This window comes from Neomonachus schauinslandi, chromosome 7, assembly GCF_002201575.2.
Source record: "Neomonachus schauinslandi chromosome 7, ASM220157v2, whole genome shotgun sequence".
In the NCBI taxonomy this organism is placed as follows: domain Eukaryota; kingdom Metazoa; phylum Chordata; class Mammalia; order Carnivora; family Phocidae; genus Neomonachus; species Neomonachus schauinslandi.
The window spans coordinates 47,483,578-47,555,666 of record NC_058409.1 but is presented as its reverse complement, the minus strand read 5'-3'; the positions used below and the strand labels follow the sequence as shown (position 1 = coordinate 47,555,666).

General features: G+C 38.5%; 1 protein-coding gene across 4 annotated transcripts; it reads right to left on the bottom strand.

Moving 5' to 3' along the window:
- Window positions 1-17,823: 17,823 nt before the first annotated feature.
- On the bottom strand, window positions 17,824-59,549 carry SREK1 (splicing regulatory glutamic acid and lysine rich protein 1). Of its 4 annotated transcripts, none has more exons than XM_021702196.2 (12): window positions 59,281-59,549; window positions 50,182-50,315; window positions 44,417-44,532; window positions 38,433-38,597; window positions 38,113-38,291; window positions 36,781-36,911; window positions 35,786-35,900; window positions 30,295-30,414; window positions 29,542-29,916; window positions 25,654-25,749; window positions 21,584-21,728; window positions 17,824-20,011 (listed from the first exon to the last, which is right to left on the bottom strand). In XM_021702196.2, exons 1-12 carry the CDS (start codon window positions 59,439-59,441, stop codon window positions 19,862-19,864), a joined length of 1,887 nt encoding a protein of 628 aa, XP_021557871.1. In that variant the 5' UTR covers window positions 59,442-59,549; the 3' UTR covers window positions 17,824-19,861. The 4 variants fall into 4 exon arrangements, with proteins under 4 accessions (XP_021557871.1, XP_021557872.1, XP_021557875.1 ...); XM_021702197.2 differs by having other exon boundaries at window positions 21,584-21,725; XM_021702200.2 differs by lacking the exons at window positions 50,182-50,315; window positions 59,281-59,549 and adding an exon at window positions 44,819-44,841.
- Between the last annotated feature and the right edge of the window lie 12,540 nt (window positions 59,550-72,089).

The following is a 72,089-nucleotide window of genomic DNA, read 5'->3' as shown; positions in this document are numbered from 1 at the left end:
AGCACGGGGGCCCTGCTAAAAAGACCAGGGTTCCCTGTTTTCTCTGCAAGCCCGTGACCCCATCAGACTCACAAAGCTTGTCTCCGACTGCACGTCGGAGGAGAGGTGGGGTGCAGAATGAACTTGCCCCAGGCCCTCAGGTAGGGGCTCGGGATGATAAATACATGAATTCTGTATGTGCATGGAGTAAGATCCAGAAGGCTGCACACAAACTGTCAACACTGATTTGCAGTGAAGGGAGAGCGCCTTCACTTTATAACAGCAACATGTTGATGTATAAAATAAGCAGGTTTCCATTTGTAATAATAGTATCCATGGGCATTGTGTCAATGCTGCCTATACAGTATACATCGTAAGGGAATTGGGATTTTTTGTACTTTGAGCTGGTGCCTTGGGACAAAACAGGTTCGCTCTGAGAGGGAGACGAAGGGGGTACGGTGGGGGCACGTGATGGACGTGCTTAGTTCTCTCTGGGGCCTCAGGAAGTTCCCACTGAGAAGCTGCTCGTGCCTAGACTTGAAAGGGGACCGAGCATTGACCAGACCAACGAGAACACGAGGAACAGACATTGGAGCCTGAGGGAACGAGGCAGAGGAGTGGGGCCAGAGCAGCCTGGAGGGTCTCCAGAGGGAACTCGGAGTGGCGGGCAGGGGCCAGCTCAGTCACCCCACCACCAACTCCCCACCCCCAGCATGGGGCTTTGCTCTGAGGACAAGAGAGAGCCACTGATACATTCCATGCAATGGAGAGGCATGAGCAGCTTTGAGTGTGGCAAGACCACTGCATGCAAAGGTCAGAGGGAGGGGGGAGGTGGGAGGCTCCTGGGAGAGTGTGTTGAGGGCCTGAAACCAAGGCGGCAGCCACTAGGATGGAAATTTCTCACATCTGCGAGCAAGGTTCACACACTGGGCAGGACATGGGGGATGTAGGCGTAGGAGGTAGGGCTACTGGTTACCATTTTCTGGCCTGAGCTGCTGCTGGATGATGGTCCATGGAAAGAGGAGAGCTTTCTTAAGGTCAAGTCCAATGTTCTACAACTTTTATCATTATTCACCAGGGTTCACTTTTTTCCCTGCCTTTTAGGTTAGTTTTATCCACTTTGCATCTGCCATTTGATGATTCTATCATCCCCATTGATACTGGAGTGGCCATTCGGTGGCAGCACGTCACCCTGTCATCTGCAGCCTTCCCTGAGCTTCTCGAGAATGCCCAAAAGGAAAACTCCTTTATCAGCTTGGTGAAGGGAGTGTGCTCTAGTTCTCTCGAGGAGCACAGTTAGGGGTACATTCTCTGGCCTCACCAAGTAAATCCCTTCTAACACTCCTGGCCCTCTGCGCTCCGGAGCCCTTCCTCAGCACTCCGCTCAGGCAGCTCTGCTTTGCACCTTGTTAACTGTAGGCCACCACTCTGTCCCTGTCTCCGGGACGAAGCTAGCCGCCTGTCGGGACGGGCCCAGATGTCTTTACCAGGAGGGGTTCCCCTCTCAGTAATTCCCCTTCCTATCCTCTATTCTCCACAGCCCCAGGTCAGCCCTCCGTGCTCCATCCACACACAGCCCCCAGGTCCAGCAGACACTTCAGGACTCAGGTCCTGCAGTTCTTTCAGCGAGTACAGAATTTCCTCTGCGCCCTGGGTTGTGCCGCACTCTGACTCTGCTTCTGGTTACAGCGAATCTCGGTGGGCCAGATCTTACCTTGTGAGGCCAGGCCTGCCTAAGTGCCCGGCCGTTTGCCACAGGTGCCTATGTGGCCCAAGAGAGCATGAACCAGAGCATATGTCCCTTTACCAAAAGGCATGTGTTCAGCGAATTCAAATGTAGGTACCATCTGAAGATTGCGGGAGAATGCTTGAGAATTTAGCCATTCCTTATGAGCGTTCCCCCACGCCTCTGACCCTCGCCTTTCCTGCCCTCCGGACCTTCTCCCCCGCCCCGCTGAGAGCGTTAACCGACATGCCTCCCTTACCACAGTTCTAGCGGACTTGTCTGGAAAGTGAGGACCCAGCATCCTGCTTAGAACACGAAGCAGGGGGTGTTGGGCTCCATGGAGCCTGAGAGCATACTCAGTCATTTTAAAGGCTTGTTATTTTTTTTTTTTTTTTTTTTTTTAGATTTTGTCTATTTGACACAGAGGGAGAGATAGCACAAGCAGGGGGAGCAGCAGGCAGAGGGAGAGGGAGAAGCAGGCTCTCCACTGAGCAAGGAGCCCAACATGGGGCTCGATCCCAGGACCCTGGGATCATGACCTGAGCCGAAGGCAGCCGCTTAACCGACTGAGCCACCCAGGCGCCCCAAAGGCTTGTTATTTTTGAGGCCCCAAGCTCAAGAAATGAATTCAGAAAGAAAATGAAAAAAATAACAAGACCGATAGCAGGAGTGCGGCCTCCACCAACAAAGGCCCTCAGCTGAAACCAATTTGGACAGCTCAGCTCCGTCTCAGCTCATGAACTCCGCTTTACCTCAGAGAAGCCCTTCAGCACGCGCACACACACGCACACGCACACACACACGCGCACACGTGCAGGAGGCAGACTGGACTGAGAGCTATTCGGCCTAAAAGAAGCAAAGGAAACTTGCTCCTTTCATTTAAGTGACATTCTCTGTGGTTTTGATTTCAGTAGCTTAACATCTTCGGAAGATGTCTTAGGTCATCCTGGGTCTCCAAGATGGGTTTTTAGGAGACACTTTGGGTTACTGAACCTCCGGAGAAAATAGGAAAATTCCAGAACCAGCTCCTGGTGCCTTTGTTTACACTAGCCACTTACTCCTTGAAACACGTCATCTCACAAACAGTCTCCATTTTTTCAAATCCAGGAATGAAGAATTTGAAGTCCTGAAATATTTGAAGTGCCCCAACCCAGAGCTCATCACCAGAGGGTGCCTGAATCTGAATCTCCTGAGAAGAAAATGGCTTGCCGGGTCCTGGGGAAGATTCAGGATCTTACATTCCAGCTGACCTCTATCACCTGAGGAAGGGAAGAAGATAATGAAAACATGCTCTCTCCCCCGTTGCCTTAAGACCCCAGCCAGGGTCCACCTTCTCCTTGCGACTTTCTGAAAAACCAACCCAGTCCCCTAGGATTTCAGAATCCCTGCACACATTAGCTCCCTGTCCTGACCTGGGGCACAGGCTTGGTCACTCAGTGCTGCCTGGTGTCCACCCAAGCAGCTTTGATGCTTTCTGTAGACAAGGAACACTCCTTCACCTTCAGGCCATGATAGAATGAAGTAGAGAAAAATTTCATTCTAATGTTAAGTGAGAAAAGTCAAAGTCCAGAGCTGTGTGTACGATAAGCTACTAATTGTATAAAAATGGAAAAAAAATAAACTCATTTGCTTGCATAGAAATAAAATATCCTGGGGGTGCCAGGTGGCAAAGTCAGTTGGGCATCTGACTCTCGGTTTCAGCTCGGGTCTGATCTCGGGGGTGTGAGACCAAGCCCCACATCAGGCTCTGTGCTCAGCTCGGAGTCGGCTTAAGATTCTCTCCCCCACTGCCCTTCTGTACCTCCTCTCTCTCTCTCTCAAATAAATAAATCTTTTAAAAAAGTCTCTGGAAAGACACACAAGAAACAAATTATACAATCTCTGAGGAAGGAAAATGTATTTTTGTGGTCTTTGAATTTTGAAACATAAGACTGTTATTTCCTGTCCAAAATGAAGTAATTAAAACACAATTTAAAATACACATATTTGGAGCGCCTGGGGGGCTCAGTCGGTGAAGCATCTGCCTTTTGGCTCAGGTCATGATCCCAGGGTCCTGGGATCGAGCCCCGCATCGGGCTCCCTGCCCAGCGGGAAGCCTGCTTCTCCCTCTCCCACTCCGCCTGCTTGTGTTCCTGCTCTCGCTGTCTCCCTCTCTGTCAAATAAATAAAATCTTAAAAAAAAAATTTTTAATACCCATATTTATTTTTAAAACATTTCTTTTCCCCAGAATTTCAAGGTAGACTAGACAAGGTTGGCCCAATAATAGTGTACTTCTGGGTAGAGTATACTTCCACAGACTGCAACACAGGAAAGGTTAAATATCAGTATCATGGTTCTTTGGGAGACAGGTGGAACCAGAGGTGGAAAAACAGTGTTGTGCTAAAAGGTTACAGTGCCAGTATGGAATTGAAACTCCTTAGACCTCCAGGAGCATTCCTGAATTCACAAAATCACAGGAGTGTCACTGGACTTTCCTATACAAAATGGGGACAAGGACAAGGCTCATGAAGGGACTAGTATGGGGTCAAACTGAGGCAGCACACTTGGATGGAGAAGCCAGTTAGGAAGAAGTTCAGAAATTCACAGAAGTCACAAAGAAGGTATAGGGTACACACAGAACAGAGATTTGATCCAAGTCCACCTCCCAAGAGCATGCCAAACCCCAATTCAGAAGTTTATACTTACACTGAAACTGAGGTTATCCTGGAAGGAAACTTGCTTCTGAGACCCATGGGGCAGCACCCGTGCCTGCTCAGACAGAACCTCAGTGTCATCAAGGAAATGGTACTCCTTCCTTAAGACACCTTCTTTGTATCTGCCAGAAAACTGTCAAATCTATGATGACTGCTCTTTGAAGGGTACCACCTCATGCTGTGTAATCCACAACATGTTAAACCACCATGGCTGCAGAGGACAACTCTGAGTAGCGGGCAGGGGGTCTGCAGGAACATGTTTGTGGATCTCAAATGGAGGCAGGATTGCCTATATTCTATAAAACCTTAGTGAAATACACACACACACACACTCACCTCTTCTGCCTTTACAGAACAAAAACCTTAATGAGTAATTCACATTTCAAAAAACTAGTTTGTGAAAAAACTTCCCTCAAATAATAGGTTTCGTTTTTTAGGTTGAAAATGTGAATTGTTATTACTGTATTTTATTTCTATATTTTACTGCGCCCTGAGATTTCATTTGTGCCCAATTTGTCATGGTTCAAGAAATGTTAGGAATTCATGGTTGAAAGACTCCTGGAGCTGCAAGAGCAGAGGCCATCCACTTCCAAAGTAAGATGTGCTTCATGTAGCATGCACTCTGCACGTCAGCTTCACTTAGTGATAATAGGTGATGGAATAAATTATTGTTTTAGGGATCTACTACGGATAACAACTTTCTCCTCAGCACACAGAAATGGTTCTCAAATTCTAATCTGCATAAGAATAACCAGAGAAGGGGCGCCTGGGTGGCTCAGTCGTTAAGCGTCTGCCTTCGGCTCAGGTCAGGATCCCAGGGTCCTGGGATCGAGCCCCGCATCGGGCTCCCTGCTCAGCGGGAAGCCTGCTTCTCTCTCTCCCACTCCCCCTGCTTGTGTTCCCTCTCTCGCTGTGTCTCTCTCTGTCAAATAAATAAATAAAATCTTTAAAAAAAAAAAAGAATAACCAGAGAAATACGTTAAAATTATATTCTCACCTCTTTCCATCCCAACTACAGCCACCATCCTGACTCAGTGGGTTCAGAGTTTTGTTAAATACCTGAGCAAGGACTCGGTTACGGTACAAACTTCACTGTCTTGTGTGAACTCAGAGGAGACCTGCCAAACAGGAACAATAACTGTGATCTATTTTGTTACCAGTGGCTTTTAAATAAATAAGAAATAATCACGGCTCCCTTAGGTACTTGAAGCAAATAAAGTGAAAATCCAGGGTAATCAAAATTGCCTTTGATGTCTTCCTTCCACTGGGTCCCAGATGAAGAAATTGACTTGCATTCAGGAACTCTCGTAAATGAGAAATAAATATCACTAAAGAGAATCCCAGCAAGCATGCAGCACACAGAGAATGAGACCGACCCAGGAGACAACAGATCAGAGTCTCCCAATTTACACCAACAGAGGAGTAAGGAACACACAATTCCACAACAGAGGAGGAAGCTCTCATGCTATTAAATTCAATGCCTATATAATGTGATATTGTTTGCATGGCATTAAGCAAAGCACTAAGTATGTTCAAGTTGCTCTAAAGCATCTTTTTTCTTTTGCCCTCTCTCCTCCCCACTGTCCCAGCCCTGAGACACATGCCCATGAGGAAAGGGACAGGAAATCAACATGTATGGAGTCAAGTGTACCTATCCACCTGTGAAATAGGTAGTCCCCTTACCACTTTGCAAATATGGAAACAGAAGCACAGAGATTAAACAACTTGCTACAGTCACTCAGGCAGGACAAATCGGGGCTAGGATTCACATGCTGTTCTGCTGGCATTCCAAGTCTTGGCTCACCACACCCTGGAGCATCGTGCTATGCACTATGCCAGGCACAAAATAATGGTAACTAACACACGTAGTGACTACATGGTTTGTTCTCAGTTTCTTAAGGCTTGCTCCCACCCTCTTCCTCTACTCCCTTTCCTCAAATCTCATCTATTTCTCATGGCTTTGAATTCTATCTATATATAGTCATCAACTTTCAAATATATATTGTCAGCCCAGATCTCGTCTCTGAGCTTCAGAGACGTATCCACTAGGCAACATATCTGTGACTTACTGTTGTCTGAAATGGAATATGTCAAACACTGAACTGTTTATTTACAGTCCCTCCTTCTCCAGCAAAATCCTTTCCCTTCCCCGTTCTTCACCATTTCACTTACTGGCACTGCCTTCCACGCGATTGCTCAAGCCAAAACAATGAGCAGCACCCTGAATTCCATCACCCTCCCACACAAGGTACATTAGCATCCTGAGAAGCCACCTCCAAAATGTAACTAAAAATCTAACTACTACCTACTGTCCTCTCTTTTACCATCCAGTTTTTTATTTATATATGCATCTGTGTACTCACATTTCTTAGCTGCAGTGTCAGCGTCAGAAACTTTGGGAGCCACTCATTGCCCGTCAGGTTAAGGCGCCTGCCTACGTCTTTGATCTCATCTTCCCTCATCTCCCCCTCCTGGTTCCTTCAGTACCTGGAGTTCCGAGCTCTTTCCCACCTTGGAGCGTGAGTATTTGCTGTTACCTCCGCCTGGACCGTTTTTCTCCATACCTTTCCCATAGCTCTCTCAGTTTAAATGTAGATCCTCAGAGAGGCCTCCCCTGACCACACTATGTAGACTGTGTCCTATACTTACTTATTTTTCTCTAATGAATACCTATCCGTTGACTTATCATCAGTTTTTCCAGGAGACTAAAAGCTTTGCGAGGACAGGAATGATTGACATAAATGGTGATGCCCTGCACCCCACTTTCACCTAACTCAAAGATCCCCACAGGAAGGGAAAGTAACTAAGGACTACCTGTACTGTCTCTGTGGTTTCATAGAAGTAGTCAGGTTGCATGCTGTTGTAGGTAGAATTGCGTCCCCTGAAAAGATATGTTCATTTCCTAACCCCTGGCACCTGTGGGTGTGACCTTAGTCATAAATAGAGTGGTTGCAGATATACTTAGTTAAGATGAGGTCATACTGGACTAATAATGACCCTTAATCCAATATGACTAGTGTCCTCAAAAGAGGAGACTCGGGACACATAGACGGAGAACGCCAGGACAACAGGACAGCGACTGGAGCGGTGCACCTATCAGCCAAGGGAGCCAAGGATTACCAGCCGCTCCAGAAGCTAAAAGAAAGGCACGGAACAGATTCTCCCCTGAAGCCTGCACACACAGCATGGTGCTTCGACACCTTGACCTCAGACTTTCAGCCTCTGAACTACAACTCTCAGAGGATGAATTTCTGTTGCTTTGAGCCATCCGGGTTTGTGGTGGTTGTCTCTCGCTTGAGGAAAGTGAGGAGAGGATAGTAATTTCTAAAATAAAATGTAGCTCGTTTTGTGGATTTTAAGAAGAGTAATTAGTCAGAAGTGAAGCTAGGCCCAATACAGGATTTGGAGAACCTGGAGATGATTTCTAACGCGGGTTTTCTTCCCCGAAGGTAAAAACTCTCACCCAAACTCTACTATCTCATGTTACCCCAACCCCTGAAGCAAAAAATAAGACATTTAATTCTTTAAGCAATTAAATTCCTCATTAAACTTTTGCCACCTGACCTGAAAGAACAGAAAATCCTATTAACAGTGATGCTAGATGTTCTCATTGTTTAATAGCTGTAGTACTTTTAAAAGTCAGGTACTGATAATGAAGTTACATCAGCCTTTTAGGACATCTCTGAACACAAATTGCATTAACTCGGAAGTCTCAGTTGGTTCATCAAGAGTAATGGAATTATTACTGCCAGAAGCCACGATTCCACGGAAATGAAAATTGTATCTTTCCAAATACTATAAATGATGATGCTTGGCAGTCTTGTACTCATTGAATCAGAAAACTTATCTTTTTATCTGCATTTTTGAGATGGGTTTTAATGTAAGCAGCATTTTCGAGGGGAAAAAAAACTAACCAAAATTTAATTTAAAATAGTAGTTAAATATCGGCTAGGAAATCACTGATGGTCAAGTATTGGGTCATTCAGGCCCTTGGTCCAGTCTTGCTGCTTACCCCTGGTGAATGTGGGGCTACTCACTTCCTCTGAGCTTTGGGATCCTCATCCATTGAAGAGCAAGAAGGGAAGAACTCGATCATTTCCCAAATCCTTTCAAGCTCTAAAATAATGTTGTATGTGGACATTTCCTTATTCCTTTGCAGCTCAGGATTTCATAGTTAGGCTTTCTGACTCTTTTGAGCCAACAAAAGTTTCACTGATCTCAGTGCCCGTACCTGCTGAACAAGCCAGTGAGATGTTGTGGCTGGAAGGAGACTTGTTGAAGCTGCCTCCCATCACTGGGACCCCACAGACAAGTGTGCAGTCTGTTCATGGCACAAGAATGCCCAGTCTGGGAGACAAGGGAGACTGAACTCGTCCGAGCTCCATTTGCCAAGCCAAGCGCCTGTGAGTTTGCATCCCTCAGGGGTGGCACCTCTTCCTGATCTACAGAAAGGCACCAGAGACTCATAGCAGCCCTGCGTCACCTCCCTGGATTTCATAGTTTCTATGGAGAAGCTGCCAGATTTTCTTGTTTCAGAGAAAGCAGTTACAGAATATAATTACTATTGCTATTAATGTATGACTGTTTATTATCACTTATTCTTATGAACTGATAAAGAGCCTATATGCACATTAAACTAGAGAACTCTGAAACCAAACAGACTGGCTATAGAATTTCAAAATTCCAGTCCTCCTTTTATCACTATACTCTGTACATGACAACAATAGAAGTTGCCAGTTGTAACTCAGTCAGTTTCATGATTTGTTTTACAATCACATGATCCTGACTAGGGTGTGTATCACTTTAACCCCTATCCAAGTTTCTGATATTAGCTTGCTCTCACACCATGCAATTAGTAGGAGTTTAAAGTTGGGACAACAAAGATAAAAGCATGCACCACAGATTCAGCTCTGTGTGAGTGAGACCTCTCCCAGGCCCCCCACGCCACCCCATCTGTTCCTGGGCCAAGTGGGACTCCAGGCTGCCTGACCCTGGAGGCACAGGAGATCCACTGGGTCCAAGCTCCTGGCTGAGTGGCTTCATGGAATCTTCAAGCAAATGAGCTTTTATGGTCCATCAAGAAATCAGTCTTTGCAAATACTACCTCTTTCATTGGTTGTCACTGGCCACACTGCACTTGGCAACAGTCTAATGAGCCTGGAATGAAGCCTCCATCCTTCCAGATCTTGTCCTTCTTCTCTTAAAGAGGCCCTAAGATGGATTTACTGTAAAGTTTAAGCCTCAAGACTCACTGCTTGCATGGATCTTTTCCAAGACTTTTAATCAATTTTTTTTGTAGAGAATACACAGAATCAGCAAAAAGTATGCAGCCAAGTAAGTCGGTTAGAAAGGCTAACAGCAGACTTCCCACTTTTATATGCTTAAATTACCTTCATATTTTAACATGTAAAATAGACATGGAAGATATAAAAAATTATAAACTGAACTTCTAGAGCTATAAAATACAGTATTGAGATTATTTTTATTATTTTTAAAAAATATTTTATTTATTTGAGAGAGAGAGAGAGCAAGCGCACACACAAGCAGGGGGAGCGGCAGGCAGAGGGAGAGGGAGAAGCAGGCTCCCCGCTGAGCAGGGAGCCCGATGCTGGGCTCGATCCCAGGACCCTGGGATCATGACCTGAGCCGAAGGCAGACGCTTAACCAACTGAGCCACCAGGCACCCTTGAGATTATTTTTTAAAAGATATACTTAGGGGCACCTGGGTGGCACAGTTGATTAAACATCCAACTCCTGCTTTCAACTCAGTCCGTGATCTCAGGGTTGTGGGATCAAGCCCCATGTCAGGCCCCACGATCAGCACAGTCTGCTTGAGTTTCTGTCTCCCCCTGCCCCACCCCGCTCTCTATCTCAAATAAATAAAAAATATAGACAAAATCAACAGATTAGATTCTACAGAAGAAAATATTAATCTCAGAGATAGAGCAAGAGAACTTTCCAAAGTGAGACACATACACACACACAAAGCTGAAAAAAAGAGATTGAGTAAGCTGTGGGACAACTTCACGTGACAATATGCATTAAGAGGAGACTACAAAGTGGGGAGGAGAAAGAAAACACTGAAGAAATAATAATTGGAACTTTTCAAAATTTAACAAAAACTCAAAACATACAGACCCAAAAAGCTCAAGGAACCACAAACACTGAAACATAAATAAAACAATACCAAGACCTATCAAATTAATTAAAACCAATGAAGGGAGTTAATCTTAAAAGTGGTCACAAGAAGGTGTGACTGGCTGGCTCAGTCAGAAGAGCATGTGACTTTTTTTTTCCTTTTTTTTAATTTAGGAAGGTAATGAGGGGGAGGATGGACAGAGGGAGAGGGAGAAACAGAGAATCTTTTTTTTTTTTAAGATTTTATTTATTTGACAGAGAGACACAGCGAAAGAGGGAACACAAGCAGGGGGAGTTGGAGAGCCACCCAGGCACCCAGAAACAGAGAATCTTAAGCAGGCTCCATACCCAGCACAGAGCCTGATACAGGGCTCAATCTCACAACCCTGAGATCATGACCTGAGCCAAAGTCAACAGTCAGACACCTAACCAACTGAGCCACCCAGGTGCCCCTAGAGCATGTGACTCTTGATCTTGGGGTCAAGAGTTTGAGTCCTACATTGGGTAGAGAGATTACTTAAAAATAAATAAACTTAGGGGTGCTTGGGTGGCTCAGTTGGTTAATCATTTGCCTTCGGCTCTGGTCATGATCCCAGGGTCCTGGCACCAAGTCCCTCATCAGGCTTCCTGCTCAGCAGGGAGTCTGCTTCTCCCTCTCCCTCTCCCTCTGCCATGCCCCCTGCTTGTGTTCTCTGTCAAATGAATAAATATTTTAAAAATAAACAAACTTAGGGGAAAAAAGTCATCACAAGAAAAAGACCACACACCGTGTAGAGGAACAATAATAAAAATCATAGCAGATCCATTTGCAACGACAAGGATGGAGTTAAATAGGCTAAGAAAAATAAGTCAAAGACAAATATCGGGTGCCTGGGTGGCTCAGTCGTTAAGCGTCTGCCTTTGGCTCAGGTCATGATCCCAGGGTCCTGGGATCGAGCCCCCAGTCGGGCTCCCTGCTCCGCGGGAAGCCTGCTTCTCCCTCTCCCACCCCCCACGCTTGTGTTCCTGCTCTCGCTCTCTGTCAAATAAACAAATAAAATCTTAAAAAAAAAAATCAAAAAATAAAAGTACTGAAAGGGAAAAAATGTCAATGTAGAAGTCTATACGCAGCAAAATATCTTTAAAATACTAAGTTGAAATAAATATTTCAGCCTGGAAAAAGTGAAAGAATCTATTACCAACAGACCTGAACTGTAAGAAACGTTAAAGGATGTCTTTAGGCAGAAGGAAAATAGAACCAAGGAGAAATCTGGATCTACACAAAGAAATGAAGAACACCTTAAATTGTAAATATATGGGTAAATATATGAGACTTTTTCCTTCTTCTTCAAAATCTCTTTAAAGCCATTTAAGCAAAAATAGTGTACTGTGGGGACTTTTAACAAATATAAGTAAAATGTATGACAAAAATAGCACAGTCTGGGACGCCTGGGTGGCTCAGTCGGTTAAGCGTCTGCCTTCGGCTCATGGCATGACCCCAGGGTCCTGGTATTGCGTCCCACATCGGGCTCTTGCTTGGTGGGAACCTGCCTCTCCCTCTGCCTACTCTGCCTGCCGCTTCCTCTGCTTGTGCTCGCTCTGACAAATAAAATCTTTTTTAAAAAAATAGCACAAACTGAGAGTAGGAAAAATATTATTACTGTAAAGTTCTTACACTATAAATGAAGTGGTATATTACTTAAGACTAGAATGTGATGAAAATTCATACACAATAGGGGATGCCTGGGTGGCTTAGTCGGTTAAGCATCTGCCTTTGGCTCAGGTCATCGTCTCCAGGTCCTGGGATTGAGTTCCCAAGTCAGTCTCCCTGCTCAGTGGGGAGTCTGCATCTGCCTCTCCCTCTGCCACTCCCCGCCCCCCCAAACTCATGCTCGCTCTTGCTCACTCTCTCAAAAAAATAAAAAAAATTTAAAAATTTACATACAATAAACCCTAAAAACACTTAAAATTTAAAACAAAGTATTATAGCCAAGAAGCCAACAAAGAGGAGGAAATGGAATAATAAACAAGTATTCAAAAGAAGGCAGATAAAAAGGGAGACAAAACTCAAGATGGTAGATTTAAACACAATGACATCAATATTCACATTCAATGCAATGGTCTTAACACTCCCAACTAAGGCATAGGTTGGCAGACTGGATTAAAAAAAGGCAAAACCAAACTGTATGCTACCCACAAGATGGACACTTTAAATATGAAAAATACAAAAAAGTCTCAAGTAAAAGGAGAAGATAATACTATGTTAATATCTGGGGGTTTTTAAGTTTTTAAGTGGACTGCTGGTATTAACATAAGCTTTTAAAGCAAAAAATATTGGGCGCCTGGGTGGCTCAGTTGGTTAAGCGACTGCCTTCGGCTCAGGTCGTGATCCTGGAGTCCCGGGATCGAGTCCCGCATCGGGCTCCCTGCTCGGCAGGGAGTCTGCTTCTCCCTCTGACCCTCCCCCCTCTCATGTGCTTGCTCTCTCTCATTCTCTCTCTCTCAAATAAATAAAACCTTTAAAAATAATAATAATAAAATAAAATAAATAAATAAAGCAAAAAATATTATCAGGAATTAAAAGGGTAATTAAATAATGATATGAATGAATGTCAATTCAACATGAGGACATAACAATCCTAAACATTAATGAACTATTAACAGAGTTTCAAAATACATAAAGCAAAACCAGTCAGAACTAAAATGAAAAATAGACAAAATCCACAATCTACCTGGGGATTTCAAGACCCCAATATTAAATGATAGCAATGACAGCCAGAAAATCAGTAAGGATATAGAACTTGAACACCACCATCAGCCAACATGACCTAATTGGCATTACAGATTATTTCACTCAACAGAGCCAGAAGATACATTCTTTTCAGGTGAATATGGAACACTTATGAAGATGTATCATGAACCATAAAGCAACTCTTAGAATTTTAAAAGGAATCAAATCATACAAACTATTTACTAACCAAAATGGAATTAGAAGTCAGCAACAAAGATCTTTGGACACTAAATATTTGCCCAAATATTTGGACTCTAAATAACACACACTGAAAATAACCCATGGATCAAATACAATGCCAAATGGAGAATTTGAAGTTTTGAACTGAATGAAAACAAAGATACATTATCAAAATTTGTTGGAATGAAGCTAAAGCAGTGCTTAGAAGGAAATTCATAGCATTAAAATACCAGTATCAGAAAAGAATTGCCTCAAATCAGTGACTCCAGCTCACACTTTAAACTAGAAAAAGAGCAAACTACACCTGAAATAAGCAGAATAAAAAAGAGCAGAAACTGGTGAAATAAAAAGCAGAAAAACAACAGAGGAAATGATGATGGAAACAAAATCTGATTTGATTCCTTTTAAATCAATAAAATTGATTTTAAAAAAGACATGTTAGGGAGCCTGGGTGGCTCAGTCAGTTAAGCGTCTGCCTTCGGCTCAGCTCATGGTCCCAGGGTCCTGGGATCGAGCCCTGCATCAGGCTCCCTGCTCAGTGGGGAGCCCGCTTCTCTTTCTCCCCTCTGCTCATGCTCTCTCTTTTGCTCGCTCTCTCTCAAATAAATGGATAAAATATTGAAAAAAAAAAAAAGGGCGCCTGGGTCGCTCAGTTGGTTAAGCAAACTGCCCTCGGCTCAGGTCATGATCCTGGAGTCCCAGGATCGAGTCCCACATTGGGCTCCCTGTTCAGCAGGGAGTCTGCTTCTCCCTCTGACCCTCCTCCCCTCATGCTCTCTCTCATTCTCTCTCAAATAAATAAAATCTTAAAAATAAAATAAAATAAAATAAAAAAAAGACGGGGCGCCTGGGTGGCTCAGTCAGTTAAGCATCTGCCTTCGGCTCAGGTCATGATCCTGGAGTCCCAGGATCGAGTCCCACATCGGGCTCCCTGTTCAGCAGGGAGTCTGCTTCTCCCTCTGACCCTCCTCCCCTCATGCTCTCTCTCTCATTCTCTCTCAAATAAATAAAATCTTAAAAATAAAATAAAATAAAATTAAAAAAAGACGGGGCACCTGGGTGGCTCAGTCAGTTAAGCATCTGCCTTCTGCTCAGGTCATGATCCCAGGGTCCTGGGATCAAGCCCCACATCGGGTTCCCTGCTCGGCGGGGAGTCTGCTTCTCCCTTTCACTCTCCCTCTGTGCTCTCATGCTCTCTAATAAAATCTTTAAAAAAAATAAAATATAAAAAATTTTAAAAAACATGTTAACATTAGGATTGAGAGAGAATATCACTACGTATCTTACTTTATTAAAATACAAGGGGAAAAAAAATACAAGGGAATTTCCAACTTACGCCAACAGATTTGACAACAAATTCCTTTGAAGATGCACAACCCCAAAGCTTACTCAAGAATAAATAACATGAATAACCCTTATCTATTTTTAATATTGATTTGTAATGTAAGAAGGAAATTCCAGACTCAGGTTGGCTTTGTTATGAAATTCTACCTAACACTAATGGAAGAAGTAATGACAATATGATACCCAGTCCTTCGGAAAACTGAGGAGGAGGGAGTTAACATTTACCCTTAGGCCAGCATGACCTTTATAAACTCAAAACCAGAAAGACATGACAAAACCCTGGAAGAGCTTATCACCACCTTTCAGTTATCTTATTTTATTTTTTTTTTTAAAGATTTTATTTATTTATTTGACAGAGAGAGGCACAGCGAGAGAGGGAACACAAGCAGGGAGAGTGGGAGAGGGAGAAGCAGGCTTCCCGCGGAGCAGGGAGCCTGATGCGGGGCTCGATCCCAGGACCCTGGGATCATGACCTGAGCCGAAGGCAGACGCTTAACAACTGAGCCACCCAGGCGCCCCACCTTTCAGTTATTTTAAAAAAGCCATAAATATGTCAATGTCTCAGAAATAGGTGAAATTACTACTCAACAGTGGCAAGATTTGAAGATTTTCATTTTATTAAAAATATAGCAACACAATAGCAGCATCATTTGATAAATCTTTACTAGTACCACTTAGAAGTAGTCCTACTCACATAAATATACACCACCTAATGCAGCATCTTTATGTTTACATTTTAAACTCTTCCCTTAATAATCATAGCATTATGTAAAGAACACTATTGTTAAGATTCAGAAGAGTAGTATTTAACTGTTAAACGAACTACCTACACAACTACACAATACACCCAAATGTCATCTTCTGTGGAAATCGGGGAGTTCTGTAGATTGTTCCCCAAGTCTGCTGCCTGCCACGCAACCTCAGGTTGGTAGAACTCCATACCCTCAACTCTTAATTCCTTCAGTATGATTTTCATAAATTTCAACTTGTACATATAGTCAAGAAACTATCTAGCAAATAAAAGTTAATCAGGAGTGGAGAAAACTGTATTATTCCATTCCAATCCCAGGAAAATAAATCTTAGCAGTAAAATACGTGAAGTATCCCAAAAGTTGGCAACTTTCGAAATTAAAATGTTAGCCAGATACAAAGTAAATTTAAAAATCAGGCAATAAACTAAACCCGTTTTTAAAAACAATATATTAAGTATTATATTAAATATAAAGTAAGTTTTAATAAATTAGTTGCTAGAACTATAAAAATACCTTAAAATAGAATGGAAAGAAATCTAGTTATTACTTACTACCAACCTCAATAGGGACCAAAAATCATTAATAGCTCCAGCTTTCATTTTTAAAATAATGTATCAATCTTCAGGCAGAATCACCAATAGAACATTTAAGAAAAACAAATTCATCCACAAACCCAAAATTAAGTAGGGAAGTCAATTTGATTTTAAAAGACTTTATATTACATTATAGTGGACTACCGCTTCCAGAAATGTAAATTAGCCCTTTTAAGAGCACTAACTTTTGAAATTTGAAAATAAACAATTTTAAATGAATATTACACTAGTTAAATAAATGTAAGAATACTAAGTATGTCTGAAAATAAAAAAATATCTAAACACATAAAGAACATATTTTGTGGAAATGGCTCTACTTCATAACCCGCCCAGTTAAAATCAGATACTATCTTTTAGTGAAAATATGACTCACTGAAATGTTAAGTTATTCAATGCATCCCTCCAAAAGGACTCATTTTAATAGCTAATTCAACTACTAAAAAAAGACATTTAAATCAAATCATATTATTTCTAATAGATTTTTTAAATGTTTAAAAGCCTGTTACTACATATTATAATTCTTAAAATTAATAATCTTCAGAGCTGACTTGGATTAAGGGTTTAAGTTTTAAGATAAAGACAGCAACATATATATAGGAATGAATGAGGTACTGGAAATAATATCACAAACGAAGTTATTTTCTTCACAAAAAAGGATTCTAAATATGAGTTCTTATTTTTGAGCATTTCAAAATTTAAGTCTCTGACATTTCTGAAGATCAACATAGCATATATAACCTCCTGAATATAAGAAATCTGAACAAAATTACAAGCTGATTAGTGTTTGCAATTATAAATTAATTAGATTAGATGGAGAATAATGAGACAATTGCAGAAGTTAAGGATTTATACTTGTTTTCACATATGAAACTAGCCTGCTTATTATGAAGGCCCATCTTAATATAAATAATTCATTATGCATTGCTGAAAAGAACAAGAGGATCAACAGAATTTGTCTAAAATGATGAATAGCAACACAATTAAGGAACAGAATGTACTCTCTGTATAATCAAGCTAAAAAAAATAATTATAAAGGGATCACATATAAAATGGCTATCTTCTTTGCCTTACCTCAAGTTTTCCTGACAACATCTACCTGGGTTGAAAAAGAATAGCCTTAAAGAAAAAAACAAAATGCCTTAAAAGAAAATAACAAATAAATGGAAACCTACCAGGCTCCTATAAGTGAACAAAGAAAAAATATGTCTTTCTCTCTCAATCTCTCTCTCTCTCTCTCTCACACACACACACACACACACACACACACACATACTCACACTCACTCCACTACCTCCAGGCCCTAAAAAGCTTTGCTTCCATAAGCCCATTTAAGAACATTTTTTCACTTCATCTGGATCTCTTGTATTCCTATCCAGGTCCAACTTTCATGTATCAGTCTTTCAAAAGAAGTATCATTATTTTAAAGCTGAATATCACCAACAGGAAAAATAATTAGCAGCAAGAACCAAATTAAGTGTGTTAACTGCCAACACAGAAAACATTAAGAGTCCAGAGTACAAGAAATAACTCAAACTTTAAATGATTGTTTTATAGACACCACACATTCATTCTCCGTGTCAAAACAATCTCTATGCCAACTAAAACATGATAAACTAAGATGCTGTTTTGAAATGCATAAACAAATACTTTCCTCTAAAATACTTAGCTTTATTAGAGAAATGGTACTAAAAATAACAAAGATTCAAACATTTGCTCTATTCTACTTACATATTATAAATAAGACAATTGTTGATGCAAGACACACACTCCTTCACAATCTTTCCATATGCACCCAAGCATTCTTGTATCAGAATAAGCTGTTTACCAGCCAACCTTATGTGGTTGAATGATTAAAATGACCATCTATACTTTACATAGTAAAGCATTTTCAAAAATTTTAATGTACACAGTGACAAAAAGGAAAAAAAAAAAACACAGTAATTCTGAACACATGAAAGAGTAATTAAGCAGCTTCATAATCAAACCAGGCTTCATTGCAATAAGGGCAATTCTTTCCATTCTCTACCAAATACTTAAGTTTCAATAGTATTAACATTAAAAGAAAACTCAAGTTGAAACCAAGTAACTGATGAGCTACTCAGCTTTTTAAATCTGTAAGTAATTCTTCCCATGAGGTAAGGCAATGGAGTAATCTGATTGTATTAGACTGCATTAAAATAATTATACTTGATTTTTTTAATAACATGCTAATTAAAAGGTGTAACTTTGGGGAAACAAAACAATAATGAAAAGATTTCTGAAACTATGAGTTATGCTTTGGGGGAAAATATTAGCAATGTTGTCATTTTACTACTTGTTACTTCCTGCAGAAAGTGAGCCTAAGAGTAACGGATGACCTATATTTTAAACTCAAGTAAACATATCCTTAAAACAAATAACCTCATGTGTTCTCCTTTACATAGAATTTCTGCACATCATTTATGAGAAGATAATTAAGAGGTAATAATTAAGGCCATCCAATGGAGACAACGAAAGTGTCTGCTTTGATTTAAGTCAAGTAAGAACATGCTTCATTTTCAATTATCACAGTATAAAACTGATGGTCCCAAAACTGCATGGTTGTTTTAAGCTCTAAAGTCATTCTTGAAAACAGGACTTCCCTCATGTTAGGTGAACTATGTAAGAAGCTCTTCTGACATACCACTTGCACACTTCTCTCTGGGAGTGAATGGAATATCCATCTACATTCCCTATGAACTGAGAATGACTAGCACATATAAAATTCTAGAAAACAGCATACCACATTGTAGAAGGCACTAAAGCTTCAGCTTGTGCTCCCATAGCCCATTTTGAAAACCCAGTTTTCTTTTCATAATGGCACCTTTGCCACCCACAGCGGACAACACACACTGCAATGTTATTCCTAATAAGCTTGGAAATGTCAACAAAGTTCAAAAAGAAATGCTTACTTTGTGGGGAGACCCAATGACTCTAAACACCGAATACTAATACATTATTATTAGTATTCGACATGGGTGCTCTTCCTTTTGAAAGAGAACAGGAGCATGCATTGTCAGTTGTTTGTTAAACCACTTAGTTAAGCAATTTTAGTCTGTAAAACTATTTTAACAAAAACAAAAACTGTTGTCCTAAACAGTGAGCAAAAGAAAACACAATAGTGAGAATTTAACACAATCACCGTAAATCCTGTGAAATGTTTAAAACTTCTTACATACTCTGCACTTACAAGGGTGTGTATATATTTGCACCGATTTCAAGCACATCATCAAATCTGTATATACTGAAATTTAAAAAGAAAAAAAAAGTAAAACAATACAAAATTCAGCAACTACCATTTTTTAAAAGAGCCTCCAATGCTTATCTCCAGTCTTTACGGATAGTACAAATTTGGATTTTTGATGTCCCATTTATTTGTAATAGTTCTTGGCAAACACTAACAAACCACATGACAAGTGTGTCAGCCACCATGGAAATGCACAGATTCTAGAAGATGAGTTTGGGTAACACATGTTATTTTCACGATGTCCATGCTTTATTTTCTTACTCCGTAACAAGATGGCCACAAAGTCACCTAACAACTAGAAAAGCTGTTAGTCTGTATCTTTATGCTCAACTGGATTTCTTCACTGTTTAACATCTTGTCGAGAGAATCAAAAGCTTTGGATTTTATTCCAGCATGTGTTCAGAGGTGCATTTGTCAGTCCTATACTGCTTCTGTTTTGGTAGAGAGGTTTTCTTCATTTGGCTGACAATTCCCATTTTGCTGTACTTTGTTTTCCTCAGTCCTTGGTGCATCCTTGTCATCTACTTCTTTGCCCACGCTTGAATCTGGTTCTTTATTGTGTTCCTTCTCCTACAATGAATATTAAGCCACACATTTAATATTTTTCTCAAGAATTGCATACTATTACATCTGGTATGGCTAAAATACATACTCTGTCAACTTAGTACAAGTAGGTATTTTCTCTCATTACCTTATTATATAAATAAGATATGCAAACATGTATCAGTATGTCCTCTGAACTTCTCATAAAAGACGGAAATTGTAAATTAAATTAGAATAAAACAGTCAAAAAGAAAGTCTAAGAAGTGTTTAATAAATGTTACTGAACTGAAAAAGTGGGACAATCTGCTGAAAGAGTTGAATTGCTCCCAAAGATGCCAGGATACATTTGTAATCTGGATACCAAAGAAGCAGAATTCAGAGGATGTAGAAAAAGGAATCACTACTCGTCCTAGCAAAGACTGCTCAAGAAGAGTCCAATTCTGCCCTCAGCTTAAAGGAGAATTAAATGAGAACATATGGAAAAATGCCAGACACACAGTAATGCTCAAGAGACATTATCAATGTTACTGACGATGACGATAAACCCCTACCAATATGAGAGTAAATAAAATTATAAGATGAAAGCTCCAGAACTCATAATTGATTTCCAAATACAAATACACTTACTGGAATAACAAAGCAATTAATGTAATTTATAAGTAGTTAAATATTTATCTCAAAAAACACCCTTACTTGGCGGAATTTGGTTTTCCATTAATTATTCTAATTCAACAAACCTACTAATCTCAGTATATGTTACAAGACCAATGATGAAAAAAAGGGGGGGGGGGGCGCCTGGGTGGCTCAGTCGTTAAGCGTCTGCCTTCGGCTCAGGTCATGATCCCAGGGTCCTGGGATCGAGCCCCGCCATCGGGCTCCCTGCTCCGTGGGAAGCCTGCTGCTCCCTCTCCCACTCCCCCCACTTGTGTTCCCTCTCTCGCTGTCTCTCTGTCAAATAAATAAATAAAAATCTTAAAAAACAAAAACAAAAACAACCAATGACGACAGAACTTTTGACAAATTTGCTGAAACAAATCTATTTCAGGAATATATATATACATACATACATATATATATATATATATATATGAAAATACCCTCAACCAGAAATCTTCGTATAAAATCAAATACATGTTATGTGTAAACAGTCTTATTGTATGCCATCCTTGGACTCCCTAAAGTAAGGAATGCATTTGTCTGAGTTTCAGTTAGCTCTTACCCCATCCCTTCAAAAATCCAGTTTAAAAAAGTTACCAGTTGAACAAATATTAAAGGACACCAAAAACATACAAGATACCACAGCCCTCAAAAAGGTTTTGCTCTAAATCTAGTTCTATGTAGGGGCGCCTGGGTGGCTCAGTTGTTAAGCGTCTGCCTTCGGCTCAGGTCATGATCCCAGGGTCCTGGGATCGAGCCCTACATGGGGCTCCCTGCTCAGTGGGGAGCCTGCCTCTCCCTCTCCCACTCCCCCTGCTTGTGTTCCCTCTCTCGCCGTGTCTCGCTGTGTCAAATAAACAAAATCTTTAAAAAAAATAAAAATTAAAAAAAAAAATCTATATTAATTTTTTAAAGCCTAAACAATGAATGACTGCTACTTACTTTAAGTGCAGTATTGTTCTTCTCCAACTTTTCCTTTCCATCTCGGTCATTAGAACTCTTTCTTGTAGAGCTTGAACGTTCTCTCTCTCTTCTTTCACTAATGTGGTCCCTTTCTTTTTCTCTCTTTTTATCCTTCTTATTTCTGCTATAAGAACAGTGATAATACGCCAGGTAACTTCTAAGAAATTAAAGACCTACTATGTTGTTGACAAAACAGTCTTATCTAACACTAAAGCAAATGTAATCTGGTTTGACCAAGTAACATAAACAGTCCTAGAGCCCCACCTGCTCCACCCCATACCCCAATTAGTTTTTTAAAGATGCCCAAGTCTTTTTTTGCAGAGGCCACCATGCGTTCACAAAAAACACAATTTGGTATTTTCAATTTATTTGTTCAAGATTTATTTATCAGTCTCAACTGTAATGAGATTAAAATAAAACCAAATATATGGGTTTTTTACCCACCTTTTCAAAGCAAAAAATGAATAAGCAGAAAGAAATGAAAAGGATAAAGAATTAGAGGTGGTTCCCAGGGAGGACTGAATGACTGAGTACCAGCAAAACTTGAATTTCAAATAACCAGTGCTACTGCCCTTGTCATTCACCATTACAAACAAGTCACACCAATTCAAGATCAAAAGTTAAGAGAAGACTACATGAACAAGTTCCACTGATAAAAACAATGTACCTTTAGAATTAGAGGGAAAAAACAATGCATTTCCAATCAGAAGCATAAGCTGCCTTTCTACTTTAAAAAGTTAGCCTTAACGTGGAATTCTAAGCTTTTTTCTCTTAATAATGAATAATTCAAAAATAAAGACAAAGACCAAGAAAACAAAGAAACTGAGCAAAAAGACCTAAGAACATATGAAAATTTAGTATAACAAAGGTGGCATCTCAAATCATTGAGGAAAAGATGACCTTTTATAAATAAAAGTTATGGAGACAACTGGATTATTATTTGGTAAGTGATAAAACTTGATCAATATCTCATATCTCATTCCACAATATATAAATAAGTCCAAATGGATGAGAGACCTAAATTCTTAAAATAAAATACAAGTGCTAAAAGAAAACATGGGTAAATTTCTTTACTATCTGGGTTTTGAAAAGAAAGATTTTTTAACCTAACTAAAAATCAGGTACAATAAAAGACTGATAAATCTGCCTACATAAACCTTGCAAGGAAAAAAAAAAGACATTACCATATTCAAAAGAGAAATGACATATTTGCAACATATGTGTGCATCTTTCTACATAATTTTTAAATGTCAAGGGAACAATCACATCAAACTGAGTAAAATTCTTAGGAATAAATTTAACCAAGGAGGCAAAAAATTTGCTGAAAAAGATGAAGAAAAATAAATAGAAAGACATCCAGGCTTATGGACTGGAAGACTTAAATATTGTTAAAATGGCAATACTATCCAAAGCCACCTAGAGATTGAATGCAACCCCTATCAAAATCCCATTGTTGTTATTGCAGAAATACAAAACCCCATCCTAAAATGCATGTAGAATCTTGAAGGATATCAAATAGCCAAAACAATCTTAAAAAGAACAAAGTTTGAAGGCACAGCATTCCCAATTTCAAAACTTACAAAAACAGCACAGTATTACATAAACAAAGAAAATAAACCAGTGGAATAGACCAGAAGACCCAGAAATAAACCCCCACATATATGATTCAAATGATTTCTGACAAGGATGCCATGACCCATTCAATGGGGAAAGGACAATCTTTTCAACAAACTGACACTGGGAAAACGATATCCACACACACAAGAATGAAGCTGGACCATTATCTTATACCATATTAAAAAGTTAACTCAAAATGGATCAAAAACCTAAATATATATGCTAAAGCTATAAAATTCTTAGAAGAAAACACAGGAGAAAATCTTCATGACATTGCATTTGGCAATGTTTTCTTTGATAGGACACCAAAAGCACAGGCATCAAAAGGAAAAAACAGATAAATCTGACTTCATCAAAATTAAGAACTTTTGTGCAGGGGCGCCCAGGTGGCTCAGTCGTTAGGCGTCTGCCTTCGGCTCAGGTCATGATCCCAGGGTCCTGGGATCGAGCCCCACATCGGGCTCCCTGCTCAGTGGGAAGCCTGCTTCTCCCTCTCCCACTCCCCCTGCTGTGTTCCCTCTCTTGCTGTGTCTCTCTCTGTCAAATAAATAAATAAGATCTTTAAAAAAAAAAAAAAAAAACAACTTTTGTGCATCAAAGAATACTATCAAGAAAATGAGAAGCCAACCCACAAAACAAGAGAGATATTTGCAAATCAGAAATGCTCAAAAAACAGCAATGGAAGTGTAGGGGAGGATCAGCCTTACTAAACATTAAAAAAATACTACACAATTTGAATAATAAAAAGCATGGAGCATTGGTACACGAATCATCAGTCAAACCAACCCAGCAGCAGCGAAGGCCCAGAAATAGACCCAAACACAAAAAGAAATATATAGTACCTGAAAAGGCAATATAAGAAATCAATATTAGAAAAATTGAGTTTTTAATAAATGATACTGATCAAAAGAAAAGCATATAGAAAAATAAAGTTGGACCCACATGCCATACTATAACATAAGGATGAACTCCTAATGGATCAAAGATTTTAATGCAATAAGTAAAACCATAGAAGTATAAGAAGAAACAAGGGGGGCATTCTCTTATAATCTTGGAATAGAAAAGACCTTTCTAACTTTATATGACTCAAAATCCCGAAGTCATTCAAGAAAAAATTTGAGGGGCGCCTGGCTGGCTCAGTCAGTAGAGCATGTGACCCTCAATCTCAAGGTTTTGAGTTTGAGCTCCACACTGGATGCAGAGTTTAAAGAAAAAAAAAGAAAGAAAGAAAAAACTCGGGAAATTATTAAAAAAATCAAAATCCTTTGTAAAATCAAGTCTCATAATATTTTCTGAAAAGAAACAACAAAGTAAGAATGATACCTAGTATCAAATCACTAAAGAAAAGTCTCCCTAACACAACGGCGCTTGGCTGGCTCAGAAGAGCATGCTACTCTTGATCTCAGGGTCCTTGAGATCGAGCACCATGTTGGGGGTAGAGTTTACTAAAAAACAAAAAACAAACCAAAACCAAAACAAAAAAACAAAACTTAAAAAAAAAAAAGAATAATCACTCTAATACAAGAAGAACCCCTGGAAATAAGAAAAACAAACAAAAAGCAGAGCCCACAAAAAAAAAAAAAAATGGGCAAAGCATACCAACAACTCACAGGAAAGGAAATACAAATGGCCTTCAAATATATGAAGAGAAGGTCACCTTCACTCCTAAGAGAAATGCAACTAAAATTACTATATACTGATACCATTTCTCATCTATCAGACAGACAAAAATCCACAACTGTAGTAACATGATATGGTGTAGCTGACAGAAAACACTCTCGTACACACCGGCTGAAGTGCAAATTGCTGCCAATCTTTACGGAGGGTGATAAAGAAACAACTCTCAAAATTATAAACACACTCTGACACAACAATACCACTTTTGGAATTTTCGCACACAGCTGCACACAACAAAGTTAAGTCTAAAGCTATTCGTTACAGTATGGTCTAATTTGTAATAGGAAAATTAAGCAAACCCATTCTACTGCAGGCTGGTTAAATAAACCAAGGTAGTGCCACACAATGGAAGTCCATGCAGTTCTAAAAAAAAGAATGAAGCGGCACTTGCTGATGAAAGCTCTCCGGGCAGTTGGGTGACAAAAAGCAAGGGCACAACAGTGTGTTTTTTGTGCTAACTTCTGCATAAGAAATATGAAAAGAAACTATAAATTTCGATCTCGTATATCTCTACACAAAACTGGAAGGATATACAATACAAAAAAGTTAAGTCACTACTTATGGACACACAGTAGATGAGTGCATGGATGTAGTGAAGACCTACAGAGGTATAACTTTTTATACTGTTGGGATTTCTGAAACATGCAAATGTATAACATATTACTCATTCAAAATATAAAGTTTAAAAATAGATCCAAAAGAAGATTTTTCTTCCCCCGCTCCATCTTCAGATTTAGCACACACTTTCAACCTACCTCCTAGGGGATGGAGATCTAGAAGATTTCCTTTTTATAGTTTTTGATGTTCTTGGTGATCTGGAAGAACTCCTGCTCCTCCTCCTACGCCTTTCCCTGAAAGTCAAAAATACATCATTTAAAAATATAGCAATTTTAATAATGGGCAATTCAAATACACAAAAGCAAAAAGGTCCTTAATGCTCTCAAGTTAACAGTCTTTCAAAGACCAGTTTAAACTCATGTCCTTTAAGAACATGTTCTATTTTCTAATATTAGTACAGGTCAAATTTTGAACCATAAATTTTACAGACATGAAAATATGTTCTAAGATTTCGTAACAGAAAAGGAAGAGGACTCCTTTTCATCTGGTTTATCTGAACAAGAATTTCCTGAATAGAAAAAATATTAATGGATATTTCAGATTCTGTTTTGCTTATCCAGATCCTTTGTCCTGCATCTAGCTCCTTGCTGCCCCACTGTGGATTATTTTATAAAAGATTAAGGTGGCTTGCAAGATGTGAACTTTACAAATCCAAGCATTTAGAATGTCTCTAAAAAAGCATTTACATTAATCTATTTCACAGAGAAATTGTTTTACCCTTCAACTTCCTACCATTTTATTGTTCTATTCATTTAAAACCGAGTGCACAAGTTGCTTAGAAGTAAAATAGTTAAAACCTGGGCCTTAAATATGAAATAAAAAAATAACTACTGGATTAACAGTGTTTAGTATTATTAAAAACGATTTTCTTTAACATGTTAGCAAATGATGCATACTCAAAATTACTTCATTTAGAAGCATGGTCAACTGAGAAACAATGAATTTCAAGATGTCCATAACTCAGGGGATGACGCACTCAGGAGGACATACTTACTATGATTAATGTGTCCAACGATCTCACAAGGAGCTCTAATAATTAGTGGCCATACAGGTGAAAGAACCAAATCCCCTAGAATCCAAGTCCTCCATACAACCTCAGTAAGAATATTCTAGGCTAAAGAAGCATTTTGCCTACATTTTTCATTATAAAATAAATATTAGATAATGCTCAGATGTGGTAGATACAGTATATGTTAAGACCAAATTAGCCAAGAACTTTGAAAACACCATCAATTCCAATTTTACCTAAAGCTCTCTCCTCCATTACCCAATTTTATTTCCAAGACACCCCAATATTATACTTCCTGACTAATGTGAAAATAGGTGAAGATATTCCATTCAGTCAATGCCATTCTGTAACAGCCCAGCATAAATACCATAGATACTTATTTCATAGCATGAGAATATCAATGTATGTTAGACTTTGTTTACACAAAATGGTTCCACCCTGACCAGTTTTGACTGTTTAACTTCGTTCAGGAAGCACTATGTACAGGTGGACATCTAATAACTAACAGCTGATGATAATGAGCGCTAAGGCTGGATAGACAGCAATCTAGAACGTCAATTAGTTGAGAAAGAGGCAGTCAGGGGTAGTATAGGGAACTGTAGTTGGTTAGACTTAGATTTAAATTTTAGTTCCATACCTTACCAGCTGCATGACTAAGGTCATATTACTTAATCTGAGTTTCAGTTTTTCCAACTGGAAAATGGAGTTAATAACTCAAGCTTGATAGTATTGTTATGAGGATTTAGGATGATACCTATAAAGTACCACGCACAGTCTCTTGCATATACTTGGTGTCAATATTTTCTCCTTTCTCCTCACTAGCTTTATTGCTAGTTACTGTAAACATTGAAAGTTGCTTAAATATCAAAATTTTCTTTAAAAATGTAGATTGGGGGCGCCTGGGTGGCTCAGTTAAGCGTCTGCCTTCGGCTCAGATCATGATCCCAGGGTCCTGGGACTGAGTCCCACATCAGGTTCCCTGCTCAGCGGGGAGTCTGCTTCTCTCTCTCTCTCCCTCTACCCTTCCACCCCTGCTTGTTCTCTCTCTCAAATAAATAAAATCTTAAAAAAATAAAAAAATAAAATAAAAACGTAGATAAGAGGATGACGTTGAACATAAAAATACCAAGTACTCTATTTTTCTGAGCCATTAAAACGTTTCCTGTTAACTAAACAAATCAGAGCACATGAAAAACAGAAAAATGCTAAAAGATGACAAATTTTAACTCTTCACCAAGCTCTTATGAAAGCACAAAACGTGCCAAACTTCAGAACCTTTAGAAACTAACATTAGTCAGCATTTCTTCCCCAGGCCCCAGAGGTTAGTTAAGAATATATTTAGGAATGAATGTAAACATCTGAACTTCCTTAAATGTCAAGCAACTTAAAATGGCCACCGAAAAAATTAATATTTCAAAGTCATCCCAAAAGTAAATTCAACTGAATTTAAAAGGGATCAAAACATTGTTTTGTGTTACGAAGGACAATAACTAAATGATCACATAAACACAAAGGAAGGTGTGACAGATAATAAAATCACAGTAAAGGAACAGGCTTGCAAGGCTTGACTGATGTCCACAGCAATGAGACTAAGTTAATTCTTCAGTTTCTGGTTCAGTGTGCTGAAATATGGTAGTGATCTGTTTATTTTAAGCCCCAGTTAAACATACACTGTTGTTTTCAACTTTATGCTTCTGCAGCAGTTTCTTAAAGCAGGTACTAAGTACTGATTAGAGAATTCTCAAACTTAATCTCTTAAAAAGAAGAGAAAGAGCTACCGTATTTCTAATTTGGAAGTGCAGAGCAGCAGATGGAAAACTTCCCAAAAGCTATGGTATTACCATACTTTGAAACCATGATAATAATAGTCTTCTCACAGACTTACTGTGAGGAATAAGATTAGTCATAAAAAACCGTGCAGAGACAAAATCTGGCATTTGGTAAAACATTCAATAAACACCTGCAATTATCTTGTAATACCTAACGAAAGACTGGTATTAAGAACAAGCTATTGAAACACAAAGTTAGAAAAACAGGAAATACACATTCATTTCCAATTACCTTCTGTGAAAATCACGATTAAAAGAGCCATAAAACTTGCTAAAATAGGTGTTTTATTCAGTATTTTTAAGATCTAGTTTAAAACAAGTTTAGGAACCTCCATTCACTCAGTTATTGTATCATGTGGAGTAATGGATATAGGTTTAAATAATCTTGAATCAAGGGAAGGTCCTATGTCCTCTTTTTGCAGCTGTTACTATGGCAACCTGCTGCCACCTGGTGGCAGTGTACTTATTAAGAGGGAACAGTCCTAAGAAAAAAAGAAAGACCTTAACACTGACAGATCAGGGGCGCCTGGGTGGCTCAGTCGTTAAGCGTCTACCTTCAGCTCAGGTCATGATCCCAGGGTCCTGGGATCGAGCCCCGCATCGGGCTCCCCGCTCAGCGGGAAGCCTGCCTCTCCTTTTCCCACTCCCCCTGCTTGTGTTCCCTCTCTCGCTGTCTCTCTCTCCGTCAAATAAATAAATAAAATCTTAAAAACAAAAAACAAACAAAAAAAATTGACAGATCAAGGAAAACCAAAATTTAAATGTCATGCACTCAACAAACAGAGCAGTAAAAATCACTTAAATGAAATTTTAATAATCATTCGGCATATTAAAATTTACCAAGAAGTCAATTCTTCCATTTAAAAAAAAAAAGGAAGAAAAAAGAAAAACTCGTCCTTGCCATCTCATCCTCCAAAAAAATAAGCAGCAGCGGCCACTGTCAGCACCAGGAATTACGAAGGATAGTTAAAACTTTTCAAATAACTTTGCCCAATTATCATCTCTTCCACCTCATAGGTTCAATACTGTGGCAAGCGCTCTACTAGAGAAAATGCTTATTCTGCAATTAGAGGGCAATGATCTGGTTATTATTGTACTGTTTCCACTTACGTAGCATAATCTCTTCCCCCTTGGTTAAAACTTACATTTTCATTTGTCATCAGTAAAAAATTTAAGCATTATCAAACCTGCTGGAACTACGAGATCTTCTTGATGCGTTGTAACTTCTGGGTGGTGTTCTGGATTTTTTATCCTTCTTTCTTTTCTCATCTATCTCTTTCGATCTGTCCTTGTCTCGTTCCTTTTCTTTGTCCTGTTCCTTTTCCTTGTCTCGCTCCTTGTCATGTTCTTTCTCCCGCTCTCTCTCTCTGTCCTTTTCCTTGTCTTTATCCCGGTCCTTTTCCCGTTCTTTATCCCGGTCTTTCTCTTTGTTTTTACCCCGTTCCTTTTCTTTTTCACGTTCCTTCTCCCTGTCTCTCTCTTTTTCCCTTTCCTTTTCTCTATCTTTTTCTTTCACTCTTTCCTTTTCCTTGATCTTTTCTCGGGTGTCTTTTCTCTTGTCCCTTTAAAAACAAAAATAAATAAATAAATTCACAACTAAAATTATTCTACTCCCCAAAAAGGACCTCCCTCTCGTTCCTCAACAATTATCAATCCAAAACAATTTATACTAGTTTATAATACATTACATGATAATCTCTATATAACCCAGGTGTACATGAAGCTGTTAGATGAAAGAGTTACCGGTTTAATTATGTATTTTAGAAACCTCATGAGTCATTCTAATCATCATCAGATTCAAATCAATGGCAATCAGTATTAATCACTACTAAAACAATCAGAAAAAAGTTTACTGTCTCTCATTAAAAACCTAAACCACAATCATTTTTTAATTAAGTGAAGCCACAAGAAAAATTACCACTAATTTCCCCAAAACTCACCGTGAACGCGAACGACTCCTTGACTTCCGTCTCTCCCTTGATTTAGAGCGTTTTTTATGTGGGCTCTTAGATCTACGTCTGTCTTTTTGTCTTGAACGTGATCTATTATGGGATCTACTCCTAAAGAAAAACAAGTTGTTAGAATGTCAAAACTTACTCTTAAAATTTCAATTTTTAAAAATTTAAGATGTCTTTCAAGTGAGAAAAATTTAAAACCTATCCCAACAGTACTTATCAATATTTTAAAATTCCCTATTACATAACGCCTCAGATTATTTCCAGTAATTTATTTATTGGCAACTTTACCAAACAGTTCATTTTGAGAACACAAAGTGAAAGAAATTATTTTCTATGTCAGACTGAAGCTGTTATTTTCAAGTGTGGCTTTCTTGTCTAATTATTATATGCCTGTTACTGTAACTTCTCCCACAGAACAAGTGTGTATACCATAAACTAAATTTAACTCTTGACTTGCATGTAATTGCTTGTGGTTATACTTTCACAAGAAATAGTGTTTTTTCTGGCTCAAGAGTTTCTCTAACTGGCTGTGTGATGTGTGTCATAACATATATTAAGAATGTATAAGGAAGGGGTGCCTGGGTGGCTCAGTCGTTAAGCGTCTGCCTTCGGCTCAGGTCATGATCCCAGGGTCCTGGGATCGAGCCCCGCATCGGGCTCCCTGCTCCACAGAGAGCCTGCTTCTCCCTCTCCCCCTCCCCCTACTTGTGTTCCCTCTCTCGCTGTCTCTCTCTCTCTGTCAAATAAATAAATAAAATCTTTAAAAAATAAAAATTAAAAAAAAAATTAAAAAAAAAGAATGTATAAGGAAGCACAGTACTAATTACGCTGCTAGCGTGACAGGAAAATAAACATTACTCATGAGTTGAAGATATAGATAATTAAATGTTGGATTTGCAAGACCTCTTGATTTTATAACTATATAAACATAGCTATTAAAAGAAACCTTTTTTTTAAAGATTTTATATATTTGAGAGTGTGAGCATGATCAGGGGGAGGGAGGGGCAGAGGAGAGGGAGAAGGAGACTCCCTGCTGAGCAGGGAGCTCAACACGGGGCTTGATCCCAGGACCCTGGGATCATGACCTGAGCCTAAGGCAGACGCTTAACCGACTGAGCCACACAGGTGCCCCCTAAAAGAAACCTTTATTACTGGAATTCTTGCGGGAAAAATAACGTTTACTCCAATTCTGAAATTCTCTAGGCTCCTTATTCCCACTGAAATAATGCTTAAATAATGTGATTTTTATCCTAGCAACTATTTATTAAAATATAACAAAACTGAATGCACACAAATAACAAAGTAATGAGACTCACCAGCTCTGGAGTGAAACAATCTGGCTCTGACACTCAGCTCTGCCACATACTAGCTGTGAGAACTCTGGCTACTCACTTACCCTCTCTAAGCCTAGTTTCTTCATCTACAAAGTTGGAGAATCATACCTACATCACCTAGGGCTATAATGAGGACTAAATCAGATGACGCATGAAAGACTGCCTAGCAGTCTCGGGCACAGAGTAAATGTTCAAAATTCTTAACTCTCAAGATCATCAGCATTAATAATTAACATAAATGAAAACTTTAAGTTACAGCTTTATTTATTCCAAGGACATCAAATGAACTTCCACAAGTATGCTTTATATAATTAAAATTCATCTTGATAGTCATGTTTTCATGAGTTAAGTTAAAACAAAGATCTATAAAAGAAATACATACAGTTAAATTCTTGTGGTATGCTAAGAAGCCAGAAAAATCTTGAGACAATTTTCAATTAATAATGAAATCCTGTTTTTTTAAACACATTTTTCAGTTAGTTAAAATGTTTCCCAACAGCTAATTTTCAACTGAACCACTCATCTATTTTACGGTTTTAAAAATTATACATTTATTTTCATACCGTATTTTCAATACAAGAAGATAAGCCACAGTTTGTTGAAATCTTTATTACTAATAACCCAAGAGACAATGGGGCAAGTGGTAGGTAAAAGCAAAACTGCAAAACTTAAGACATTTTTAATCCATTTACAGACATCCACATAAGGGGAATGTTCTATAAGGCCTTTGCTTCTATGTACTTAATAGAAAGTCTTTACATTTCTGTTCTACTTAACCTTGCTAAAAATATACATAGTAATTTTGTTTTCCTCAAACACTGCTTTCCAACCTTAATTAAGCAAAGAAACACCTTTTAAAAAAACAAGTATAGCCTTAGGAAGTAAGAATTAATTTTAAAAACACTGATCACTTGGCTTCCCACCTTACCCCTACAGGTCCTCAGAGTTTGGAAGTCCCAAGGGTAATTACTGTATTTTAATTCTGACATTAAATATTTTCATGTCCCTATTTCACCCACTAGTCACCTCCAAACAAGTGTTCTGATTAGGAATGCTAAAAGCTTCCAGTCAAGAGCAAATCTAATCCAACCAAAGAGAAAGACTTGAGTTATCATTAGGAGATCTCATTTCAGCATAATGTGCAAAATCACATTTATAAATTAAACTGTAAATACAGGGCAACTTAGCATCATGTCTCATCAAAGTTCAACTCTAAGTCCGCTGTTTCCCATTAAAATACTATAAAATGTCTTATAGTTCCCATGCTGGTCTGTCAAGGTTACTTAACTTTAAAATATAATAATTACAGTACTACCCACCTTTTCTAACACTGTCCTTTGAAAAACACACATATAAAATTTTGAACAAAGTCAAAATACATCTCCCCAGTCCTAGCCAAGATCACAGTGACAAGAAACCCCTTCCTGCCTCCTCCTATACAAGGGGAAGGAAAAAAGAAAGGATAGGGGCTAGAGGGAGGCTCCAGAAGCATCTGAGAATGCTGAGAAAGTAGAAGAAGGTGGGCCTTCAAGAGCAAAGGCTCCTGCAACTCGCACTCCTGCTAATAAGTCTAGTGGGGCAGAGCCACAGCTAAGGGTATCAAATCCCACTCGCAGGGGAAGCCAAGAAATGCCTGCTATCCCCCTCCCCTACCAGGGAAGATCCTTCCATGCCAAGATTCTTAAGTCAAATGTTTTCAGTTAAGGGATTTTTTTTTCCCCTTAAAAAGAACCTTTCTTCTTTTGTATTTCTTTATGAACTCACTAGAGGCTATATGTGTTTCTGTACATGTATAAAAATAGTATAAATTTACACACTACATAAATATATGAGAGCGTTACAAGTATGTGTATGTATGCCAAAAGCAAGTAATTTCTAATGCTACACAGTCAGACAAACCTACAGGAAAACATTCTCATGGGGGCGCCTGGGTGGCTCAGTCGTTAAGCGTCTGCCTTCGGCTCAGGTCATGATCCCGGGGTTTTGGGATCGAGCCTCACATCCGGCTCCCTGCTAGGCGGGAAGCCTGCTTCTCCCTCTCCCACTCCCCCTGCTTGTGTTCCCTCTCTCGCTGTGTCTCTGTCAGATAAATAAATAAAATCTTAAAAAAAAAAAAATTCTCATGAATTAAGAACAGTAATTAACAAATTTCATTTTAGACTGAAAAACCCTTCCCCTACTAACCCTTGGAAGGGGAAAATATCCAAATATACCTAAAATGATAAAAGCCAGCACCTTAAGCAGAGAGTTAAATAAATCTGCTCCAACAGATAAATCTTCACAGAGATTATCAAGGAAACGATGTTAATCAAGTTTTGCTTTTTTCCAGCCTCATAAAACCACTAAGGTAGTGTATTTGGAGCACAGCTCTTGTAATCAACATAAAATGAAATTCGGGTCAATGGTCTTTTTCCTCCTCAGAAAAGAAGTAATTACTCTTGAGCTCAATTTTATATTTCCTTTATCTCCTTCACCTTCACCACATCCTGTCAACCTGTAGAAATGTCCACAATCTAGTGCCACTGCTTCTCTACCACTTTCCTTCTCCAGCGCTGGCTTCTGTTGCTCTAACGTATGCCTTGTACATGCAACAACTTCCTTCACCTGGACCTGAACTTGCCTTACTGGAAACCCTTGAAGGGAGACAGTAAAACCGTATCGCAAAAGAGACCTTACAAACAAAGAATAATGGAGAAGTATACACCTTGATATCACAGAAAAACAGACTAAACCGAGCTTGCTGATGAGGCTCAACTACAGCATACCGGTTCCCTTTTCCCCTCCTCTCAAACCTTCCTCCTTCTCTAATACCACCACACACGCCGTGCACACACACGCACATACACTTTTCTCTACATCTTCTCCTTAGACCTACGTGTGTACATATTAACACGCAACTGGGATCCACCATATACATTCTCACATTTCAGTAACACCTCCCTCCATATCTTAAAGAAGACAATAAAATTTTTCACTTTAAACACGATTCTTAGGGCACTTCCAAATCAAAATGCTGTTGCAAGTTCACGTTTTGAGGTCCACTTCAGACTAAGTACAACACGACAGATTTTTTATTTATTATTATTTTTTAGATTATATTTGACACAGAGAGAGCATAAGCAGGCGGAGTGGGAGAGGGAAAAGCAAGCTCCCCCCTGAGCAGGGAGCCCAATGTGGGGATTGATCCCAGGACCCTGAGCCGAAGGCAGACATACTTAACCAACTGAGCCACCCAGGCGCCCCACATTTTTTTTAAAAAAAGAAAATTAAAATGACAGAACTATGTTCCAAAGTAAGATAAACAGAACAGAAACAGAGCTTAAGCATAATACAGTAGCTGGAACTAAAGCTGCAAATTTACTGCTGTGTTTCAGATCCCAAAGTGGGTGCAGGAGGCTCTTATCATCAAAAATGCCAAAGATTGGGGCGCCTGGGTGGCTCAGTCGTTAAGCATCTGCCTTCGGCTCAGGTCAGGATCCCAGGGTCCTGGGATTGAGCCCCGCATCAGGCTCCCTGCTCCGCGGGAAGCCTACTTCTCCCTCTCCCACTCCCCCTGCTTGTGTTCTTTCTCTCGCTTTGTATCTCTCTGTCAAATAAATAAATAAAATCTTTAAAAAAAACAAAAACAAAAAAACCAAAGACTTAAAGCACCTTATTTGACTCACGGAACTAGAGATAAGTAGGTACTGGAATCCAAGATATGAGGTGCTACTCCCCCAAGCCTTGAGTAGCCGGGGGGGGGGAGGGGGGGAAGGTGCACACAGCCATTACAACAATATTTCAGCATCACCATACATATATATTCCCTTTTCTCCTTTTCTCAAGAAAAAGAATGAAAAGTTTCTGCCAGTCCTATATAAAGAATAGTTTATTCTTAGAAGAATCAGGAATAGAGCACCTTAAGAGAAAACCAACTTCTAAAACAGAAAATTGAGATAATAAAAATTATGTATCAATTAGATAAAATTTCATTCTTAACTACAGTATTATAATTAAAGCAACATTTAATGATAAGCATAATTCCTGGTGAACTCCACTGAAATTTCTAAATTCTGATACATAAACAAAAACTCAGAAAATCTTAACTATTTTAAATACTAGACCAAAAAAATTTTAAATATGATAGCAGAAATTCTCACCTGTGTTTTGACTGTGATCTTTTTCGTCTAGAATGGGATTTTGAGCTAGACCTGGATTTTGAACGAGTGTGGGAACGAGATCGACCGCCTTTTCTTTCATTGCTCTTTCCAGACTCTGGGAGGAAAAAACCACTTTGCAGTGTAAGCTCAGAACAATTAAAGATCCCAGTTAATAATCAGGCACAAGTGGAATGTACCACATATAGTGCAAGGGGCCTACTCTCTGTACATCCTCCTCCTGTGCAATTATCCTTCAGAAACATCCAAGAAAGTCATTGCATAAACTCGTTGAGTGCAGCCACCCTGCAGCAGTACATATAAACCAGATGATTATAAACAGCTGTTCGTAATATTTTGTTGCTGCCATAATGTACGATTATAACATGTTTGTAATTCCTATGACAGTGATTTTAAATCTTCTCTCCATTTATTTTGCTAGCAGTGAAGCTTAAATTCTGAGTGCTAATGTAGAAAATTTGCTCAACTGTAAACCACCTAGACATTTTTAGATTGGATTTTTAACTTTCCGTAAGCAACATGAAAGTCTGAATAGGTGTTCCTTTACCTTGCTAAAACAGTCTTTGTATTTTGCCAATCATGGGCTCTCTTTCCTATTTTTAAAATGAGAACTGTGAAGGAAAGTGAACCTGCTTGATTATAACCTTTTAATTATATTTATTCTTACTTTTAGCCTCACAATAACATTTACACTTTGCTTTAAGCCAATCACTTGTGAGCACTGACTTTGCTACAAAAACATACAGATCTGATTAACTCAAGCTAATATGCCTCAATTCAGTATCATAGGAAAACACAACATTTGTGCTAACCAGTTCTTTGACCTTTGACACTAGTAAGTCACTTACTCTTTCTCGAGTTTCAGTCTTCTTGTTTGTAACATGGAGGGACTAAACAAGATAATTTCTAAAATTCCTTCCAGTTCTATGGTTCTATGATCTTAAACTGCAACCTATGTAACAACACCGTGGCCTTACCTGGTTCAATGGCTGCTGAGATAAAGGACTGAGCCTCTCGTACTCGCTTCATTACTTCTTCTAACTCCTTAGCTGCAGCCTGAGGTGTCATCTCAGGGGGTTTTACTATTGCATTGTTGGAGTGATTAATTCTAAATTAAAAATATTAGCATATCACAAATACACACCATATTTTACAAAATATGAAACAAATGTTTATGATACACATATTTATAAACCGGAGGACATCTCGAAAGCACATTAAGAATGATACAGCTAAATACAGAATAATCAAAACCAACATCAAAACCATGATTAATCTCATTATCACTCATCTTTACGTCTTGCTAACAGAGCCAAAAGCAAGGAAAAAAGAAAGAAAAACTGAACCCTAGCTGACTCCTTAACAACTTGAATATACCAGGACAATTGCTTTTCCACACAACTTAGAATTATAATAAATTAAATGCTGACACCAATATTAAAATACATCATTTCTCATCTTGGATTATAAGATTTTGTTGGTATCTCTGCACGCTGGGAGGATGCAGGAGAGGCTAAATATGTGCACAATTTTAATCAATCTTGGACCATGGGTGAGTCAGATACAGCTTTGAATGTGGGAGGCACCTGATAAAACTCTTCCCTACTAGGTCAGAAGTGGTTTCTCTGATGCACATAAATGAATCTGGTGAGTTTCACTTTACCCCCTTCACACTGAGAAGATAAGCATTCACTAAAAAGAAATTTTATCCTTTCACAGCTGAATCCTGATCAAGCTGTATAACTAAGGCAATTACCTATGAAATTTAGATAAAACTGCTGCCTCAATAATCTGCAAGAAATAGATTTTCTGGTCTTGAGAATGTAAAGTCTATACCAATTTTTCATTTTGCAAAATACGATATGAAAAAATATTAAAACTCAAAATGATTGATTTAAAACACTTCTGGGTACTTAATATTATTTTCCTCTTGGGATTTTGGATTTATCAAAATTCTTATTACAGTACTACTCTAAGTTCATCTCGTATGTTCAATCATCCATTAGTCTAGTCATAATGCAAACCCAATCTGTTTTATTAGAGCTTATGGGAAAAGACCTATAATCATTATATAGGGTATATAAATAATGTTAATATCAAATTAGATCTTATAAAATAGAAAATATGTTTTCAAATACAACTTTAAAGGCTAAAATGGTAACTCATGTATTTCATTTATACTTAACACAAAGTCTTCCTTTCCACAAATTGCCAATTACTATTAAAAAGAAAAAAAAAGCCTTAATTACATCAGAAATACTTTAAGTTTTTCCATTATCATTAAAATTTCTTTGTTTACAGTTTCTTACTTCAGTGGCCTGTCTCCAAACATAACTCCATTAAAAGCAAGGGCCCTTGGTACAGAATTTTGGTCTGCAAATTCCACAAAAGCAAACCGAGTTGGCTGAGTCTCATCACCTGCCATCCGCACAAACTTCACTTCTCCAACTTGTTTAAAAAATTCAAGTAGCTGATCAGCTGTCGTTGTCTGAAGAAACAAAGTCACACTTTAATAAAGTAATTCTTTTTTTAAAAATTAGGTAAATATTACTTTATCAATCGATATGACTTTGAAGAAGGGGGAAAGAGTAAGAGATCCTACCACTCAGTTTTTTCTTAAATTAGTTACCTGGGAATTCAAATTGCCAACATAGACTGTTCTCCTAATTTCATCAATTTTGGAAGGATCCACATTTCCCATAAGTGGTGGCTGTGGTATTTCTCCAAGTGTTGCAATGTTGGGGTCTAGTGCTGCTGCTGGTATGGCTCCCAAACTGCTAAGGGAAACACCCAACTATAAATTAAAAAAAAAAAAAGAAAGAACACATATTTTCTGTTAGTATCAAAGATTACTGTTCTTTAACCTTAAAAAGAAAATGATCAACTCAACAAGAATGGAAGGTGACTAGGGAGTCCCAACTTTAAGCAATGTATATGTCTGAATTATTGAGAAGGAGGTCACAGTAGTTCTGTGTGTAATTAGAAATACAACATAATTCTTAACTATCTGGGTATTTTAACTACTTTCAAACTTGAAACTAAAAATGAACAGTCAATTCTCAGAAGTTATTCACAGCAGTTATGTCCTATAAAGTTGCTGTATGAGTATTATGCCAATTTCACAGATAAAGAAGACTTACAGAAATTAAATAATTTTCTCAAAGCTACTCAGCTACCAAGTGTTTAAAGCAAGGTACTACCATGCACAGACTAAAACTGAAACAGGGACAAAGTTTACCTAAGAAAACTGAAAAGCTGAACTCACCTATACTTTGATGGGAAAAGGACAAAACCTTTGAATGATCTTTTATAACATTACGAAATTCAGTTTTTAGTTCAAGCATTAAGGAGTATGTTTTTAATGTGAACTTAAACTAGGAAAGATAGAGTATCTCAAAATTTGAAAACAGAAGACTTTGCAGAACTAATGAGAAGACATTTCAAGGGGAAACCAGCTATAACTTTCATTTCCATTTATGAGATTTAAGAAAACTTTGAGCACTGGGGTGCCTGGGTGGCCCAGTCAGTTAAGCATTCAATTCTGTTTCAGCTCAGGGTTGTGTGATGAGACCTGCATCAGGCTCTGCGCTGGACATGGAGCCTGCGTAACATCCTCTCTCTCCCCCTCCCAACCCCTCCCTCTCTCTATCTCCCCCTCTCCAAAAAAAAGAAAGAAAATTTTGAGCAATGGCTATACAATGTTATGAAACTAAGATTAAACAAATACTATGTAAAAACACTTCCGAAAGGTAAAAACGTAAGTTGATGAAACAAGTATCAATTACAGGTGTCGCAACGGCCTGTGTATGATCTTTTTTAAATGTCAAATTAGGGGCGCCTGGATGGCTCAGTCGTTAAGCCTCTGCCTTCGGCTCAGGTCACGATCCCAGGGTCCTGGGATCAAGCCCCACATCGGGCTCCCTGCTCGGTGGGAAGCCTGCTTCTCCCCCTCCCACCCCCCACCCCCGCTTGTGTTCCCTCTCTGTCCGTCAAATAAATAAAATCTTTAAATAAATAAATAAAATGTCAAATTATGTCTTACCCTGCTTAAAGCCAATCAATGGCTTCTAATTACCTTTTGAATAAAATTCAAATTCCTTTCCATGGCCCAAAAGCCCTATAATCGGTATGCTGTCTATCCTTCCAATAACTCAAAACACATACTACCACTGCCCCCATTTCCAAAGCATCGACTATACTGACTGCCATCCTGTACCTTGAAGACAAAGTTTTTCCCACCTTAGGGCTTTTGCTTGGCATTCTTTCTGCCAAAAAACTCTTCCTCAGCTTCTGCCAACCAAATCCTTCAAGCATCAGGTCACTCATCCCCTCCAAGAGGCTTTCCCTGACTTTATATAAAGCTTCACTTACTCTCTACCACATCACTTTTTTTCTTCATAGTATTTATTACATAATCTGTGGTATCTTGCTACTAACATCTTGGATTTGTTGCTCAGCATTACCACTTCAAGTTATCATAAAGTTGTATAAAATATCTTAATTCAAAATGGGTGAGTGATCTCTGAATCAAGGCTACCACCCTCTAAGCCTAGTTTTTCTCCATGGTTTGCTTATGCATTGACACTCCTTTTTTCCCCCAACACCTTATCTTCTATGGTATTATAAGGTACACAGATATTTGAGGGTCATTACATTAAATTTTTTTTTTTAAAGATTTTTATTTATTTATTTCAGAGAGAGAGAAAGAGAGAGCAAGCAGGGGGAGCAGGAGAGAGGGAGAAGCAGGCTCCCCGCTGAGCAGGGAGCCAGATGCAGGGTTCGATCCCAGGACCTCAAGATCACGACCTGAGCCAAAGGCAGACGCTTAACCAAATGAGCCACCCAGGCGCCCCCATTAAATTTTACTGTGCAAGAAAATTATTATATATCTTTAAGTTAAATCACAAATATGACTCTTATTATTTATTAGTTTTGCATGGGTTTAAAGCACTGAGCAAGCCTTTCCAGGCACTCCCAGTTGTCAATCCCTTTGACCTACAAATTTTCTCCACTGGGACATTATATATATATATATACATACACACACACACACACACACTTGGAATGGGCTTTTCCAAACCATCTAATCCATCTAACTTTTAAGTTTCTCAAACTTAGGGCGCCTGGGTGGCTCAGTTGGTTAAGCGACTGCCTTCGGCTCAGGTCATGATCCTGGAGTCCCGGGATCGAGTCCCGCATCAGGCTCCCTGCTCGGCAGGGAGTCTGCTTCTCCCTCTGACCCTCCTCCCTCTCATGCTCTCTGTCTCTCACTCTCTCTCTCTCAAATAAATAAATAAAATCTTAAAAAAAAAAAAATTTATTAAGTTTCTCAAACTTAAAGATCATTCAGCTCTTTTTTAGAAACTTTTCCCTGTCTCTTTTTTTTTACTATACCCTTCTGCTACACCTATGCTATTTAATATTGCAGTCACTAATCCCATACAGCTATCTGAATTTTAGTTAAAATTCAGGGACTGCTTCCAAGTGCTCAATAGGCACACTTTGCCAGTGGCTACCACACTTGATAGTACAGATACAGACGTTTTCAGCACAGCAGAAAGTTCTACTGAATGCAGGTGCTCTGTAACAATACAATTACCCTTCTTTTAATTAATCTACTTTCTAGCCCTGCTCTAAGAAACTTAAGTATTTAGTTACCCTTTCGGTCTTCGATGGGTTAAAGATGACCCAGGCTCCTGATGTAACACTTATTTTTTTTTTTTTTTTAAGATTTTATTTATTTATTTGATGGAGAGAGAGACAGCGAGAGAGGGAACACAAGCAGGGGGAGTGGCAGAGGGAGAAGTAGGCTCTCTGCCGAGCAGGGAGCCTGATGCAGGGCTCGATCCCAGGACTCTGGGATCATGACCTGAGCCGAAGGCAGACACTTAACGACTGAGCCACCCAGGCACCTCTGATGTAACACTTCCGACATAGAAACCATGGCCTCCCTGAAGACGAAATGTTCTAGGCAAAGGATGAGTAAGTACAAAAGCCCTAAAGCAAAAATGTGCTTGGTGTGTCTAAGAAACAACAAAGCCAATATGGCTGAAGTAGACAAAGCCATGAAAACAGGTAGGAAAAAGGTCAGAGAGGTAAGCAGGAGCCAAGTCACAATGGGCCACCTGTCCCGTTTTCTAATTCAAATTGTTCTTCATAAATTAAATTTTAAAATAATAGATATCTACAGCTGAATTTAAAGAAAACCATTTCCCCTCAAGGCAACAAGTTAAATAAAAACTTTATGCTGTTGCTCAATAAACCCTAAGAATTGTCAAGATAGCAAAACAATACTTTCTGAAAAAAAGATAGTGATCCAGGAATTAATGTGTTAAAATATACCAAAATATAAACAAAATAAAATTTTCTAGAACATTTCTAAAAAGCTTAACTCAAACGATCAGATGACGAATTAAAAAGTATTTTCCTGGGATGCCTGGGTGGCTCATTCAGCTCAGGTCATGATCTCAAATGATAAGATGTTGAATTAAAAAGAATTTTCCTGGGATGCCTGGGTGGCTCATTCGGCTCAGGTCATGATCTCAGGATCATGAGATCAAGCCCTGTTGTCAGGGGCTCCTTGCTCAGTGGGGTCTGCTTGAGATTCTCTCTCTCCCTCTGCCCCTCCCCCCACTCACGCTCTTTCTCTCTCTAAAACAAATAAATACATCTTTAAAATAAAAGGGGGGGTACCTGCGTGGCTCAGTCAGTTAAGCATCCAACTCTTGATTTGGGCTCAAGTCATGATCTGGGGGTTGTGAGATCGAGCCCCATGCCAGGCATCATGCTGGGTGTGGGACCTGCTTAAGATTCTCTCTCCCTCTGCCCCTCCTCTCTTTCTACCCCCCTCTAAATTAATTAAAAAAAAATCCCCCTCGCCAAAAAAAAAAATTAAAAATAATTTCCACCAGCGATCACAATGCAGGTCTCCAGCAGTTCAAAGTTATGCAAAAAAGACCTAAAATTTTGCACTTTGTTTTATAACTTTGGTAAATTAACTACATCAAAGGGGTAACTGGCTGGCTTAGTCAGTAGAGCCTGAGACCCTTGATCTCCAGGTGAGTTAGAGCCCCACAATGGGGGTATAACTTACTTTAAAAAAAAGGTGGAGAGGGGCGCCTGGGTGGCTCAGTTGGTTAAGCTACTACCTCCGGCCTCAGGGTTGTGAGTTCAAGCCCCACACTGAGTGTAGAGATTACTTAAAAATAAAATCTCTAGGGGCGCCTGGGTGGCTCAGTCGTTAAGCATCTGCCTTCGGCTAGGGTCATGATCCCAGGGTCCTGGGATTGAGCCCTGCATCAGGCTCCCTGCTTGGCGGGAGCCTGCTTCTCCCTCTCCCACCCCTGCTGCCTGTGTTCCTTCTCTCGCTGTGTCTCTCTCTGTCAAATAAATAAATAAAACCTTTAAAAAAATAAAATCTCTAAGAAAAAAAAAAAAGTATTTTAAAAAATTTACTATCGGGGGCGCCTGGGTGGCTCAGTTGGTTAAGCGACTGCCTTCGGCTCAGGTCATGATCCTGGAGTCCCGGGATCGAGTCCCGCATCGGGCTCCCTGCTCAGCAGGGAGTCTGCTTCTCCCGCTGACCCTCTCCCCTCTCATGTGCTCTCTCTCTCCTCTCATCCTCTCTCTCAAATAAATAAATAAAATCTTTAAAAAAATAAAAAATAAAATAAATAAAATAAAAAAAAATTTACTATCGGGGTGCCTGGGTGGCTCAGTCGTTAAAGCGTCTGCCTTCGGCTCAGGTCATGATCCCAGCGTCCTCGGATCGAGTCCCACCTCGGGCTCCCTGCTCAGTGGGAAGCCTGCTTCTCCCTCTCCCACTCCCCCTGCTTGTGTTCCCTCTCTCGCTGTGTCTCTGTCAAATAAATAAATAAAATCTTAAAAAAAAAAAAATTTACTATCATAAAGCTAGTATTAGTTTACTCCCTAATAATCCAATACCACAAAGCTAAAATACAACTTGCAATTAAGGTGACTTTTATATTTTGTCTTGTATTCATTTTTGAAGAAAAATGACCCTTCTTTAAGATAAATATGACAAAAGCCCAGTAACAGCAAAATCTTTTTCAACCCCTCTTAGAAATCACAAAGGAGGTACTAAATTCCTATTTAATTGCACATAGTTAATGAAAAAATATCTTTACCATGTTTTTACCTTGCTGTATTTTCTCAGTATCAGACAAATGCTTCTCTGAGATTCTTTTTCCTGTTACAAAGCTGTGGATCATTTTATTTTATTTTACTTTAATAGATTTAGTCCTTTTGAACGGGGAAATAGTTTAGATTTTCCAATTCCCCATGCGATCTAAAATGCTTAGTTTCAATAACTGATTCTCTAACAAATAATCTATTTTAGTTCTCAAAGTTAAATGAATGCCCAATTACTTCAGAAATAATTCCAAAAGTCAGTTTAAGTCAGTGATAATGTGGGGCGGAGGGGGAATTAAGTAGACATTAAGTAGAAAAATAAAGTAGAAAAATTAAGTAGACATTTTGAATCCTTTTCATTTAAAAAAACGATTCAAAACAGAAATAATTTTCTAAGCTCCTTTTCAAATGATTACACAGTTCAACATAAATCTCTTTCAGAAGAAGGTGTGTAATACTTACTGTAGTCAGGGGATTTGGGGTCGGTATGGGAAGCAAGCCTGCACCAGGCATTAGACTTGTCATGGTTGGAGCAGGAGCCAATAAAGAGAGGGCTTTGGATTCCTCTGGAATTTTACCTGCAGAGGCAAGTTCCAAACATTACGGAAAGCAGAAACACCACACAAACTTTACACTATGATTTTACAATTACCCTTGCACTTAAAAAATAATAATAATAAATGAATCTATCTATCAGATCTGTACAAAGAAATAAATAAGAACTTAAGTCTTTCCTTTTATCCTGCTCTACTAGGAAAAATAAAAGTGAGCAAAACTTCAAAGACTAACAATCTCATTAATGGAATATTATTTTAAAAATTGAATAATGTAGACAATTATTTAACACTTTGAGCTATGGGTCACCTGTACTGGAAACTTAATGTTCATGAACCAAACGATATCAAGCATGGACGCTTTCCCAGGACGGTGTTTTCGCGGTGATCGAAAGTTGTGTTACACATGACAACCGTTCGTGTTGGCTGCATCACTAATAGCACACAGAACATCAGATACAGAAAAGAAGAACATTTTTTAAAGTTTAATCCCCAGAAATGGCAAATAACCAAATTAGTCAAAAAAAAGAAAAAGAAAAAACAAATATGTGCGAATTGAAATTTGTTCCTTAATGAGTGCTCCTGGTTACTAAAACTACCTACTGGTGATGCAAACAGTTTTGATAACCTTCCAATAAATTCCATTCAATTTCAAGTAGACAGAAAAAACCAAAAGCCTATTCCATGTAATCAGCTTCAATTTAAAGGATGCCTACACCCAGCCGGTTAAAAAGACATCTCACCAACCAGGTCAGAGATGCCTAAAAGAATCCAATTCCAAAAACTATGCCTTGTGAAACTACTAAAATTTTTGAGAATCACTAACAAAAAAAGTTCCCTTGTCTCAGGAAACTTCTTAAAGTCCTGACTTTTAGAACCAATTTATGTATACTTATCTGAAGAAGGGGGTTAATGCCTAAATGTCTTGCTTATAAACATCTTAACTGCCTAATAAAAATGACAGTAACACTAAAATAATCTTAGACACTAAAAAGAAAAAAAAATCCTTACAACTAAAAAATGAAAAATTTATTCTAAAGTTCATCAATTTGCCTTTTAATTACTAGACTCTTATCAATTAATTTTGATATGAACTACAACTTTCACACATTTTCCCTTTGTGTCCTTTCTTACTGACACCGCTAAAATTATCTCTTAGAAAGTTGACTACGTATATCTATTTTGGAAGAACTACTTATAGTTATATGTAGTTGGCTATCTATTTCCATTATGGAGTCCTCAAAAATAATTTAAAACACAGTGTACAAAGTCACACTAAATTGGAAATAGCATATGGAGTAAGTTTTCAAAAGCACCATGCTGGATTTTAGAAGTAAAAATTCTACTTAAAACAACCATATGTGGAGGGATAAATCTCTAAACAATATTATCTGAATATACCTCTAAACATGGATGGAATTCAAGACAGCTTTTAAATTTTGCTTTAAATAATGGTTACACCTTATTTATAGGAACAGAAAAATTACATTTGATTAGCTTTAACAAATGTCTACTTTTTCCTAAATTTTGCAACATCTAAGTCTACATTAATTTACTGATTTCAAAAACAGTTATTTTATTATTTCAGTGTAAATTCTGCACAAGCACAGATTTTTTAACATGCATAAATAAAAGGTAGGTAGGCCTTACTGAAGACATCAAATAACAATTTATTTTATATTTATTAGTTACTGGTATTAATACATGTATCTATATACCCACCTATATATACTAAGCTATTTAGATTGCTACCAGACCCATTTTAACTGTTATAAATAGGTATTATTTTTAATGCTTATAAAACCTGAACACATCTTGATAAATTCGACTGAGGTCCTGTAGCATAAATCTTATGCTTTGTCACCCTAATTTATGTACCCAAAAAACAAACTAATTGTTTCAATTTATTAATGTCCCCAATTTAAGATTACTTGTCAATTAAGTAAGCAAAACTGCCCATAAAAGACAGTGTAGAAAGACTACACAAAATAAAAAGTATTCAACACAGGCCAAAAGATGAATAATTAATATCATACTTTCACTTTTGGCTTAAAGAAAGTATCAATCAGTTATCTGACTCACTACCTCTCATAGTAGTAATAAACTATTATAAATATTAAGTCTAACTGTAAGCACATTTTTTATTTTAATTACCATTAAAGACATCTTAAGAAAAAAGTTCCATTGCTTAACTCCCAAGACAGAATTCTATCAAATTTATCTTCCAAATACTACCAGAGTATATAAAAATATAAAACAAACAAGCATTTAGCATTTTTCCCAAACTATACTCCTCAAAGACAACTGAGAGGAAAAACATCTCTCGGAGTATTAATAGTCCTAATCTCAGAATCCATTTAGAAGCTAGTAACACCTGAAATTTTTTCAAAAAATTCAAGCAGAGAAATACACATGCCAAGTTAAGTTTTCAAAGTTTGTCCAATATCCATTCCCCACACAGGCAAGTAAAAGTCTTTGTAAGTCAAGGAAATAAGTTCTTTCTGTAGTAAATAAGTCAAAAAAGTGAATGTCTCTGCTTGTCCTCTATCCCTAGATTATTCTAAAAAATTTACTTATTTTCCTTGAGGATTCTGTATGTCTACAATTCTGGGGGGGGGGGGGGGTGAAAATTAGAAGCTGTTAATTGGTTTTTATGAAAGATGTAGATTTGGGAGAAAAATCTGAAATGTTGCAATGAGGTCAGGAAATGTTCCTAAGAATTCTAACAGTGTTTTAGTGTTTCGAGAACAAAATGTACTATGCAGTCTATAAACACCAATTAAGACTCACACTGAGCTTCACAACACTGTATCCTAGGTTTACTATGAAAATTTATTTCACTCTAAGACTGAGCTCTGCTAATCATCTCCCAATATAATCTGCAAAGCAATGTTATGAACCCTTAATGGAATACCATTTACAAAGAACTGGAAAACCAGCTCACAAGTTAAAGTGAAAGAGATTTAACAAAACAAAAACAAAAACAAAAACAAAAAAAGGGACAAAATAAAGAAAAAGAAATGAAATTAAAGTAAAACAATAAAAAACAGAGACAGGGCGTCCATCTTCTGCGGTTCAGACTCCGATCTCATTTCCCCAATGAAGGTTTCACTTGACGGCAGGTTTAGTGGCATGGCAAACAATGCCTAACTCAGGCAAGTGTAACAGGTCTGCCTTGGCCAGTCTAGTCATCTAATAATGCACAAATATCACATAGAGAAAACATACAAAACCAAATTAATAGTCAAAATCCATCTACCAGAAAATGTGGACATAAAGTTACGACTGATGATTAGGCTTGACACCCTTGTTATGTTTGACCTTATCTTTTTCTAAGTGTTAACATTTATAAAAAAGAAATCTGAGATGCACGCAACAACAAAAAGAGGTCATATCTGGACAAGTATAATGAAAGCATATTTTATTTTGAAATGGCATGTTTTATTAACAATAGCTAATGCTTAATACGCATGAAACTCTTACACATCAAACATTACTTATACAGCTTAGGATCTTGTTACAAAACTGCATTACAAAAACAGCAAATTGAAAGAAAATGAAAAAACTTTTCTTAAAACTGTTCTATGGTTTTCTCATATCTTTCACAATGCTGTTTCTATAACATCAAAGAAAGAATGCAACCAGTGAAGTAAATAGAAGAATGCTTACAGCACCCCATCTTCCTCTAAAAGAACTTACTCCACTGGAACTCTTTCCTTTGGTTTATTTCAAACTCACTTTGCTATCTTTTTCAGTATAATAACACATTATTACTTTGCTTGCGGTGCATAATCAGATCTTTACAGCTCACTCTAACACTCCTCAGATTCTAAAAGGTTATTCGGTGGTATTTAGTTAAACTAATGAAAAATGTGTATCTGAATGTTTCTCTAATAGCAATTATTTTATCAGTGTTCTAAAATACTTACTTACAACTAAACTGCAATAAAAATGTGCTTAAACTTTCATGTTCAAAACCAGAGAAACTGTCTCAAAGTGGTAATATTAAAAATATTCAAGAGCTATTATAATAAATGTGTATTTATTAAGCTCTATTAAGTAAAACAGACAAAAAAGAGAAGCTCTACATGCCCATAACCTTGAACACTTATGACAAATCACAGTATGGGCTTCTCAAATATATGAAAAATTCTATGGAAATATAGCAAGGTTCCCACAAAGCAACACTGATAAAAAATTCTTCCTTCCAATTCAGTAAGCTAACATAATACAAGATCCTGCACTACTGGTAGCATAGTTTTCTATGATTAATATTCCCATTTAATAAAACTTCTGATTTTTTTCCCATGCAGTTTACCTGGTGTGAAACTGGTATGAACTTGGTATGCAGAACTAAACCATTTACCAGCTCTTTTCTCACCTTGCTCTCCAATTCTGGGCTCACTGTCCCCTTACAGATCAATAGATAAGGACAGATACAGCAAATAATTAACTTTAATCCATTTTTATTCTACCTTTCCCCAGGCATGGGAAAAATACTTTCAAATTCATCTGAGAAAAAATCCAGAATGTCCTATTCTGGGACTTCAAAACCAAAAGAATGGTACCTACTGTATCTAACTGTAATGTTATTGACATCCCAGAATAGGCATTCTGAAATAAGCATCAAACTTTAAAAGTGCAGCACTGTGTACCATATATCAAGTTATTTTAATATTAGCCTGGTTTCTAAAAGAGGCTTTAAAACATTACATATGAAAGCTCCTTAAATTGTTCCAGGTAAATTTTTTACATTGTACAACAGTTACCACCATCCACCAGGGAAAACATACTTTAAGGACATTTAAATTACAATAACCTATTCTAAAATAAATGTACACACACCACAGTGTGTACTCTAAATAAAAGTTAACTACACACCAGAACTGTCAAATTCAGCACAGCCTATTATATGTGAATGGCTCTGTAAACGGAAATAACTAAAAAATAAGTATTGGTAATAATTAGCTCTTAAAGCAGGTTAAGTCTTAAATTAATTTAATAACTATAAGGCTTTTGGACTTGTTCCCATCTTCCACAACTATTTCCTTGATGGAAGCTTTGGAAAATTACTTTCCATTCAATTACACATCCCACCCCCCAAGAAAAGCAAGCCATTAAAAGAAAAAAATAAATTCCAGTTGCATAGCAATCACAATGAATATGCAATAATGGTGTCAATGACAAGGTGAATTACCTTAAGAGGATACTTCAGAGATTAAATTATGAGTATTTTTCTAATGAACATAAATACCATTTAACCCCAAATTTGGCAAAATGTACAGTTTTTATGTCATATCATTAATATTGTGTACACAGGGGCAAATGTTCACTTGTTTATAAATTTAAAATAATTTCCCCTACCAATTTAATATTTTAATTTCAGAAAGCTTTGTTTACAACTTGCAAATTGACTACAGAAAGCCAAAGCAAACCACAAGTCATTCATGAATTTTTTTAAATGTTTGGCTATTAAATCTCAAGCATACATAAGTAATAAATTAACCACTGTATTTTATTATTAGGTAAAAATTCTTTTCTTCTCCAAATTTCATTCTTAAACACACACACACACAACAGTGTACTATCTACCTACCAATTTCTAGGAAAGCCAAAGGTAGAACACACAGGACAGAGATTAAAATAATAGGAAAAAACACGGGAGATACCAACCTTCTGCACAAGGTACAACTATCAGAGCTCTGTCAATAAAAACCGTGTTAGTTAGATGCTGGGCCACGCCAACACTTGATGGATCACGAAACTTAACATAACATACTTTGGAAGAAAAAGCAAGAGGTGCGTTGCTGCAAGATAAAAAGAAAAACAATTGGACTAATAAACATTTGGTTGGTTTTGTCATTTTCATTTGAAATTTCTTTCTTAGATCTTCATATAATCTTACATAATCAAGACAAAAATTTTTATTGCTAAGGATCATTAGCACATAAAAAGATTTGCATTTTCACGTTTTTATTTAAATTCCAGTTGGTTAATATACAGTTACCATCAGTTTGTTCTCTATAGTTAAGAGTCTGTTTCTCGGTTTGCCTCCCTCTTTCTCCCCTTCGCTCATTTGTTGTTTCTTAAATTCCACATGAGTGAAATCATATGGTATTTGTCTTTCTCTAACTTATTTTGCATAGTATAATACTCTCTTACTCCATCCATGCTATTGCAAATGGCAAGATTTTGGTTTTTTATGGCTGAGTAATATTCCATTGTATATACACACAGCTTCTTTATCCATTCACCAATCAATGGACACTTGGGCTGTTTCCACATTTTGGCTCTAAACTTCGGGGTGCATGTATCCCTTTGAATTAGTATTTTTGTATTCTTTGGGTAAATACCTAGTAGTACAATTGCTGGGTGGAAGGGCAGTTCTATTTTTAACTTCTTGAGAATCCTCCATACTGTTTTCCAGAGTGGCTGTACTAGGCAAAACTTAAGTCTTTTCATGGTGATTTGTCTGCAAAAGTTGACAACAATCTAGAAAGGCCTATCGTTTTATTTGTAAAAACTGGAAATGTAAATTAACGAGTTCCTAAACAGAGCAAAATTGAAAACAGATTTAACCCAAAAATATTCAGTCTATCATCTGAAGCAAAATCACTTTATAAAAGTCCCAATCCTCATGACTTCAAATTTTGTAACCATTTTCAACCCTTCCTAATGTGACTCCCCAGGTTTTAGATCACTAAAAACTTCACCAGAGTCTTGCAAACAGATAACACAGAATTAAAATTAAGGTCTTTCACATGTACTAGAGACTGCTTTAAGCTAGGCAGCATTGTGATTTTCCAGACAAAAGATTTTACAAACAAAATTTAACGTATTTTATATGCAAAAGAACATACTCTTCTAAATCGTACCAGATTCAGTTTAATCTAGGTAGACCTGTAGTAAGAAAACCACATAACACAGATGAAAGCAGTTTTTCCATAATATGAATCCATCTTGTTAGACTGCAAAATATACTATATTCACTGATGATCATTTTGTCAGTCTGTCCAAGATTATTTTCAATTAAAGTCTAAAACTGTCTTTAGCAAGAAAAAAAAAACACCCACACTAAATATACACCTACTATAGAATACACTCCTTTAAAGCATTAAGTTTTTTGTTTTTTTTTTTAAAGATTTTATTTATTTGTGAGAGAGAGCACAAGCAGGGGCAGAGGCAGAGAGCACAAGCAGGGGCAGAGGCAGAGGGAGAAGCAGGCTCCCCGCTGAGCAGAGAGTCCGATGCGGGGCTCGATCCCAGGACCCTGGGATCATGACCTGAGCCGAAGGCAGACGCTTAACGACTGAGCCACCCAGGCGCCCCTAAAGCATTTAGATTTTTGACACTAAGAAAGAAGTGAGATGATCTGAAAAATATCATCTCTGCCTTGTACAGTAACAATTTAGTTTACAAAACAAGTCAAGAAAGTTGACCATAATAATCCTAGCCCTAGTAAATGGCAAAGGTGGGACTTAAAGTCTAATTATCTAAATCCAAATCTTGTGCAATCTTAATCATTCAACTAATCAAGAATTTTAAAAGCATTTTAGGGGTGCCTGGGTGGCTCAGTCAGTTAAGTGTCCGACTCTTGATTTGTGCTCAGGTCATGATCTCAGGGTTGTGAGACTGAGCCCCATGTCAGGCTCCACACTAGGCATGAAGCCTGCTTGAGATGCTCTCCCTCCCTCTCCCATTCTCTCTAAAAAATTAAAAAAAAAAAAAAGGAATTTTAAAAGCATTTTAATGTACTATTTAATTAGCAATTCCAAATATTAGCCATTTTTAAAATTAAAAAAAATCACATAAAGCAACAAATCCATCTTGATAACGGTTAAACATACAAATTTATGCTATTACCAAAACACTGTGACAATAAAACATATTAGCATTGAGAACTTGAAATTATTTATATTATTATTAACATAACTTGTCAGGGTAATGAAAGTTGACAAAATGAAACCACCTCTTTCTCACCCAACCCAACTCAATTCACTCCTGCCTAAGGTTATCCAATGCAGGCTTCAACAGGCCCACTCCAATGATGCCTACTCCCCACCTCCCCACACAAACATCTAAGTCAAACACTTTATGAATTTGTCACTGAGGTAAAAACAGTCGTATCCACACTTAACTCACCTTCACATTACCAAATCTCCAATTTAGGCCTCTCTTGAGCTTTTGACTCCCAGATCCAAATGTCTGCTGGAATATTACTCCTTGATGGTCACAGGGCCCACCCCCAAAAAGTTATGGAGTCTAAAATAAATTCATCATCCTTCTTTCTCACCAGTCCTGGTGGTCATCCTCACTTCATCTCTCAGTTAAAAATACCACCATATTACTCAAGTCATAAATCTAGGAGTCATTAAATGTAACCATCATTAGTACCGTTCACTAAATACTTCCAAATCGCTTCTGGCTACATGGTAAAATTCCATTTCTTTGTTCCTTGAAGTCAGGTATGCCCAAGCAACTTGTTTTGGCCAATTATATATGAGCAGAACGGACATTCAGGAGCTTTAAGGGTCACTGCTTGGCTCTTTTCCTCTGCCACAGTGACCAGCAACATTTGAGAAATGGGTGGCTGCTACATCGGCTTTATCCCAAAGTGAGTGACCACAATAAGTAGAGTTCCCTACTCCACAAGCTTAGACTAAGAAATAATCTGGTTTTACACAACTACTGAGATTTGAGGGTGTTTCCATCCTTGGCCCTTCCCTCTTCATCCAAGTGGTCATTAAATCCTGTGAAGACTGTATCCCAAATATTTGTCACATGAATTCTTTTATCATTCTCACTATCAGGAGCTTAATTCAGGCCCTCATCATTTCTCACCCAGATTATTACAATGGCTCCTAAACAATCACAGTGACTCCAAACCCAACTTCTTAATAATGGTCTTTCACAAAAGCTGCCAGAGTGATCCTTCAAAACTATAAATTTTGTCATGTCATTCCACTGCTTAAATTTCCTCAAAGACACCCTTCTGTTCTTGCTTTATCATCTAAATGCTCCCAAAACCCAGGCATTAGAAATACCTGTGGTGTCCAGAACACATTCTGAATATCTGGGCCATCTTTGCACATGTTCCATTTGCCTATGATATCCTTCCTCTCTTTTTGAGTGGTAATTCCACTTTTCTTCAAGACTCAAGTTTCCAAGTCTTCTGGAAAGCTACTTTAAGGCATCAGTGATTAAGGACCTCTCCTCTATGTGCTACCAGGGCATTCTATACACTTTTAGCACAGCCTCATCCATTTTCTTAGGTGAAAACTCCCAACAGATTTTGGAAGCCTCTAGCCACAATTGATTGGCCACATGACACAAGGGCCCATTTTACTGGCTAACCAACAACCTATAATTTGGGTGGTTTGATCAAATCCACTTAAACAATTAGATTCTCTCTCTTGGGCTGAAAAGTCACTTATACTCAGGGCTTGGGCCAGATGCCAAAATACTGAGTACAAAATAAGTCTGCAAAGAAAATAGAGCAGATACACAGAAACAAACTGAGCAGACAATAAAGCCTCTGAGAAGAGGCAGACAGTCGCCTTGGATGCTGATTATCTTTCTGGTTCCCAGTCCCCATGAGGCCTACTTAATACTACAGTCTTTATTTCAATTTAGGAGAATATTCATCTTTTTAATAATTTTCTCTCTTCACGAGCTAGACTGGGTAGGGCTGTTTCTGTCTTTTGCAATCAGTACTCCCCACCCCCGCAAAAAAACCTATAATTACAATAAGCTACTAAAGCCCTAGCAATTACAAGTATACTCTCTTTTAGCACTGAAATCTTCAAGAACCTAACAAACCACCACTGAAAGTACATTCCCCAAATGGACAGATCCTTTTGTGAAAGAATGGAAACCTAAATAATCACTATTGAAAACTGAAAACACATTTTCCAATACCCCTACTTAAAACCCACATCATTTCAAATTTAAAACATCCAGAGGAAAAGGAAGTATGAGCCTGGATGGTAAAGCAACTTCATGTTACGACAGACTACAAAGATTTGAGAAGCCCAGAACTGGATAAGAAAGGCTGACCTGTGCGGACCAAGCATTATCATAGAAGTGTGGACACCAGACATAGCTACACCACTGTTCTAAAGAATTTTATCTTCATCTCCAATTACCTTTCTTAAAATACAGAATAGAGATCAACTTACGTTAACACTATTTTATTTTGAGCATTACAATCTAAAATACAATACAGTGGCAAGCCTAAATACAGAAGATGAATTTCTCAATGTGTATTTATTTATACATCGTTTCCAAGTTTTATATTTACAGCTTTCATTTTAATACATCTAACCTTTTAAATATTTATTTTTAATTAAATAGAATTATCATCTTTAAGTGTAATTTTGACCTAGAGTTTTAATTTTTAAAAGGACGTTACATATTCCATTTGGTCTAAACATATGCTTCTAAGGAAAGTAGCAGGAGACCAAAATAGCAAATTTTATTTCCACCTCATTTGTTGAATAAAATTTTGTTTTTGTTTTTTTTTTCCAAATATCAAACTTTCTACAATTGTTTTTCCAAAAATTCAGAATTTCTGACTAGGAGTTTATTTATTTTTTAAAAAGATTTATTTGACAGAGAGAGACACAGCGAGAGAGGGAACACAAGCAGGGGGAGTGGGAGAGGGAGAAGCAGGCCCCCCGCAGAGCAAGGAGCCCGATGCGGGGCTCGATCCCAGGACCCCGGGATCGTGACACGAGCCGAAGGCAGACACTTAACGACTGAGCCACCCAGGCACTCCCTGACTAGGAGTTTAATGCAGAAATTACAGAACCAAATTTTTGAGCATCAGTTAAATTTCCTAGGCTCTAACTGGTTATTTTGTTTTTCATTAAACTTGGTGATGGCACAGTACAATCTTTTTCAAAAAAAAGTCAAGGGGTACTAATATATCCAGTCTTTTACTGCAGGGTCTATCAAAAAGGATATACTCCAAAGCACGGACAAAGTACACAGACTTATGTATAAAAATATTAACTGACACATAATTTATAAGTGTTTCTCAGCAGGACTTTAGTGGTACTTTGGATGGCACAATTTTTCCTTATGTTAAGATCTTCTATGAATTACTGACACTTGCCCACCAAATGCCAGAAGGTGCTCCAATCAATGCAGACAATCAAAAAGATACATTTTCAAATGTTTCCAGCTAAAATCCATTGACTTAAAACACCAATACAAAGGAATCAATATAGCTAATGACAATGTGAAAAATACACTTAAGACATAATTACAGCCTTTTAAATGTTATTACTATAAATAAGACACAGGAATATGAAAAAATACTTATATGTTGAATGAAAAAAGTTCACCATCAGTGTATAAATCCTTTGATTACACTACATTAAAATAAGCACATATTAAAAGGACTGCAGGCAAATATATAGAAATGAAGAGAGAAGATATGAAAAGAGAAGATCATTAAGTGGTGTTTTTCTCTCTCGTAAAATGGCTATATTGGTTCTAATTTTTTTAACTAAATAAATAAGCAGTTGACACATTTTTCCTTGCTTATTAATACTTCTGAAGACCAGAGAAGTGAAAAAAACCAGCAAAAAAAAAAAAAAAAATCAACACAGGTGTTAATGTGAGACATGATGTTAGAAATCAGGATAGGATTAGCCTTCGGGGGTTAGCCACTTGAAGGGGGACACTGGGAAAATGCTAGGGTGCAGATAAGCCTGATGTGGGTGCTGATTACATAGGTGTTCACTTTGTGGAAATTCATCAAGCTGTATTTTTATCCATACACTTTTCTGTATGTACAGTATACCTTAAAAAAAAAAAAAGGTGACTAAAAAACTACAAAAGTTTCTTACTGTGGTAAAAAGGTTTTCATGACATGATATTCATTTGTTGTACAACAAGTGAAAACAAAAATTCTGGGTATTTATCATCCGGCAGCACAATTAAGAATTTTTAACATAGGGGCGCCTGGGTGGCTCAGTCATTAAGCATCTGCCTTCCGCTCAGGTCATGATCCCAGGGTCCTGGGATCAAGCCCCACACGGATCGAGCCCCACACCCAGTTCCCTGCTCCGCGGGAAGCCTGCTTCTCCCTCTCCCACTCCCCCCTGCTTGTGTTCCCTCTCTCGCTGTGTCTCTCGCTGTCAAATAAATAAAATCTTTAAAAAAAATTTTTAAAAAAAGAATTTTTAACATATATAATGAATGTTCACACTAATTACCGATGTTTAAAAACTAAGAAACTGAACCACATCCTCATTCCAAGAGTTAAATTTAAAATGTGAATTTTCATATTAGCAAATTCTTAAAATGTTAATGAGAAACTGTTTTCACATTCTTTTAAAGAAACGCATTTCCAAATTTAAAACAAATGAAATTCTACTCAGGTTCCAAACATGAATCATAAAGTACTATTTCCGAGACACTACGAAACAGTTATCTGTCTTCAATACAACTACTACTATTGCACTGTTATCCATTTCAGCTCAAATTTGCAAACACATCTTTAATATAAAAACCAGGTTATGACAACTTCACCATAGAGCAGAAAACACGCTGTTAGTAAAGCATGGCAATATTTTTGAAAAACAGTAATAAGTGATTACACTTCAGGAAAACCTGATTAAGAATTTTGCAGGGCCCATATGTGCTATGCTTATGTTACAACTTTGCAAAATGTATTACAGTTTGTGACACACTAACTCCACCATGTTTAAGTAAATAGCTTTTTATTCTCTTTGACTTTTAAACTCCAAGTAATTAACATGTGATTTCAAAAAACAGCCCATTACTAAATGTCAGAGAATAACTGGCAGCATACTGCCACCCATACCCTGGTTTTAACTATGAAAGTGGTATTATGTTGGCATTGAATAATATTCTGTGATATACTTCTTCTACGAGATACCTTATTACCACAACCTTGAAAGCAAGGTTAGTTTACAAAGGTTCATATACAAAATATTTTACTGCTTGATTCCAATTCTTAAGGGTACAGCCCTCTCCCAAACACTTCTCAATTAATAAAAAAACGTTCTGAATGCTGAAATGAAGAGACAGCAGAAAGCATTTTCAAAAGTTAAATAAGATATTCAAACTATAAATGCTGCAGCTGGTCAATAAATATGTATATACATGCACTTATGAAGTATTCTTGACAAAAATGTATTATCTGAATCTAATCATGTAGAAACAATCTATATAAGCCCAGATTTACAAACTACAAGACAAAATGTCAATGTCATGAAAGACTTTTAAAAAGGTGACAGGGGAGTGTTCTGGATTAAAGGAGGTAACAACCAAATAAAATGGGTGGTTTCTCATTATATTCTAGACCAAAAAAAGAAAAAGAAAAAACACATGGTTATAATAACTGGGAAAATTTAAATATGAACTACTTGTTATACCTTATCAATGTTAAATTTCTTAAACATGTTAATAGTATTGTGGTATTGTAGAACAATGTACCTGTTCTGAAGAGATACATACTTAAGTGTTAAGGAATAAACAGTCATGGTGTCTGCAACTACTTTGAAAAGGATGGGAAGAAAGAGGGAATTTAAGTATAGAGAGGGAGACAACTCAACTGGCAAAGAAGGAATACAGGTGAAGGAAACGTGGGTGTTATTCTTTCAACTTTTTCGTATACATTCCATATTTCAAAACAAGAGAGGAAAAGAAAATTTAAAAAGTAAAATTTAAAAACCCAAACACTAACCTTTACCAATCAGTATCTATGCTGTGGCAATGCGATGTACTTACAGAGAGAAACCGAAAGAAAACAGGTCTACACGCATCATTATGAAATAAACCAAAAAGTCAAATACAGATTTTTTTTTTTTTAAAGAAAGAAATCCTGGGCAACTACTAGCTCTTCCTTCAAAGGATTTTGACACAATGAACAAAATACTGAGGACTTTAAGATTCTAAGCTCTATCATAAAAAAAAAAAAAGTATGTGTAATAAAGTGAACAACCCACAAACCCCTTACATATTTTGAGTAGATAATACTATACAAGGGAAATCTTACTTCAAAATACAGTACTTGGGAAGTGGCCGCGAGTTGTAGACTTTTAAAGCATCCAACAGGGATAATCCTGCACCGACTAATACTCTTTATGAAAGGCTTATGACAGTGTGACCTTCAAAGCGGAAATTTTAATCCGCTGCCAAAAGGGCGAATAAGACATGATATTTAACAACATGGATGGGCTCGGTCAGATTCACCAAGAAGATGCTCAATTTGTGAACACCGCCCTGGGGAACAAATACAGCCCTAATTCCAATCTGCCATGAGCCGCAGGCTTTCCAATCAGTAACAACGGCCTGACACTAAGACCCTAACAAGTGGACAGTTTCTCCGGCGCGGTCTCTGCGATTTTCACATTGCAAAAACGCTAACAGGCGTTTGCCATGAGGACTATTCCGGGCCCACCTGCGGCCATCTTAAGTTCGGGAAGAAAAAGGAAAAGGGGGAGGCACTGAATACGAGGACCCGACGGAGACCAGAAATCGGGGATGCACGAAAAAACAACTTCTCTAAATTCTAAGGGCTCGGTGCAGAGGTTAACCCCCACAGTCTAACTAACAAGGAGAACAGGACCTCGGGGCCCCGCGCCCGGATGCCCTAATCAAACATGGGCACCAGGGTAAACCCGGGCTGTCACGTGACGGGCACCGCGCGCCCCCGTCCGCGCTCTCCCCCACGCCTCGGTGCCCGAGGTCTCTATGGCGCCCGCGCCCCTCCCCCAGCCGTGCTCGAGCACTTACTCTGGGGGGTAAAGCCGCAGCTCCTCGATTTCTCCTAAGAAGGAAAAAAGCGTCCGCATCTGCTCGCTGGTCACCGCCGACGACAGATTGGTCACCTGAATCACCGCCGTAGGGGTAAGGCCGAAGCCTAAAGCCAAACCGAAGCCGCCGCCGCTGTTCATCCCGACCCGCTGCTGCTGTCCTCCGCTCCCCAACGTCTACGACGCGTCAGCGACGGAGCCGGGAAAGCGAAGAACGCGCGGCCGCGAGCGCGCTCCCGCTGGCGAATTCACGGCGGCGGGCAGGTCTAGCCGCCCATTCCACAACTCCCCTGCTCCCAGGCTGCGCGCGCCGGCCGGAAGCGTCGCCCCGGCAACCCGGCGGGTCGGCAGAGGCTGTAGCCTGGGGCTCCCGGGTCTCCCAGCCGTAGCTCTTGTCAGTGTTCTCCCTGTCGGGACTTTTATCGATCCCCCCCGCCCCGCTTCAACTGAATCAAATTTCAGTACTCCTAAAAACGTAGGAGACCCAGCTCTTTCCGTTGTTAAATCTTGGTAGAACTGGGGAACCAAGAGGCCTGGCCTGCTGGTGCGGGGCTGGGAAGGAGGAGTGACTGGGGCAACGCAGATTAATGCTTCACCAAACTGTAGCGCGTCGTGACCACATGCAGGCCGCTCCCCCGCCCCTGCTATTGAAAACATTGGCCAAGTTCTAATTTAATTAAAAAGGAAGAAAGAAAAATTTAGAAAACGTTTAATTTCTGATTGAATTAAAGAAAGGAGGCAGTAAGGGCGCCTGGGTGGCTCAGCTGGTTAAGCGACTGCCTTCAGCTCAGGTCATGACCCTGGAGTGCCAGGATCGAGTCCCGCATCAGGCTCCCTGCTCGGCAGGGAGTCTGCTTCTCCCTCTGGCCCTTCTCCCTCTCATGCTCTCTCTATCTCATTCTCTCTCTCAGATAAATAAATAAATTCTAAAAAAAAAAAAAGTAGGCAGTAAGATGAACACTATGCGGTCGTTGTTTATAACTAGTCATTTAGTCGCTCATTTCGCAGATACTAATATTTATTGAGCCTTACATTCCAGACACTGTTACCTGTTAATAGAACTTGAAACCCATTGAGGGACAACTAAGTATGTGCAACTGAGCAGCTGCTCCCAAAATGCCATCCCCAGAACCCTGCTGAGGGTCCTGGAGGCCCTTTCGGTGGGTCCACAAGGCCAAAACAATTTTCTTTCTCTCTCTTTTTTTTTTAAGATTTTATTTATTTATTCGACAGAGAGAGAGAGACAATGAGAGAGGGAACACAAGCAGGGGGAGTGGGAGAGGGAGAAGCAGGCTTCTCACTGAGCAGGGAACCCGATGCAGGCCTCCATCCCAGGACCCTGGGATCATGACCTGAGCCGAAGGCAGACATGCTTTCTTTTTTTTTCCCAGTATCCTTTTTTTTAAATTTTATTTTATTATGTTATGTTAGTTACCATACATCATTAGTTTTTGATGTAGTGATCCACGATTCATTGTTTTCGTATAACACCCAGTGCTCCATGCAGAATGTGCCCTCCTTAATACCCATCACCAGGTTAACACATCCCCCCACCCCTCCCCTCTAAAACCTTCAGTTTGTTTCTCAGAGTCCATAGTCTCTCATGGTTCATCTCTCCCTCCGATTTCCCCCGCTTCATTTTTCCCTTCCTTCTCCTAATGTCCTCCATGCTATTCCTTATGTTCCACAAATAAGTGAAACCATATGATAATTGACTTTCTCTGCTTGACTTATTTCACGTAGCATAATCTCCTCCAGTCCCATCCATGTTGATGTAAAAGTTGGATATTCATCCTTTCTGATGGCTAATATTCCATTGTATATACGGACCACATCTTCTTTATCCATCCATCTATTCAAAGGGCATCTAGGCTCTTTCCATAGTTTGGCTATTGCGGACATTGCTGCTATAACACTGGGGTGCATATGGCCCTTCTTTTCACTACATCTGTGTCTTTGGGGTAAATACCCAGTAGTGCAATTGCTGGGTCATAGGGTAGCTCTATTTTTAATGTTCTGAAGCACCTCCACACTGTTTTCCCAAGTGGCTATACCAACTTGCATTCCCGCCAACAGTGTAAGAGGGTTCCCCTTTCTCCACAACCTCTCCGACATTTGTTATAATGACAGGGCTACCCAGGCGCCCCAAAACAATTTTCAATATAATGCTAAGACTTTGTTGACCTTCTTCACTTTGTTGGCATTTGCACTCCTCGTGTAAAAGCAATACTAGATTAAACTGCTGCACCTTAGGAAGAATCAAGGCACTGGTGCCAAACTGCACTAATAGTGGTATTTTGTATTCTTTACCTCCTTGCAATCATAGCATACAAAATTTAAAATTGTTTCAATAAGCTAATCTAAGAATATCCTTGACAAAGGGGTAAAAATTACTAATTTCATTCAATGTTCACACTAGCATACACATCTTTTTAATGTGTGGAGAGAAATGGTAAGTACTTATGTTGCATGCCCAAGTAAGATGGTTATCTCCAGAAAATGCACTCATGTGATTGAGTATTCACACAAAAATACAAATTTTGTAAAACTTGTATATAGCCCCTTAAGCTGCAGCTTTACAGTACTTTTCCGCTAAAAAATACCAGTGATATTAACACATGTATTTTTTGACATTATATAATGAGATATGGGAACATTTGAAAGATCTCTACAGCTCAACCAACAACTGTTTTCAAAATAGCCAATGCATGCTATTACAAAATCAAATGAGACATCAAAGTGGTAGATAGACTCATGGATTTTAATGTAGCAGAATACAAAAAGTTAATTGATACAGTTTCCGATTCAGTCCACATTGCAACTGCACTCTAAGAAACTACCATATGTCAGGTTTGGTGTGGTATCAAAGAAGAATATCTAGAATTATCTAGAAAGGCTATGAAAATAGTTTTCCCCTTTCCAACTCCTTATCTATGTGAGACCAGATTTTCTTCGCATGTTTCAACCAAAATATATCACAACAGATTGAATGCACAGATATGAGAATCCAGCTGTCTTCTATTAAGCCAGACATTAAAGAGTTTTGAAAATGTAAAACAGGGGCGCCTGGGTGGCTCAGTCATTGAGCATCTGCCTTCGACTCAGGTCATGATCCCAGAGTCCTGGGATCAAGCCCCACATCGGGCTCCCTGCTTGGCAGGAAGCCTGCTTCTCCCTCTCTCTCTCTCCCTGCTTGTGTTCCCTCTCTCACTGTGTCTCTCTCTGTCAAATAAATAAATAAAAATCTTTTAAAAAAAATGTAAAACAATGCCACTCTTCTCAAATTCTTTTTTGGAAAATATTTTATCATAAAAATACATCATTTACATTAATATATAATAGGTTTTAAAATACTAAGTTTCTAATTTCTAATGTGCATAGATATCCCATAAATCTCTCAGGGTCCTCAATAATTTCTGAGAGTGTAAAAGCATCCTAAGTGAAGTCTGAGAACTACTACCAGAGGGATAAGCATAGACAAAATTGGGAGTACATAGGAGGGCCACTTAAAGTTAGTCCTAATGGAAGACTTCCTAGGAGAATTGTTGCTTGTGCTGAATTTTAAATATACAGTTATTAGCCAGGCTGGGGGAGAGGAGGGTAGGCAATGAGGGGCATTCCAGACTGAGTATGAGGAATATACAAATGCAGAGAGGTATGGGAGCCCAAGTGAGGTTCAGAATATTCAAAATTTATTCCTGCTAGACCAAAGGATGGTTAGAGATACATGAGAAAGAATAAGCTTTTTTTTTTTAAAGATTTTATTTATTTATTTGAGAGAGAGAGAGAATGAGAGACAGAGAGCATGAGAGGGAGGAGGGTCAGAGGGAGAAGCAGACTCCCTGCCAAGCAGGGAGCCCGATGCGGGACTTGATCCCAGGACTCCAGGATCATGACCTGAGCCGAAGGCAGTCGCCTAACCAACTGAGCCACCCAGGCGCCCAAAGAATAAGCTTTGATGAAAGGTGCTGTTTGTCATGGTAAGAGGTTACTTTATTATACACTTTATACACTATTGAGAGCCATTGAAGACCTCTGAGCAGAAGAATGACCATGATGAGGTTCAAGTTTTAGAATGATTGTTGTCACTGCAACATGAAGATACATTGAAAAGGGTGGTGACTAAGGAAGCCTGGGTGGCTCGGTCAGTTAAGCCATCTGCCTGCAGCTCAGTTCATGATGCCAGGGTCCTGGGATGGAGCCCCACGTCAGGCTCCCTGCTCAGCCGGGAGTCTGCTTCTCCCTCTCCTTTCACCCCTCCCCTCTGCTTGTGCTCTCACTCTCTCTGTCTCTCTCAAATGAATAAAAAATGCTAAAAAAAAAAAAAAAAAAAAAAAAAAAAAAAAAAGGGGGGATAATAGAGGCAAAAAAACTGGATCAAAGGGTAAGTGGAGGTAATGACAGAAAGCAAGGAATAGTCCCAATTTTGGGAAGGACTGACCCATTTGAAAATAAAACAAATAAAGGTTATTCACTTGGAAAAAATATAAATGGACATACACTCAGTTTTAGACACAATTACAGGTGTTTTTTTGGTCCTCCTGAAGCCCAACCATGGATTCCTAGAATTAACAGTCACAAGTCTAGAATAGCTGTCCTCAGACTTCAGTATACATCAAAGTCACCTAGAGGGCATGTTAAAACAGACTGCTGGCTTCCTCCCAAGTAGGTCTGGAGTGGGCCTGAAAATTTAAATTTCTAACAAGGTCCCAAGTGCTGCTGCTGCTGGTGACCTGAGAACCCCACTTTCAGAACCCCTAGTTTAGAAGGTCATAAGAGCAGTACTTAGTTCATTTACTAATCTACTGTTGATGGTAAGGCAGAGGGAGGAATTTGTTTCTGGCCTGAGGGATTGTGTAATAGTGCCATAACTTAGGACCAAAAATAGGAAGGAAAGGCAGCTTTGAGAGGAATGAGCAAACGAATATTGAGGTCCATTACGGACAAGTTTCTGAAATGAAGTTGAGAGAAAATATCTAGAACTAAGATACAGTATGTGACTTAAGCTTGAAAGTAGATAGTTAGGCCAGGCACATATGTAGAGGAGGCACAGTGGGTAACATTAAAGGGATACAAATAACAAACAACCCAAAACAAAATCAAGGCAGCATGTAAAGGGGAGGGGGTGTAGTCACCAAAGCTAAAGGAGGAAAAAATCCTAATTAGGAAAAAGCGAGGCTTGGGGAGGAAAGAATGCTGAAAAGTATCACATTCTGTAGAGATGACAGAATCAAGGACAAGATGTGCGCATTGATAGATATAATGTGACTATTGAGACAAAAGCTGTATGAACCAGTTTAGAGAAGCAAAGTGCACAGCCTCACTTCTCTTGATTCCTCTGTGAATCTTCCAGCAAAACTTCCCAACGCTGGGCCTGTCCTAGCCCTGCCGCTTTGGCCAATGCCAAACTGCTCCACCCCGGGAGAGTTTTCAGATAAGCTTTAGAAATCCAACCTTTATGCCATGTTCTGTCTTCAACCTCATGGCCCCCATTTGCAGATATTTCTTCATCACATAGTCTTCTTGGTTTCATCTGCCTACCAACACCTCCTAAAACAGTAAAACAAGCAGTGACAAACTTTCGGTGCAGAGAGGGCTCCTCACAATTAGGTTCATGACCATAACAGCAAACCAGAAACCGAAAATAAGAAAGATAAACTCCAGTAAATATATTAACAACAACAAAAAAAGAAAGATATACATTAAAATCATATGCGATTTTTGGATCTAGAACCTGGAATTGGACTCTGGAGGGAGCAGCTTTAGGAGTCTAGCCACAGGAAGAAAATGTTTGATCTGTGAAGCTACATAGATGAGTGTGGATTGTACTTACAGGAGGCTGTGGTGCCTTTGGTCTTGTTTTGCTTTTTGAACAAATGAGATCTCCAATGAATCTACTCTATGGAATTTTAAAGGAAATTTTGACAGAGAATAATTTAGAAGTACCATCAAGTAAGAAAAATTCTCTAAGTAGCCCTATCTTTGAAGGAGGAGCGCTGATTGTAGACTGAATACAGCAAGAAAGCACTGGCAGGAAGGTTTTTTTATTTTATTTTATTTTATTTTATTTATTTATTTGACACAGAGAGAGAGGGGACACAAGCAGGGGGAGTGGGAGAGGGAGAAGCAGGCTTCCCGTGGAGCAGGGAGCCCGATGCGGGGCTTGATCACAGGACCCTGGGATCATGACCTGAGCCGAAGGCAGACGCTTAACGACTGAGCCACCCAGGTGCCCCTGGGAGGAAGGTTAATAACTAGAAAGAACCAGAAGTGGAGAGCTTTGCATGCATGAATGCACTATGTGTGTGTACATATGTGTTCATGTGTAGAGTGCTTTGAAATAGGATTCTTCCAGAAATGAAGCAGAAATTCTTAGTCTTTCCTGTGCTTAACCACATCACCCTCTTCTTTCAGAATCCAGAACTCTCCGTTAGTTCATGATGTCTCTAGTGGGCTGATTCTGAAAACTTATCAGTTGGCATTAATTTTTTTTAATGACTAAAAATTACTCTAGATAGCTTAAACAGAAGGGAAAGTATAGGCAATGATGGTGACGTTATTTCATGAAGTGGAAGTGCACAACCAAATCTTTGGAAGAAGTATGACTAGGACATATTTAGAACAGACTTTGGCTACTCTAAGAAAACAGAAAATATGTACGAAGACAACTATGGTATTTAATAGAATTTTGGGCAGAATTGCACATAGAAATCTTAGGAAAGGGGCACCTGGGTGGCTCAGTCGGTTGAGCGACTGCCTTCGGCTCAGGTCATGATCCCAGGGTCCTGGGATCGAGTCCCACATCGGGCTCCCTACTCTGCGGGGAGCCTGCTTCTCCCTCTCCCACTCCCCCTGCTTGTGTTCCCTCTCTCGCTGTGTCTCTCTCTGTCAAATAAATAAATAAAATCTTTAAAAAAAAAAAAAGAAAAAAAAAAAGAAATCTTAGGAAAGGAATTGACCAGAGCAATTCTGGGAACTTTAGCTGGAGACATTCATAGACCATCTCAAGAGTGATGCCAAGGGGCACCTGGGTGGCTCAGTCAGTTAAGCATCTGACTCTTGGTTTCTGCTGCCCCACCCACTCCCCCACCCACTGTGCGCACTGTCTCCCTCTCTCTCTATCTAAAATAAATAAATATTTTTTAAGGGGCGCCTGGGTGGCTCAGTTGTTAAGAGTCTGCCTTCGGCTCAGGTCATGATCCCAGGGTCCTGGGATCGAGCCTCACATCGGGCTCCCTGCTCATCGGGAAGCCTGCTTCTCTCTCCCACTCCCCCTGCTTGTGTTCCCTCTCTCGCTGTGTCTCTCTATGTCAAATAAATAAATAAAATCTTAAAAATAAATAAATAAATATTTTTTAAAAAGAGTGTTGCCAGGGTGCCTGGGTGTTTCAGTCAGTTGAGCGTCTGCCTTTGGCTCAGGTCATGATCCCAGAGTCCTGTGATCAAGTCCCGCGTCGGGCTCCCTGCTCAGTGGGAACCTACCTCTCCCTCTCCCTCTACCGCTCCCCCTGCTTGTGCTCTCTCTCTCTCTCTCTGTCAAATAAATAAATAAAATTTTAAAAAAAAAGGAGTGTTGCCAATAAGGTAAATCAACTCCAGTGATTCCCCAGTTTTTGGCAATCACTGATCTGCTTTCTGTTTCTGTACATTTGGCTTTTTTGGAAATTATATACAAATGTAGTTATACAATATATGATCATGAGTATCTAACTTCTATCACGAAGCCTAGTGTTTTTGAGGTTCATGCATATTGGAGCATGTATCAATAGTTTTATTCCTTTTTAGTGCCAAATACAAATAGTGTTATATGAATATTCAATATTTTGTTGATTTGCTCAACAGTTGATGGACATTTGGGTTGTTTCCAGTTTGGGGCTATTATGAATAAGGCTACTATGAACATTCATGTATAAATCTATTTCTTTTGCGTAGATATCTAGGAGTAGAATAGCTGGCTCATATGGTCAGTTTGTTTAACTTTTCAAGAAACTGGCAAACTGTTTTCTAAAGAGGCTGCACCATTTTATATTCCTATTAGCAATATATGAGAGTTACAAATGCTCCATATCTTTATCAACACTTAGTATTATCAACCTTTTTGATTATAGCCATTCTAGTGTGTTTGTACTGGTATCTCATCATGGTTTTAATTTTGATTGCTCGAATACTAATAATGTTGAACAACTTATGATGAGCTAATTAGCCATTCACACATCTTTGATGATACATCTCTTCAAATATTCAAATCTTTCATCATATTTTAATGAGATCATTTGTCTCTTTTCAAAGAGTTGAAGGAGTTCTTTATGAGTCTGGATACAAATCTATTATCAGACATGACTCGCAAATATTTCTTCATCTGTAACTTGTGTTTTCATTTTTTAATAGTGTCTTTTTTTTTTTTGCTAAAGATTTTATTTATTTATTTGACAGAGAGAGAGAAAGAGAGCAGAAGCAGAGGGAGCAGCAGAGGGAGAAGGAGAAGCAGGCTCCCCACTGAGCAGGACTCCATCCCAGAACCCTGGGATCACAACCTGAGCGGAAGGCAAATGCTTAACTGACGGAGCCACCTAGGCGCCCCTTAATAGTGTCTTTTAAAGAGTAAAAGTTTTTTATTTTGATGAAATCCAAATTATCAATGTTTTCTTTTATTTTTTATGTTTTTATTGTCACATCAAAGAAATCTTTGCTTCTCCCAAGGTCACAAAGATTTTCTTTTTCTCCTTTCTCCTTTTTCCTTTTTTTTTTTTTTTTTAAGTAGGCTCTACACCCAACATGGGGCTTGAACTCATGACCCCAAAATCAAGAGTCCCACACTCTATCAACTAAGCCTGCCAGGCACCCACAAAGATTTTCTCCTGTTTGTTTGTTTTTTTTTCTGGAAACTTTTAGTTTTATCTCTTACATTTAGGTATCTGATCCATCCTTAGTTAAATTTGATGTGTTGTGTTAGGTAAGGGCCATTGTTCTCTTCACTGTTCCTCCTTTGCCTCTTCTCCTCCTCCTCCTTCTCTTTCTTCTTCTTCATATGATATCAAATTGTTTTAACACCATTTGCTGAAAGGACTATCCATTCCCCATTGCATTATCTGAGCAACTTTGTGAGAATTCAATTGACCGTAAGTTGAAGGATTTATTCTGAACTCAATTCTGTTCTACTCATCTATATACCACACTGTCTTAATTACTATATTCATAATAAGTTTTGAAATTGAGTAGTGTGAGCCATCCAAATTTCTTCTTTTCCAAAAGTCTTTTAACTATTCTATGTCCTTTTCACTTCCTTGTAAACTTTAGGATCAGCTTATACATTTCTACAAAAACAAAAGCAAAAGCAAAAAAACCTGCTAGGATTCTGATAAGGATTGCACTGACTCCATATGTCAGTTTTGGAGAAATTGTCATTTTAACAATCCTGAGATTTCCATTCCATGAACCTAGAATTTCTCTCCGTTTATTTAGACCTTCGTCACTTTCTCTCAGCAGTGTTTTGTAGTGTTTTTGTACTTCTTTTAAAATGTATTTCATGGGTGCCTGGGTGGCTCAGTTGTTAAGCGTCTGCCTTTGGCTCAGGTCATGATCTCAGGGTCCTGGGATCGAGCCCCACATCCTGCTCAGCGGGAAGCCTGCTTCTCCCTCTCCCACTCCCCTTGCTTGTGTTCTTTCTCTCACTGTCTCTCTGTTAAATAAATAAATAAAATCTTTAAAAAATAAATAAAATAAAACGTATTTCAAAGTATTTTATTCTTTTTGATGTTATTGGAAATAGGATGGTTTTCTTAATTTCATTTTTGGACTGTTCTTTGCTGGTATATAGATAAAAATTATTTTTATATGTTCTTGATACCTTGCTAAACTTGTTTAATAGGTTGTTTTTTTGTTGATTACTCTTAATTTTCTTTCTTTTTTTTTTAAGGATTTTATTTATTTATTTGTCAGAGAGAGAGAGCAAGAGAGCACAAGCAGGGTAGAGGGGGAGCGGAAGGCAGAAGGAGAAACAGGCTCTCTGCTGGGCAAGGAGCCCAATGTGACACTCGATACTAGGACCCTGGGATCATGACCCGAGGCGAAGGCAGATTCTTAACAGACTAAGCCACCCAGGCATCCCAACTCTCTATTTTCTATATACACGATCATGTCATCTGTCAATAAGAGTAATTTTATTTCTTTTTTTTCCTTCTAAGATGTATGCTTTTATTTTTTCTTTTCTTAATGCCCTCACTAGAGTCTTCAGTACAATGTTGAGTAGAAGTGATGAGAACAGACATCCTTGTCTTATTCCTGATCCTTGGAAGAAGCAATCAGTCATTCACCATTAAGTATGAGGTTAGCTTGGTTTTATTAAGAGACTCTTTATTCAGCGAGGAAAGTTCTATTACATTCCTAAATTGTTGAGAGTTTTCACCATGAATGGATGCTGGATTTTTTAAATGCTTTTTTCTCCATCTACTGAGATGATCATGGTATTTCTAGGATAAATTCCACTTGGTCATGTTATGTAATCCTTTTTGTATGTTGCTAGATTTGGCTTGCTAATACTTTGTTAAGGATTTTTTTTATGAGGCATATTGGTTTTTGGTTTTCTTTTTTCACAATGTATTTATCTGGCTGGCTGTGATGTCAAGATAATACTGGCCTTGTGGCATGAATTGGGAAGTATTTCTTCTTTCTCTATTTTGTGAAGGAGTTACGTAGGAATGACACTATTTCTTCTTTAATTAGAATTCACCTGTGAAGCCATCTGCCCCTGGGATTTTCTCTTTCTTTCTTTCTTCCTGTCTTTCTTTCTTTCCTTCTTTTCTTTCTTTCTTTCTTTTCTTTCTTTCTTCCTTTTCTTTTCTTTCTTTTTTTCTTCTTTCTTTCTTTCTTTCTAATTGAAGAATCGTTAACATACAATGTTACATTAGTTCAGGCTTTTCTTTATGGGAATATTTTTCATTACCTAGTTAAATTTTTATTTCTTATAGGTCTATTCAGATTTTCTACCTCTTAAAATAGTTATGTTAGTGTTTGTCTTTTGGGGAATTTATCCATTTCATCTAAGTTTTATCATTTGTTTATCAAAAGGTGCTCAAATAATCCTTCTCATTCTTACAATTTCTGAAAGGTCAGTATTAATGTTCTTTCAATCCTGATATTGGTAATTTATGCCTTCTCATTTTTCTTTGTCGGTTTGGCTAAAGGTTTATCAGTTTTGTTGATCTTTTCAAAGAAGCATCTTTTAGTTTTATTGATTTTCTCTAATTTGTTTCTGTCTTTTGTTTTATAGATTTCCATACTGATTTTATCATTTTCTCACTTCTGCCTGCTTTGCAGTTGATCTGCTCTTATTTTCTGGTTTCTTAAAGCAGAAGCTTCCATTATTGATTTGAGACTTTTTGTTTTCTAATATTACCATTTAGTGCTATATATTTTCCTCTAAGCACTGTAGGGAATACTCTTTTTAGAGTGTTCAGAAAAGCTATTCAGAGCTAAATGTCTCACCAGAAGCACTATACTATAAATTTCTTTTTGTTACCGATTTATAATTTAATTCTTGTTGTTGGAAAACATACTACGAATGATTTCAAGTCTCTTAAATTTATTGAGACACGTTTTACAGCCTAACATATGTTCTGTCCTGGAAATTGTTCTATGTGTACTTGAAAAAAATGTGTATTCTGTTGTAGTTGCATGGAGTATTCTGTAAATGTCACTTAGTTCAGGTTGGTTGATTGTGCTGACATTCAAGGCTTTTATATGCTGACATAACACGCTATGCAGGATCTGGGTAGCAAAGAAGCTATCCATGCTGCAGAGCATGGTGGTGGACAACCATGTACCCTGTAGGAGCTGGACTCTGGGGACACCATGTATTCTCTATAGGAGCTGCGCGTAAAGGCACGGGAATCAGCAAGGGAAATTAACAAGGGAAATCCTCTCCTGTTGCAGTGGTTATTCATTTCTCTCTACTAAAATAGTTTAGCATTCCACAGCCTGGTATGACATCATTGCCATTGGAGCAAGGGGGAGGATGGGAATGGGGACAGCCCCAGCGAGGAACCACACAGACTCACACTGCTCTTGCAATTCATCAGGTTTCATAATTAAGCCCTTCTCATTTTGTTTGCCTTTTTCCCAGAGCCTTAAAATGGCTGGTTCTGACCATTTTGCTTAGTTGTTTGTGGGAAAGAGCATTTGCCAACCTCTTCACCCCACCATGGCCAGAAGTCCCTGCCAGTCCTCTTTGAAAAGGCATTTAATCACCTCTGGGAATAATTTCATGATAAATAACTGTCATTACTGTGAGGTTCCTAAGAAGGTAGCAGCCACATGGCCAAGCTCTAAAACTTTCTTGCATTACAGACCAAATTTTCCATAATTTACCAATGAAGAAACTAAAGCATGAAGAGATTTCCTCAAAAAAACCTCTGTTGAGCACTGACTTAATGTCAGACCAATTCTAGGGGCTGAGGACACGGTAGTGAAAAAAATAATCCCCACCCTCTTGACAACATTGCAGTAAGTTACATTCTGGACACTAAGAAACTTGTCCAAGATCACCTAACCAATGAACGATGATTCCAGTCTGTTTGACTCCCAAGTTCTTCTTACTTCTCCACATTGCCCCTTATCTTACTTAGTCTGTTTAACTGCTATAACACAATACCATAGATGGGGTAGTTTAAACAACAAAGTTATTTCTCACAGTTCTGGACGTTGGGAAGTCTAAGATCAAGGTGCCAACAGATTCAGCGTCTAGTGAAGACCAGCTTCCTGGGTCACAGATGACCATCTTCTTGCTGAGTC

Coding starts and splice junctions, on each gene's coding strand:
- SREK1 (XM_021702196.2), bottom strand. CDS start 59,441: ATGAACAGCGGCGGCGGCTTCGGTTTGGCTTTAGGCTTCGGCCTTACC. Junction 36,912..38,112: donor TTTGGAGACAGGCCACTGAA/GTAAGAAACTGT, acceptor TTTTTAATTTAG/AATTAATCACTCCAACAATG. Junction 29,917..30,294: donor AGGAGTCGTTCGCGTTCACG/GTGAGTTTTGGG, acceptor TTGTTTTTAAAG/GGACAAGAGAAAAGACACCC.